This window comes from Semicossyphus pulcher, unplaced genomic scaffold (assembly GCF_022749685.1).
Source record: "Semicossyphus pulcher isolate SPU_LCO1_2020_fin unplaced genomic scaffold, fSemPul1.0.p SCAF_24, whole genome shotgun sequence".
NCBI lineage: Eukaryota > Metazoa > Chordata > Actinopteri > Labriformes > Labridae > Semicossyphus > Semicossyphus pulcher.
Genome location: NW_027211698.1, coordinates 12,319,546 through 12,390,888, shown reverse-complemented (window position 1 = coordinate 12,390,888; position 71,343 = coordinate 12,319,546). Strand labels below are relative to the sequence as shown.

Sequence of the window (71,343 nt, the reverse complement as noted above, 5' to 3'; positions counted from 1 at the left end):
TTTACCGGGCTGTAATCTGCGTAGTGGCAGATTTCCTGCGAGGTTGCTGCTAATTAGACAGATATAGAGATTAGAGGCGAGTAGAGGGAGACTACCTGGAGCGTTAAGGGGGAGCAGGGATCTGAGTGGATTAAATTTGCTCTAATGGAGATGATTTTTTGGGAAGGAAGTTTATCTGCACATGGTTGTGTGCATTTGGGTTTTCTCGACTTATAATAAATCACTCATGCTTTTCAATTGAATCTGCTGACCAGGGCAAAACATGATACCGCCAAGGCCGTGGTTGATTCGCCCACCACATCAAAGCTGCGGCGATAATTCATCTGCTCCTGTGCAGTGATACTCGGACGCTGCTGCTGCACGGCGGCTCGTATCGGTTGCAGCGAGGGAATTTCCAAAGGGCAGCGTGTCCATGAGAAGCCACAGCGGTGTCATACAGTATCTAAGTGTGGGTGAGGGAGGGGGGAGAGAAAGAGGGGGGAGTGGGGGTCAAGTTACCAGGCCTGCTTGCGTCTCAGTTTGGACACATATAAACAGGAGTGGGAGAGTAAAATGTCAGGCCAATAAAGCGTTTTTAATAGTGAAACTACGACGTTAATATTTTCCGCTTTGGCTTTATTAGCACGTGCTCCCACAGGATTGTCCCACGCAGGCATCCATAGTTTGATGATGTGTCGGTATACGGTGATATGCTGACCGCCTCACACACATATAGTCAAAGCGATGTTAGCCGGAAAAAGGATTAGCGCAGCTTTCAAAGATCATCGCCGTGCGTTAAGGTTATGAATAGAGAAAGCGTGTTTATAGCTACATTAAGAGCTGATAAGTCATTTTTAGATGAACTTTCTCTCTGTTACAACAAATAACTATTTTGGAAACAAGGAATTAAAGATCTACAACTTTTTTCTGCACTTAAGAGACTCCAATAAACCTCAATTGAAGCAACAGGTGACAAAGCATTCCTCTCACGAACCTCCCCTCCTGTGAGTAAATATTTGGGTTGACAGAAGGACACCCCTCGGCGCTCCAGATGCAGCTTTAAAAGGCTTGGGGTTTGGTCATGTGACCAGTAGTGACAGGTTAATCTGTTTAAGGGCGTACGAGCGCTGGGCGGAGAGCCGCGGCCTTCTGGTGCTGCTAATCTGCTGTAAGCCAGAGAGAAGGCGGCAGACCGACAGATTGATCAGAAAGTTAAAGGGTTAATTGTGTTTGTAGGAACACGAGAGGTGAAGTGGAGTGTTTTATTGCATGTACTGTGCAATAGTTTATTTGGAAGGGTCCATTGCTTTAATCAATGGGGCCAGCTAGAAACTCTTTGAGGCTTGGCCCTCTTTGGCATATCTTAGAGGAAGCTAATATTCGGTTGATTGGTTCACATCGACTTGAGGGTTTGTCACATTTATGATGCCCCGGAGATTCATCTTAATGTCTTTGGTGATCTTCTGACTCCTCCTCTTGCAACTCCAGGCAGTTGACAGTTGCATGTTTCAATGAAATGACGTTATAGTAGAGTTCCTCCTAATCCTGCCCGACTGTGCTGTGATTAGCGAGGACTTGTTGCAACAAATTTTACCTCAAGGACTTGGTGTCAAACAAGACAAGAAGTAGTCGTGACTTTCACATTTACCTCTGCTATACTAGAGCTGTGTCCCATTTCGGGGGCTTCATTCCTTGAAAGATGCCTTTGCAGGTCGATTGCGTCACGGTGGAGCGTTCTTCCCAATTTGGAAGGCTCATTCAGATGCGGCCGGCAAATGCGTCCTCCTTTTCTCGGGCCATGAAGGATCCATTGGGTGCATCAACAAAATCCCGAGATTCATTGCACGCCTATTCAAACGAGATGGCGTTTTTTGTGTCATCTAAATCACCGGTAGCCCGCTAGCTACCTGTTGCTAGGCAACAGGAGAGGCGTTTGGTGATGCAACGGTAAGGGCGGGAACAGCTGGTGACGCAAACAGGAAATCCTCCGTAGCCCGTTTCAGTTCGGCCTTAGCGGCCCACCAAGGACTCATCCTTGGTGGGCCACATCCTTCGAAGGACGTAGCCCCTGAATTTGGACACAGCTTTTGTGTTTTGTGCTAATTTGTAAGCGTTAGCATGCTAACCTGCTACATTAAGATTGTGAAAAAGGTAAACATACCCAATTAGAGCTTGTACTGGGTTTCGTAGCGAGCCATACCTTCAGGTAAAGCTGTATGTTTCTCTCAACCTGTGGTCAAATGGATTATTAATGGGATTCAAATGGGAGGAATAAATAGGGACAACATATAGTCTTGTTTTTGCACAAACTTAGCAAAACATCTGGGTGTTTTTATCTCTTTAAGCTTTAAAATATCAAGAAAATAAAATGATTGTGATATCACTTGTTGGTAACAACAGCTAAGACATCTAAAAACATTGCATCACATCAATTGTTGCACTTTTATGCAGCAGAGAAACTTCCTCAAACTCCTTTCCTTCCAGGTTTGATTGACAGATTGAGGGCAGTGGGGCAGAGATCATTAAGGCAGACACGCATTAAGGCAAACCTGCTGGCACCTTGAGCTTCACCAGCTGTAGTCGGGATTAGACGGTTTGGCTCTGAGGCTTTATGGAAGGTGTTTGATTCATCAATGGGGGAAGCTTTGTGTTGCACGGCACGCTATGGTGAGAGCGTGTGTGTGAAAGAATGAGCGCAAATCTCTTAATTTGCCAGAACAAACAAGCTTGAAGTGTGGCCTTGAACGCCTCTTGTAAATCAGTTATAAGTATGCTACATTTCTGGTTCACCAAAGCTCAACAGGATTGATTCTGAGGGAAAAGTTGCTCAAACTGCTGAAGTGTCCTTTAGCAGGACACTGACGCTCAGTGCTGGTGTGACGCCAGGAGCAAAGAGGAATCAATAAAGTGTCACATTACAGGTCGTAATGAAAACAGTAATCAGAATTCCTGGGACGTCTCTCCCTGAGCTGATGGGATCAGTCGTTGAGGCGAGCTGTGAGCGGAGTGATGAATTGTATCATGTTTTGCACTTGATGAAAAAATGGACGGACTCTTTTTCATTCAGCTGCCTTCCAATTATTTCGCGCTAATGCTGTTTTATGATTTGAAGCTGCTGGACTTTGTAATTACGCTGTGAGAAGGAGACGAGGCAGAAGAAAGACGGAGGAGGAATTTCAAGGACTGAAAGTTGCCTGGCGAGAAGCTTAGGTAGTCCTCACACTGTTTACATCCATGATTGGTTGCTAGTTGTGTTCTTATCTACTACCATTGATACGTTTCCTGGAATGCTACAGCCAACAAGTAGTGAACAGAGGAATGCTGAGAAACTAATACGTGAGCAGTGACGCACAACATTTCTCAACGGCTCAACTGGTGGCAAAAAAAAGGTCCACAGGGTACCTCACCGAGAACACTAAACTTTCAACAAAGTGCTTGTGTAACCCTCTTCCCTCACAAGTTTCTTCAAGTATCCCCAGCTAACCCCAGCCAGTGTCGTTAACAGATAATTGATTTGACAATTTTAACATAACATGCAGATTTTTCTGTGTTGAAGCACTGAGTGGCGGCCTTGGGGTCGACCGGTCTAAGCGGACTGTGAATCGAGGGACACATGGTGTTTGGCTACAGGAACAGTGACTTGTTTCAGTCCTGGGGATCCTGTTTCTCTCACAGAATACCAACCGCTCGCAGCTCTGGGAAAAGAGCACTATATATATATCAAGAGAGAAACGCCAATGTTGTCCAACATCCGCCTCTCTCTATGTCTCGCAGCTTGACCCCGCTGCCTTCTGCTGTCAAAATAAGAGCGCGGAGATGAATTTGTACAGCGGGGTGTGCATTGAAAGATCACGTTAGGTGCTTTCGCTGAACCCAGTCCCTGTGGGAGAAGGTGAAGACAAGCATGAGAGGCTTCGGGACAGATGAGTATAAAAGGTAAAAGTCACGCTTCAGCAATCGAGCCGGTCATGTAGTCGCTTGAAGTGTCGGAAGGGATACAACTTCTTGAGCATTTGTGGGAAGTTGTTAAATCTTTAAAGCAGCTGTCAAAGCATTAGTTTGCCACCCATTGGTATACGACTGCCTCCTTGATACCTTGAGTTTGGAATTTTGTTTCATGTTGGTTTTCTGGAACCAGAATTGACCATATTTGGACGAGAGGTGAAGCTATGTGACTGTATCAGCTGAGGTGACGCCTAGCGGAAAGTTAGATGTATCCACCTGTCATTCAAAGTGGCCACGCCCCCAATTATACATCACTTTAAGCCCTAGTATCGTTAAAAAAGGTGAGTTACATAAATATTAATGAGCTGTTGAGACCAAAACCACATTGTAAACATGTTTAACTCATGTTAAACTGCTGTAAAGTTTTTAATATGGGGCCTAATGGGGATTGACTCGCTTTTGGAGCCGGCCTCAAGTGGCCGGTGACGGTACTGCAGATTTTGGCACTTCTAAATTGGTTTCATTTTTCAGCCTCTGAAGTTGCTGCTTGGTATCATGTGATAAAAAACTAAGTGCGTAGCTCTTCCATTATCTTTATGTTGCATTTTATTGCTGACACCTTCCGACACCCGAGCCTTTTCCCAAGGTGCATCACTGCAGAAACAGCTTAACTCCAGCTGCATAAATAATTCACACACGTATCTTTAAGCCTGACCAAGCTGTTCCAGTGCGATTTTTCTGCAGCGGACACAGTCGCTGCTCATATCTGTGGAAGTGTTAAAGTGAGTAATGCTTGTAGCTGCATCAGGACACCACGGAGCATTAGTGATGGATGGCTGCCCGCTCTGCATTAAAGACTATCAGCAGGGGCCGATAGCTGGAGGCTCAAATTTTTATGTGTGAAAATGCAACATGGTGAAATTCAAAAGGAAAAGGCTGAAAAACCAACATAAGTCAATGTTTTTCTTTGAACTCGCTTTGAAGTTACATTAGTCCTCTACAAACTTGTCAAAATCCAATAACCTGCTCGGTCAGGCAGCTGGAATCTTTTTCTTTGTCACGTCTGACTCATGTTTTGGCAAATTTAGAGAATCTGCTCTTCAAAGATCAAATTTTCAACGCTTTCGTAGACGGTTTGAAATGACGTTTGTATTATGTCTGCCTTTACGGGGTTTGCTTAACAAAATAAAAGGGAAGAGAGACAGCAGGAGAATATGAGAAGCAGAACAAAATAAAACAGGCCTGCGCCTCCTCAGGGGAGTGATCTGCATCCCAACTAGAAAGGAGATGGTATAAAAAGCAAGGCGAGAGTTGTGTGGAAGTTTATGTAAAGGACAATGGGTCATTTTCAACCAAAGTTGCATGCACTATATTGCAGTTGCCGTTCTACAGGTTTGGCTTCATGTCAGTAGAATAAATCTGCTCAAGCGAGACAAGAAGATACGGACGATTTGGAAATTACAACGCGTGCAGTAAAAGCAGTTAAACTTTATGCGCAAGTTACTGCAACAATAAAAAGATCCCACTCAGAGTTAATGGAAAATAATACAGTCCATGCTGCGCTATGATTCATCAAACAAATTAGGACCTATATTGTTATACTGCTGCATATGATTCAGAGCTTCACAACGCTTTCTTGTGTGCACTAATTACATAGAATAAACGTGTCACCGGCTCATATTTGTCACCGGAATTCAGTCTTAACCCCGGCTGTCTATTCATTTCCTGATGTTATATTAATGTTGGTCATTCACATTGCGCGGATTTGCCGGTGCGTCATCACCTTTACTTTATTTAGTTCCAATGTTCTATGTTAAATATACAACGAGGGCCCACTGCACTCAGATTCCTGTGCGGGCTGTGTGACGCGGCCGGTGCTTTCCATGATGCAGCAGAAAGAGTCTGGACCATGTGCGCAATGTCGCTGCATGTCAGACAGATTAACACAAAACACTGTGGAGTTTTTGTCTACTTAAATATGCATGTTCTCTGAGAAGAAGTACAATAAAAAAAAGCCTTCTTTGAAATATCTTTAGTGGGGAGTAAAATCAGCACCTCTAATGTACGAATATTCGTTACTGTGCTGGTCTGGGGTCAAAGGTCACAATTTTTTAGTCTTTGCAGATCAGGAAGGTTAATCAAATGCTGCATTCTACAGCAAAGCAGACAATTACTTTTAGCATAGCTTAGCATACTAAAATGCTAGCAGTTTATACTTTGTTAAAGAGAAGTTTAGGAAATTAGATTTCCTGCAGAGCAGTAGGGGGGAAGATTAAAGCCAATGGCACAACTCTATAATTCAGTAGTCAGAAGCTGATTAGCCTAGCTTAGCATAAGGACTGGAAATAGGTGGAGAGAGCTAGCGAGGCCAAAGGTTAAAAAAAATGTCCGTTGAGTATTAGAGGTTCTGGTCTACAGGAGAGAGCTTTGCTAGAGGTTTCCCCCTGTTTCCAGTCTTTATGCTAAGCTAGGCTAATACGCTTGGCTACAGTTTTACAGAGTTGTTTCCTAAACTTTTCTATTATAAATTATTATTTTTTCAATTATAAAGTATAAACCGCTAGCATGTTGTTATCACCTTCTTAGTGAATTATGTTATCCTAGTAATGATCTAAAACAAGAAGCTTGTTGAATGTGCACCCAATCAGAAAATCAAATTAGCTTTCTTACAGAGAATTATGTGGGAACTCTATAAAGCAGTAGCCAGAAGCTGATTAGCCTAGCTTAGCATAAAGACTGGAAATAGGTGGGAAGAGCTAGCTTGGCTCTGGTCAACAGTTTTGTTACCTTTGGAAAGAGTATGGCCAGTGGTTTCCCCCTGTTTCCAGTCTTTATGCTAAGCTAGGCTAATCGGCTTGTGGCTACAGCTTTAAAGACTTGTTTCCTAAACTTCTCTTTCAATAATAAAGCATAAACTGCTAGCATGTTGTTATCACCTTCAGAAAATCAAATAAGCTTCTTGCAGAGTGTTAGGTGGAACAATTAAAACCTCATGCACAACTCTGTTAAGAAGTAGCCAGAAGCTGATTAGCCTAGCTTAGCATAAGGACCGGAAATAGGTGGAAAGAGCTAGCTTGGCTCTGGTCAACAGTTACTTTTGGAAAGAACTTGGCTAGAAGTTTCCCCCTGTTTCCAGTCTTTATGCTAAGCTAGGCTAATCAGCTTCTGGCTACAGCTTTAAAGAGTTGTTTCCTAAACTTCTCTTTCAATAATAAATCATAAACCACAAGTTATCACCTTCTTAGAGAACTGTTTTCTGCTAATAATGATCTAACACAACAAGTTTGCTAAATGTGCACCCAACCAAAAGACTAGCTTGTTCCCAGTAGGTACAGCTTAGCTTAGCTTACTCTGTACCCATACATTATGTAAACGCAATCCATACAGAGCTCTGTGTCATGCCAACCTCAACGTGAACCGGCTCACATCTCGCTGCTATTTCTGCATTGTATTCCCACCCGGGCCTCAGCTTTGGTTGTGAAATTCTTGGCATATGTAACATGATTGGATAAAGCGACACAGGTGGCAGCTTGACGCTAAAAATGCACCAGAGAAGGAGGCCTGCTGCGAACGCTCCCCTTTCAGCTCCAGCCATCATTGTTGCCCCTCTGTGTGTTTGCTGTTGCTTTAGAAACAGACCCAGGGCTTAGCATGGCTCTGTGACTTCTGCATTCGCTAAATGACAGGGTCAATTATCGGGCTATTTTCTGATGACCCACTAACATTTCAACTGCTCCCTCTTACTTAAGAGAAGCTCTGCATGCTGAGAGCAAACAGACACAGAGGAGAGAAGGACGGGAGTGTTACGGTGGTGAGAAATGTCAGTGTCGCACCCTGTGACAGATAATTCACTCACTTTAGCTCGGACAGATTTGGGAAATGTCTGAAATTGGCGTGATTTTTACAGAATGGGATTGTGTTTGGCAGGAGCGCGGCTGGGACGAGGCCCAGGGCTCGACAGCACACGGTGTCGGCGAGGGTGAAGGAGGGTGCATTACACCCATCTGCCAAGATGACTCATAGGCGGTGCAGGGGGCCAAAGCCACAATACTGCTTCACAGTTTGGTGTCCAAGTGGTGAAGGATAAACTGCGGTTTTGGGCAGCTCATCCTGAGAGCGCTTTTATTTCAAAACAACCTTCACTCCTTTTCTTTGAGCTATTCTCATGTCCTGGGTTTTGCAGACCTTCATGCACAAAATCTTCCACATTTAGATGCAAAAAAAAATAACTCTAATGTGCAAAAAAGTATGTCTGTTAGGGACGTGTTATTCTTCAACACTCTGCACCGATGACTCATGCTATAACTCAGGACGCGACAATGAGAACTGAGGCTCACTGGCTTTTTTTTGAGAAAGAACAACATGAGTCAGCTCAAAGAGAAATGTTGTTCGCAGCTTGGAAGGAGCACAGTCACTGAATATTAACAAAGTCAGAGAGGGAGCCAAAAAAACGCTTTGTCATCATCAATTTTCTCATATCTGTGTTACCTTGTGGTTTAATGTGAGGCACCGGGTCATTTTTGGGGAGGGGGTTGCCTCCTGTTCCTCTCTGTTTTGGTCAATTTTGGTTTCATCTCTTAAAGTTGCTGTAACTAATAACTGCTGTAACTTTATCTTGACATGTATAATGTTGGCACTTACATGGGGAATGGGTTTATGCAGCAGAATCCGCAGTTAGCCTAAACGTAATTTTAGCACCTTTTAGCTCATTGTTTTGCTTTCCTGGTTAGCATGCTAACCGTATGGTTCACTCTTACAGCTTTCATAGCAGCAGCTGTTTTAACGAAAAATACAACTATTAGTGACTTAAAGTTAAATAAATGTCTGATAAGTCACTATCTATCGCCGAATAGGGTTACACAATGGTGATTGAACGCCCAGTTAGTGACGCGTTTTCCATCAGCCAGCAGTGGTCGGTCTGCCAGAGAGGGTAGGCGGAGCTAAGCGGCCGCTTTTCTGGTCTCTGCAAGTGTTGCGAGTAAACAGTAATCTACTATGGCTGAACAAACAAAGAAAAGATGGATGACTACAGATACAACTTCAAAAATAAGTGAAAATACAAAGAAAAAGGAACAAACTCGACGCTCAGATGAAGCAAACAGTCTGAAAAGGAAAGCGACCGTCAGCGAGGAAAATCAAGAGTTGGACGTCATCTGAGAAGTGTGCTCCTGCAATTACAGTTTATCGCCACAGGTGCCGCCAAAGAGAACAAAACTGAGATCTTCGAGATTATCACTTTAAAGGGTTCCAGATTTTTATGCTGCCCCCTTGTGGCCAAATAAATCTGTTATTGTAGCGTTAAAGGCCCTGCCTGATCACCTACACAGGTATGTATCATACTTGTGGCTGGTTACACCTTTAGTTTGGTCACTTAGGCGGTTCTGTTATAGACAATAATTACTCAATCCCTGTCTGGCTATATATGACTCTTTATATTAGTTTTATTTATGGCTAATTATTTAGCAGTAATTTGATATTTGATCTATTTCTGAATGCTAAGAGGTCACAGCCAATCCAGACCTTTAACTTGGCATCGGTGACATATAAACAATTGATTTATCAGCTGATAATAAATCCTTTTTCTACCATTTTCAACACCACACTATTTACTGAGCTGATGGAGAATTAAATTGGAGCTGCAGCTGTTAGAATCCGCAAACGCCGGAGCTCACAATGGGATTAAAATGACGATGCGGCAGCTAAGGTGGAACTGAAATCAGCATTTCCCTGGAGAATTTCATACTCTGCGAGATAATGAGATCTTGATCCCCTGTAATAATGCGCCAGCTATTTGCTTCAGGACATTTCGGTGGACAAACTTCCGATAATTGCTCATTATAAACAAATCACCGCTGTTTGTTTGTAAATCAGATACAGTCGGCGTGATTGATTTGCAATATTCCAAACGCTTTGGCGTCGTGAGGTCGATGCTCTAATTACAGCCGAGACATTTGACTTGTAAATACGTTTGACTCATCAGACGGAGGAGGCTAGCGCTCGGGGCAGACCTGCAGGGACAGAAAGGTGTGAGGAAGCAAACAAAAACACTTGATTTTAAATGTTCTATCCATGTACACTACTTTCCCAGAATGCAATGCAATGCCTACACCTTAGAAAACAAAATACTGAGTGCGAATGGAGGTGTATAATTAGCATGAAGGATGGAGTCGGGACACTTTGAGTGACTTTTATCGGTGACGTAGGAATTGAAACAGCATCAGCAAGTCCCCAGGAGAAGCATACGGTGGCCTTAAATGGACATTTCAGAAGATCTAAGGGCGAATGCAGATAGTAGTGACGACGACACTCTTTTAAACTGTGCATTTGCTCAGTTAATCTACTGTTTATCCTACTATACTGGCAGGTGTAGGTAATGTAGGACAAGCAATTTTTCCCTAATCACTCAGTGAGCACACTTCCTGCTGCTAAAGTGACCACTCTCGCTTTCCAGCCTAAGCTAATTCAAACACTTAATTGTCAAGCACTTCAATTACAACCCCGCTGTATTCCGTGATCCAGGAAAGTCCCCTAAACACCTGACAAATGAAACCTCGGCCGCCGCAGACGACGGTACAGTTCCTCAACAGGACGTGTTCCGACACGGCCAGGCGGCGTCTCAGCTACACCCACTTCTGCTGCTGCTGTGCAGCGGATTGGATGACCCCTAATTTTAGCGCGAGGTTTGTTGGGCCACTGGACGGATTGGATTACAGGCAAAGAGGAGAGGACGCAACAGTCATGAGTTGGGGGGATGATGAGGAAAAACACAACAATATTCCTTCATTTGTGCCTCAATGTTTTACATCCACAAAGAGCAGGGAGGAGTTCTTCTAAAAGGCACATAAGCATAGAGGAGGATATTGAGTGGGGCATTAGACAGCAAGCCAGGTCCTTTAAGATTGGCACTTTAGTTGTCGCCATCTTTGTTTTTTGGAAGCAGAAAGGAGTATGTTCGGACGAGAGGGTGGGGCTCAAAGAGAGCTAGCAAGGCACCCAAAATTCAAGGTAACAGGTGTGTTAATTAATTAATTATGAATCCGTGATGACTGCAGTCTTTAGTCGGTTGTAGTGTAGGTGTGTGCGCTGAGGGAAAAGTGGCAGCATGTGCAGCAGCTGATGGATGCTCTGACCTTGTAATCCTCTGCTGTCAATCCTCTGACTCGACACAGATGGATGGACGGACCGAGAATGCAGCAGTTAATGAATGAGCGAGTGCAGGCCGAGGCTTTTGTTTTTTGACGGGTTTGTTGTCCACCTGGCAGGAAGCCAAGACAAGACCGGCTAAAGAGCACGGATTAGACACATTGTGATATTTCTACACTGTTAGTGGCGCTAATATGCTTCGAGGATCATGAGGTGTACTCTAGACGCAGACAAAGCGACAGCCTGCTGACCAGCTGCTGAACCCTCTGACTCTCTAATCTCCTCTCAGACCTGAAGTGCGACATCTTGCTTTACAACAGCGACGCCTTCTTTCCACATGCATGTTTGTGTCCCGTCTTTGGCCAGGCGCAGGTGCAGAAGCTTTTTGCACACACACTGTAACAATCTCCAACCTCCTTCCAACCAGCCTATGTGCAGCCTTCCTGCAGCTCAGGCTGCCTTCACTAAAGAATGACTGTATTTCATGAATCAAAAACAGCCCCTAAAATATCTTGTGCAGTAGAGGCATCGAGCAGCATTATCCAGAACAGCCCTTCCCAAAGGTAAAAAAGCGCTGCCCTCTGCTGGCTGAACAGAGCTAAGGATCCCAATAAAGACCCCTGTGACCTCTGGACCATACACTAAAGTCATGACCTGACATTAATATGGACTTTAAAGTTACCTTAACTTGAAGAAAAATGTGCATTAGAAGAAAACAGAAGCAAAAGTGTTACGTGGAGTTGTTTTCATGTTCGGGATGAAGCGGGGAGGATCAGGGGGTTGGACGACGGGGGCTCGCAGGTGATCCGTCTTCTTCCCCGGTGGCCCTTTGTGGTGACAGTTAATTCCAGCTATTCACACCTTCCTTCCATCGGATCTGCGTGGATCTGCTCTGTCATGTTGGGCACACCGAGGGGGGAGCGGGGATCGGATTTTAAAAATATGTAAAGAGATCTGAGTGTTTTTAAAATGTGGTCTGAACACCCGAACAGTTGCATGCTCTATAAATCTAATTTCACAGAGGACACATTCAGCAGTTCTGGCAGCGTAAGCGCAGGGCGGATGTGAGTAGGATGCTAATTTGTTTCGTTTGATCTGTTGGGGTAATTGCAGATCTTTTCCTGCAGCCTAGGAGGGACATTTTAATATCTGCTCCTCTTGTTGTCAAACTTGGGGGCGACAGCAGAGCGTCAAAATGTTGGACTTAAATGTCCAGGCAGACATGTACTCACGTTGCTAAATTAGCAGCTAATTGTTCTACTAGAGTTGCCTGTCGCTTCCTGACTGGGTCTAAACTTCCCTAATGCACCCCAGCCCTATCATGTGACCCTTTTCCACAGTGCTAGCTTCATTAACAGTGCAACCTCGTCATTGTTGTAGAAACTTATTACAACGGCAGCTTTAAAGTATCCTCCCCAATGTTGTCATGCTCTTGCCTTAGACACAGCCGCCAGCCTGCCACTGAACCGGATGACCCTGTTGTGTTATATGTCTGATATTGCTACCATCCAGCAGCTCCAGGCCAACCCAAACCCCATCATCCCTCCAGCTTCTCTTTCTCATAATCACCTGCTCTAAAACAGACAAGGTTACAGTCTGATGACACTGAGCGTGGAGCTCCTGCCAACAGATGAAAGCCGATACAGGGTATTAAATCTATTCTGCATGTCGGGGGCTTGTGTTGAGGCTGACATGAGGCCCGGCTATACATAGAGACAAGTTTAGAGAGCAACAGTAAGAGAATGAGGTGGATGTGCGTCATAATCTGCTGATTCAAAACAGCGTTACTGGCTCATTAAAATGTGATTTAGACTCTGGGTCTGGCTGAGAGGTCACTGAACTTCTGTACCCGCTGTCTGTTCTTGTTTTATTTTACCAGGTTGATCTTGTCTGGAGGGAAATCAGAGGGAAAGCTACTGTTAGCATTGACTTAACCACTTACTAGTTAGCATTAGCATTTCATTGTGTTACATAATCAAATTGGAAATGCGCTAATGCCCATGTTAGCTTATTAAAGTCATGCTAGCTGGTAATTGGTTAAATGCTAATGTTTGCTGCTGTTATATAGCTTTTGGTAGCCACTGAGGTATCAAACCAACGTATTTGTAAACTCATTATGAAAGCTAAGTTGAAAGCTAACGTTAGCTAGGAATTTATGCCTTTCTTATCATATCTTGTAACACAATCAAATGGCAATGTTAGCCAAGAAGTGGTTGAATGCTAATGTTAGCCGTTGTTACTTAGCTAACAGTAGTGGATGAGTTATCAAAAAACCATAGATTTCAACTTATTAGGACAGCCAAGTCAAAACAGCTAACATTATTAGCTATGAATTAATGCCTTCCTATCAAAACCTGTAAGACAATCAAATGCAATGTTAGCCAAGAAGTGGCTGAATGCTAATGTTAGCTGTTGTTGCTTAGCTATCAGTAGTTAACAATTTATCAAAACAACAAATTTGCAAACTCATTAGGACATATAAGTCAAAACAGTTAACATAGCTAACAACATTAGCTAGGAATGTATGCCTTCCTACCAAATCTTGTAACACAATCAAACAACAATGTGCCAAGAAGTGAATGTTAGCTGTTGTTACTTAGCTATTGGTAGCTAATGAGTCATCAAAACACGGACAGAGCAGCTAAAATTAAGTAACATTATAAGCTCTAGTTTGTTATCTTATAACACGATCGTATGGTTAGCTAGGAACTGGCTGAATGCTAATGTTAACGGTTGTTACATAGCTACCAGTAGCGTATTAGTCACAAACAAACCTATTTGTAGGACTTATTAAGACAGCTAAGTCACAACACATGAGGTTAGCTTGGATCTAATGCTTTTCTTATCATATCTTGTCACAGAATCAAATGTCGATGTTAGCTAGGAAGCGGTTGAATGCTAACAGTAGCTGTTGTCTAACAGTAGCTAATGGGTTTATAATGTATTTGAGTCCACCTAGATTTAATAAAGAAGCAGATAAAGGTACCCTTTATTTGAACAACCACAACCTGGACCAGCATCACGTCAGAGAAAAATGGCCGCCGTGTGAATACAATACTGAGATCATGAGAAAGACATTCTAACGGCAACAGTGTTGCGACAAACAACCAGACAGCACATGTGAGCGTCAGCATTAACACATACAGTAAGTCAGACTAATTGCATACGATGCTTCACCCCGTTTCATGGTGTAACATCAGACTTGGCCGTCCTCCCGGGCTGAAAACTCTTCAGATGTAAACCTGGCAGAGGAAGTATGAGTCACAATCCATGCTCTGTCTTTTCTCCTTTACACCCAGAGGAATATTCACCTCCACCATGCTCACAGTCTGTTACATGGATGAGCTCAGAGATCATAAACAGATTCCCAAGTCTGTCGTGGCTCAAAGTCTGTCAGCTTCTCGAGTGACGTGAGTTTCGTGCGTATGGCTACAGGAGGATTTTGTCATCTCTGCTAAATAAGGGCTATATAAAACTTCAAGAGGCAGCGAGGGACTGATGCGCCTCCCAGCAGAGGCAGAGATACAATAAATGTATGTATGCAAAGTTTACAATTTGGAGATTAATGATAGAAATATTAAAGTCCCCATCATTAATCGTTAAATCATTATGCAGATTTTGAAACTACAAGCAGAAATCAGGGTCGAGTATGCAATGTGGTGTGGAAACTTGAAGCCTTAAGCAATCATACACTAAGAATGAAGGAGTCAATGACGCAGGGGACATCTTGTTCTCATTAGTTAAACTTTTGAATTGGAAAATATTTGAATGTATTTACAGTTTCCGGATTTCTTCATGAGGGAAAATTTGTTATTTCAAGAATTAGATACTTTAAGTAAGTAAGTAGTAAAACATGTCCAGAGGGGATCTTTAACGATACAAAGTACATGACATTTTCTTTACAGCTCCTTCTTCACATGTTAGAGCTATATTTATGTTTAGATTTGCACACAGTAACCTTTACTTAAGAGTGCAACCTTTGGTGGAAATATGGCGCCCCCTGGTGTAAAATCTTTTACTGCTCATTGTTAGCAGAATATTTACATTCGGCCTACAAGAACTGATTGCAAGTAAAAGTTTGATAACAGATATTCTCCTTTAAATGCACAGTTCGGTGTTATTGATTTTCCCTGCATGCTAGACGTCCCTCCAATTCGACAAGTTTATTCCACATAATCAGATTTAGAAATTCACAGTGGAACTAAAGTGTTTCTGAATATGATCCGTCTGTTTGACATGCTTGCAGGGGGAACCGTCCAAAGATTTCTTTGGATTGCATCATGTTGCAGAGAATCGGACTTGTTGCAAAAAAAAGAAAAAAGTGCAGCACTGTTCCCTTTCACCCCTGACGGGCATTTGAGCAGCGAGTCCCTGTCATACATCCTGCAGCTTTAACTCAAGTCTGAGCTGAGACATCTCTGTTGTTCCTGAGCACGACTTCAGCGCAGAGGAATTCCCAAACCGCTTCTCTTGTTGCTTTGCAGTCCGGCATGCTAATGATCGCAGGAAGCATCTCCGACGGTTTTATGGCACCTCATCCGACCTCGAGGCCAGAGTGCTGATCGCTACCTGTTGCTGCAGCAACCTCTGCACTGTTTGTAAACATTTCACCTTTTTTTTTTTCTCTTTTGGCGAGTTGATAGAGAGCCCTCCGGCCCAGCATGTTAGTCTTTACTCCCTGACAGTCATTCTTTGGGGGATGTTTAACATTACTGATGCATTTAACACTTACCAGAAGAAGCACAAGCACTTACTTTACTATGGAACAACTAAAGATGCGCCACACCTTCCTCCAAAATCTTTGCCTACAACATATTTATTACCACTTAATGGTTACAACAAGCGTTCGCCCATGATCACAGGAAATCTATCTGTGTATATCATTAAAACATCAACTTGTTTTAATGACTAATCTGTTCTACTAATGGGGTCTGAAAGCTACAAAGAGGATGCCGTCTTAAATCTTCAGTAGCTGCAGAATACGCAGTAACAGCAAAATGCAAAAAGAGTTTATTTTTATCGAGTCTATTTCAAGATGTTTTCACTCCACCCTGCCAAATAAATGACAAACTTTCACTGAAAAAAAGGAGGGATTTTCTGACTCTCAACATTTGTAGTTCTCTCTTTCTTGTACAGATAAAGTGAAGCGCGGTCGATGCATGCTACAGGAACCTGCTTGGTTAAAGATAAAATCAAAGAGTGAAATATCGTCTATAACCAAAAGGCGGATATGTAATTACACAGCTGGATGTGACCTCGCATTTATCACACCTGACCTGCAGTGTGAAAAACGAGCAACATCTGATCTGATTTTACACACACACCCGACTACCTGCGGTCCCATTCGTTCACCTCCTACTGTACTCTCTGATATATTGATGCATGACTGTAGTGCTGCTTTGGGTCGACACATGCTGGGATGAAAACAAGCGTTTTAAACATGATTTTCCATTCCTTCCGCTCTGTGAAAACTTGCTTCTGCTCTGCGTGATCAATTTTTCATGGGACACAAACATGATGTGTGGGCTACTAACAGAAAAAGACAGCTCCTGAAGCTGCAAAATGGTAAAAACGCCACAGCAGAATAAGATTTCTGGTATTTTAGTTTTAGAGAAAATAATAGTGAAACATTTTGGGACATTTTCTTATTTGCTTTCTTGCCTAGAGTGAGCTGAGAAGATTGATACCACTGATGTGTATGTTCATTACATATGAAGCCACAGCCTGCATCTGGTTAGCAGTTAGCTTAGCACTAAAACCTCCAAAGGTAACAATATCTGACAACTTCTCTCAAACTTGTTAAAAAATAAATACTTCATAAGACACATCATCAATTTGGTTACTTTTGGACAGTCAAGCTAGCCGTTTTGCCACTTCTTAGTTTTTGTGCTAAGCTAACAGGCTGCTAGTCGTAGCTTTATATTTACAGCAGAGACATGAGGGGTAATAATCATCCAGCTAACTTTAGCACGAAAGCAATTAGGGATATTTCCATCTAGAAAGAGTTAAACTAGCTCTCTAAACTGTTTTGTTTGGACTTTATGCTAAGCTAACAGGCTGCTAGTCGTAGCTTTATATTTACAGCAGAGACATGAGGGGTAATAATCATCCAGCTAACTTTAGCACGAAAGCAATTAGGGATATTTCCATCTAGAAAGAGTTAAACTAGCTCTCTAAACTGTTTTGTTTGGACTTTGTGCTAAGCTAAAAGGCTGCTAGTATAGCTTTGATGCTATCATACAAAAATGAGAGTTGTGTAAACTTTCTCATCTAACTTTGACACTAAAAGGTGTATTTACCAAAATGCCAAACTAGTCCTTCATTTAAGAACCAAGGCAACACATTAGCTTATGTGCTAGCATGCTAACTGTAGCCATATTTTGCCCACAAATGCAAAAGAAAGGGATACATTTGCTAGTAAAAGTGTTTATTTTCTCAAAGCTGGTTGAAATGTGTTAAAATAAAAGTGGTTCGGGTTTCTGATGATTGAAAACGTGAACTTTCTTGCCTCAGCAAAAAGTGAGACTAAACAACTTGGATTATGACAAGGTTGAAATATGTTAAAGACCGCTTGCAATTACAGTAAGTGGTGATTTAGTGTACACTTTGTGTACAGTAGGCTGCATGCTACCTACAGATCTTCCATCTCTCCCTCCCCTCTCTTCCCTTTCTCCGCTCTCTTTTGATCTGTGTCTCTTCCCCTCAATCATATTGACAGCCGCATGATGTCAGACTGCAGGAATTTACTCTGTAATTTGTGAGGGTGTGTACATACGAGTGCATATGTTCTGCGAGTGTCTGTGCGTTTGTGCTCGCATGCCAACAGTCCACACACGCTGCCGTTTTCATACCGTGTGTGTGTGTAGGGGAGGAGAGAGTGAAGAGGTCTACTTTTTTTCGTAGCACACCTGCTTCCTCACCTTTCACCTTTCTGACTTTAACGGGCCTGCCTCTGCTGCACTTCCAGCTCATATGAAAAGTGAAGTCATCACTAAAAACTCCCTTTTCATGCACTTACTTCCTACCTACTTGAAGGTACATTAACAAAGTTTGAATACATCTGGGAAAGGCTTCTTGAAATGCGCGTGTAGGTGTGGTGCTGGTTTAGATTTACTGAGTCCCAGAAGTCATAGAAAAGACCCAAAATCATAAAGCCCCAAAATAATCACCTTAATGGCTTTCTGAAGTGTTCAGATGTGTGATAAAAATACTCGATGGCCATTATAGACGGACTTTATGAGCGTTTATGAGTTAGTGACTGGCTGGCTGGCGAGCTCGGTGAGTTCATGGTGTAAGAACTCTTTGAATGAATGAGCCTTTTGACCTGGTAGCTAGTCGGAGAAACCTTGGTGGTCCCGGCGAGACGAGCCTAAACTGCCAACTGTTTCCAGTAACAGCTTTGCTTTTGGCTTCGGACATTGTCCTCGCTGCTTAATGAGAGCACACGGTAATAGATGGGCCTCGGGGAGGCAGAGAAAACAAGGAAAGTTATGAATGAATAAGCAAGCTGTTTTTATTAGTTATGCTAATTTGAGCCATGCTAGCTGTGTGGCTCTAGAGACTTCCATTTTGGTTCGGACTGAAATATTTCATCAACTACAGGGTGGATCGCCGTGACATTTTGCACAAGCATTCATTGTAACCATCGGGATAACTCCTGACAACTTCGGTTATCGCAGGACTCTTTATCGGGGTCAAAAGTAATGACGTTTCCAACTGCCTCTACTATATTTTGCGCTAATAAATGTTAGCATGCCAATACGCAGTGGAGGAGGAAGTACTCTTGTCCTTTACTCTTGTTACAAAAGTTCTTCTACAAATTTCTAATATGAAGAAAAGACTCAAGCCTCCTTGTGAGCATGTTAGCATGCTGACGTTAGCATTCAAAGCACAGCAGTGCCTTGGTACAGCCTCACAGAGCAGCTAGCATGGCTGTACTTTGGCTCTAAGTGTGTGCATGCGTCCACTTGCTACAACCATGATCCTCTATAAGAGCTACTGTGTTAAACATCCATATATAAATGTGTGCATACCTGAAACAAGAAGTCATAGAGGCAGTTAAAGCAAAAAAAAACACATCCATTAATCCTCCCTCCGTGTATTATTGAGCCTGTGCTTGAATGATTCTTTTCAATGTGTCGCCTTTATTGCCCAAACCGAGCTCGGCGGCCAAGTTCCTTGCATAAGATCTGAGCACCTGTTAATCTTAATAACATCACCTTCTGGCACTGATCCCCGCTCACAGAATGAACCGCTGGAGTTTATTCAAGCAGCTCTGACAGAAACACCCGACTCTCGCTGGATGGGATTAGTAAGAGGACAAAGCACGGATAAGTCATCTCTGGGCAGCTTTACACATGTCACACACCCGTTCGTTCACGCTGTTATTGTCAATAAGTTCTTCAGCAGATGGAGATCATGATGTATTATTGTTGCGTTAGAAGCGCAGGTACAAACCTGACAACAGTACGTCTACACCTGGATGATATCTGACTCGTTCTTACGACCAACTCCTCCGATAAGGCAGCTTGGTCTGTGGCCCTAAGCTTCAAAATATGACTATCTAGGTTCTGCTGCAGCGTCAGAATCGCACACGCAGGGGTTAGCATTCATGTTAGCCAGAATGAAAAGGCGACATTTGGTTAGATTTTCAAAATAAAGGACTCAAATTGGCCATAAAAAAGGAAGTTACATCCGGTGAACTTTACATGTAACAATTTTTGGACTTGCAAAAGTTGCTAACGCATGGCAGCGTCTCAAAATGCTAACATGGTCGAAGCTACATTTTGGCACAAAACTACTTGGTTGTGTTAAGAGACAAAAAATGTGGTTTGGGTTTCAATACGTACTTACGTAAATCCACTATTACTTAAGAACCGTACATGATGTAACTTGCGTACGTATGCTACCTAGCTAACGTACGTTTCGTACGTTTAACAAGGAAATTGAACTCCCGTCTCCTGGATGAAAATCCTTCGTTCGTTGGTCCGTAAACGGCTCCCAAAAAACGTCAACCAACTTCAACGCCACATCAAAACAAGGCTTCAAAAAGAAACGCTAGAGGGGTACCAACTGCGTCATATTCTGACTTGTTGGGCCGCTGACGCAGCTGCTGTCTTTGAAGACTTGGGACGATCAATGGGTGAAATATTGTAGCACCTCAGATTCCAACTAAAAAGAGACATTTCCCCTGAAATACTAATTAATGTTTTGGTCCCAGAGATTCAGATTATTATTGTTTCTGATTTAATTAGCTGAAAATGTCCCGTAAGGCTCTGACAGGGTTATCTAAGGTCTCGTGCAACAGATGGTGACTAATTAACTGTGTTCTCGGCAGTTTCGACTTCACACCTTCTCCGAGCTGACGACACAAACAACACAACACTGTCATGGAGAAAATATGTGCCCACACAGCTCACACAGGCGTTTTAAGAGCCGGTGTTTTTGCCTCCACCGGCACAGGAACGGCCCAGAGGAAATTTCCAAGCAGCTTGTTTTTGTGTGTGCTGTTTTTATTTGGCAACACGGCTTTCCGAAGTCAATTTACACCCCGTGTTTATTTGGATTTGGACTGTGATGTTGTAAAACTGACAGTGATGGGATTTCGAGGCTTAATGGTGAACACTGTTATTTTGGATATATATTTATAAAACTTGATAAAGTATAATTTAGTATTTAATTTAAATCTTTTAAGGAGAAACATTATGAAAGGTCTCGGTCTACGACCACAAATCAGCCCAGCTCTGGCCTGCTTTAAGGACTTTTTCTCACCGTAACAGTTTGTCAGACCTTGGCTCCGTTTCTCCAAGTTTCCAATAACTAATAACTCAGTTCACAAAAATCACGACCATCACTCGCCAGAGATATAACAGCGATCTCCAAACTAATTTATCCGTCTCCCACGACGGCAGTAAGGGACTGATTTGGAGATATGCAACACCCAGTGCGGAGCGATTTTCCCGTCCCCTCTGTGAACCCTTTTATGAACTATGTGATGTATTTGTGATCCATCTTGGAGATTTTGCAGATATGTGATACTTGCACATGTAGGAATCCCAGCAGGGCTGCGTTACATGTCTGTGACCCCTGGATTTGTTGCACAATATCGGCTCTAAGCTGTATCCTTCAGCTTTTAATGCGATCATTTTAACAGGCTGCTTTTGTGCAGGAGTGACTGATATCTGTCTTCATCAAGCATCTAAACTCATTACACTGGTTACATACTGTTCTAATGACGCTCGGGGTAAGGTTACAAACTGTTCAGCCTCCCTTACATATTGGACAAGAAGCTAATGTCCGAACACACATGCGCACGCACACTTTGAGCAGCTCTGTCTACATCTCTGAGTAAGTCGATGTGGAGTCTGTCTTCGACTGCAGGGAATTACCTCAGCTCTGAATCATGTGGCGCCTTGCCGAGAGTGTGCACAATGCAATCACACAGCCATCTTTCTTACTCATAAACTGTCAAGAGGGCCTCACACAGAGGCCGGACGCACACTGCAGCGGTTTGAACACAATGTTTTCTGAGGGGGCAATTAAGGCGTCCCAGGCGAATTCTGTTGCAAAGGTGAGATGTTCCTTTTCCGGACCACGACTGCAAAATATGATTTTACACCCTTGTTGTGTTTGTTTTATTGGATCGGCAACCGACAACAGTAAAAGTTTAAACAGCACGCACACAGGCTGAACTCATATACAGTAAATCCGCTGAGTAAATATCAGTTAGGTAATTGTTTTCCAATTATTCTAAAGATCCTAAACCTCAACCACACCATTTCTGAGCTTACAGGAAGCCTCAGATGTTCGGAAACCTTTTCATTAATTATCAGAAGTATATCCAAGATCTGAATTAGAGTTGTCTGCCGCATACAAATGCCAAGATAAAAATCAGAGAGTACATTGTTGGGAACCACTTTGGAGCTTTGTTGGAAAACGTTTGATAAGGCTCGGTCTGAGTAGATGATGTAATGCCTTCAGGCAGATTATTCTCTCTCACATCAAACAGGAACGCGTCCCAACGTGTTTTTCGCTTCAGTTCTGGTTTGACTTCTTGATGTGTTTACTTTAACCGAGCATAATGATGAAAAACTAATAAATTTCTTGGCAGAGGCGCTTACAGTTTCTTTGCTCGAGAGACGACAGCTTACGACATTCATGCATTTCTGATAGTTCGATTTATCATCGTCAGTGAGTCACTGAATGACCCATTCATAAACCAGATGTCACAAAGACGCACTGTATACTCCAAACAGACCTTGGTGGGTAGCCGTGATGCTTTTAAGTCATAGCTCACTATGATGTTACCCCTTTTTCCGATCACTTCCAGGGCCCAAACACATCCGACAACCTATCATCATCAGTGAAACAGACAAAGTAGGTATACAAGAACTGTGCTCCAGTGCCTAAATCCTCTGGCAGGCTGATTTCGGCCGCCTTTTTCTGGGCAAAAATTTCACGCTATGGGAAAATTCATCGACCGTAAATGACGGCCGGCAGTTTGGGGTAATTTGTTGCGACAGGACTGAAGGTTTAGGGTCCAAAAGAGCTCTGGCACCGTTGGGGAATTTGTGGCGTAATCATGCTTTGTGGCCGGTGGTACGACGTTGTAATGATGACTGTGTTCCGCTGAGTGACTAATAACAACATGTCAAGCAATGACGACATGCTGATGGCTGAATAGATGACAAATGTGGACCTATACATAGTATGTAGGTCTAGTTTATGGCCTACTTACGGTATGATGACGGAACAGGTATAATCTACAAAGTATGAGGATGTTTGGATTGTCTCCAAGGACATGAAGTACCTTGCATTGTTTGGCAGTCCATTTTCCGGGAAGTGCAGGGTTTGTTTCAGGGAAGTTTGGAATTTTAAGGCAGGTTAAGTGAAAGTGGCAACCATGCCCGATAAACCTCCAGCCAAAGAATGTAAATCAAAACATTTCATCAGTCACGCAGTCACTCCTGGCATGCAGCAAACACTGCAGATTGATTACACTGACAGCGTAAGAGCATCCGGAGTGTTTTGTTCTTTAAAACCCTTCAAAGCCAAGGTCATTGTTTCAACTTCGGCACATTGTGTTTGTTGTCTTGCCCCAATTCAAAGACTAATATTTGAAAAAGACATGGTGGAGGCGCACGCATGATACAAACAAACACATTTATCCTTCCATCTTCTGTTCACTCAACAGGTAGAGGAATATGCAATCCCGCAGCAACAGTCTGGAGGACGTAACCAAGGCCAACCTGGCGCAACAGCAGACTGAAACTCGCAAGAGATCTGCAGAGCGAGAGGACCCTGCAGGAAGGACTGAACGCCGCAGCCGACACAGGGAGCCGCCGGACGACACCGGCACCATCCAGCGGAATCACAAGACGACCAAGAACAGCACCTGTGCAGGTGGAAATGGGACTGGGAGTAGCAGCGCTACTGGTGCTGCGAAGGGTGGTCGTAAGGAGAAGGGCAGGGACCTTTCCAGAGATGACCTCGTCTTTCTCCTGAGCTTGCTCGAGGGCGAGCTGCAGGTAATCCGAACTGCAGAGATGACCGAGCATACTTGGGCTTAGCCCTGGGAACATTAGCCAGTACAGCAGCAGACAAGCCTCCAGACATGGCACTGACCCAAGTCAGTGGGCAGTGGGCACTCCAGATGGACTAAAAGCCCGTGTTAATGGACAGCTAACAGCTGAGGCTACTTCCTGTCATTCCAGCTCTGGATCTGGGAAACCCCTGGCACCGTTGTTGTATGACAGGAACAAGGCAAAGTTTGTCTTATTGCTGAGGGTAAAGGAGTGAGACACAAAAAGACAGATCAGCTTTTCCCTGAAGGTTCGGTCAATTTGGCTATCACTACACAACCACTTTGAGTAGACAGAAGCTGGACTTTCAACCAATTGTCTGATACTTTGAGTTATCTATTTTGATTTATTTTCCCAGTACAAATGTGTTCATGTATCTGTTTTCACTGAAAGATGATTTATATTTGGTTGAATTAGCTGAGCAACGCCACAATGTCTCCCTGGGCCTACTAGTAACTCCTTGGGTACACGGACCCCTAGCTGAGAGCCACTCCTGTCTAATAATGAGTTGGGGGAAATCATTGAACAAGAACACATGAAAGAATTCTTTGTGCCCAGTTTCCACAACACATGGATCTATTTTTCAATTCAGTGGAGGTTTTCAAACTGACAATTTACAGCTCAGGGACTAACTCGCTTCATTCATAAGTAAATATCTGTCAGGGAAAGATGACGGAGCAAGGATAGAGACAAGGTCTACACTCCGTTGTTAATATTTGAGGTTTTCTTTTGCTGTCTTGCTGAAATTGGAAGACTGCTGCATTGACAAATTGGAGTCTTATCATTTCCAACTTCTTCCTTCACTACAGGCCAGAGATGAGGTGATCACAGTGCTAAAGGCAGAGAATATCGACTTGGCCCTGCTGGAGGCCAAATATGGTTTTGTCACACCACAGAAAGTCCTTCAGGCTCTGCAGAGGGACTCCATCCAGGGCAAGTCAGAGGTCCTCCAGGAGGACATCTACGAGAGGCCCATGGAAGAGGTAACACCAACTCTCAAATATAATGAGATTTAAATCAACTTAATGCCTGTGTGTGACTAACACAATGCAGTCCAGACATGACAGATGTTGTCCATGTGCTGCCCCCACAGCTGGACAAGTTAGTGGAGAAGCAGAGGGAGACGCACCGGCGGATGCTGGAGCAGCTGTTGATGGTGGAGCAGTCGCACAAACAGGCCCTGTACAAGTTGGAGGACGAGAAGAGGAACCACGGAGAGTTCATGAAGAAGAGCGACGAGTTCACCAACTTGCTGGAGAAGGAGCGCGAGAGGTCAGTGTGCGAATCGACCCCAGAGAGAAGCCGTCCAAGTCTCCCAACAAACACGGTCACGATCGTTGCTTCAGCCTTGTGGTATCTGAATGTATTTATGTTGGCGTCCTTCGAGAGAGTCTGTGACATATGATCTGAAACAATTACAGACACTTACTAAATATTGATATCCGACTTAAATGCTCATTTTGGATGGCCTTCAAAACATTAAGGCAAGTCTCTGAGTCCCTGAGCATTAGAAAATGACTTATTAATGGCAGTTAGGTTGTTTTTCCAAGCCTTGTTAGAGTCTTACATGAGTGTAATATGGGATGAGACTTGGAATGCTACCATTTCACAATACTAAAGAAGTACTGGAGGTCCTCATGTGTGAGGTGCCACGAATGAAAGGAAGCAAAACGCTCTTGTAGACCAACTATGACGATGCTCTACATGTTCCATTAAGATCCAACAGGCAGAACAGAAAGGCCTTTGAGTATGTCAAGCAACCTTCAAGTGAGAGTACCACACACTGCAATGAATCGAGCCCCTGAGTGCGGTATCGAACCGAGGCCAAAATTGCAATGGATGCAGCTCGCTACATTTAGCAATAACTGTCATCCTCACCGTCCCTACAGTGCGAGCGTCTTTACGAGTCAATGTCAGCATGTTCTTTAGAGTTAGAGGGCCTCCTGCGCCAAGAGAGTAGGTGATCCAATGTTTGGTCTTTTCCCATGACCTTGTGATAAAGGATAGTGGTCATTGAATAATCTTGAGTTCCTGGCTTATAAGCAGTTTGTAAGCCAGAAAAATAGTTCAAATCCTCAAGCCACCCCAGTGCTGCCAAAGTATAAATGTTTTAATAATCCTATGTAGCATTAAATCAAAGTGTTGTGGATTACAGGGGGAAAACCAGACTAAAGAATCCCATTATTGTTTTCCCATGACCTGCTGTAAGTCCTTAACTTTTACTATCACCTTTTATTGAACAACTCTGCGCAAACCCGGAGCAAACCAAAAGTTTTCACTGGAGACGATCCAGCAACCCGAGAGAAGGCAGGCGACCGATAATTTAAGTCGGAGCTCGGATACACAAATAAGCTTTAAGTTTACAGCTTTGCTTTATGGCAGAACTGTGGATATTTGTGGAGCAGAGTGAAAAACCATATCCCTGGATGGATGTGTCCTACAGCTAAGGTCTGCATTTCAGAGGCAGTGAAGCTCAGAGGCAGAGTTTTAGACGGAAGGACGGCTGAAGATCAAATCGGTTATGCAGCAGTTTCATAATGGGCTGTGATGTGGTTGTTCTCTATGCAGACCTAGCACTCTGTTCAATGACCTTAGATCATAACTAGATATCAGGGTCAGTTGGTTGGTCTATGACTTTGGTCCACAACTAGAAGAACTGCCAGTAGAGACATTCATGGTCCCCATTGGATGTAGCCTAGAGATTCTTCTCCACTAGTGCCACCATGAGGTTCAAATTTGAACTACTGGAGTGATTCACAACATGTTTGTTGCAGAGATTCATAATGCCCAGAGGATGAATTGTTAGTACTTTGAGGGTCAGCTGACGTCCTATCTTGGGCCACAACCAAGTCAGTTAGTCCAGTTCCCGACTAAATACCTGCAAAGCTAATTCTGATCCTCAGCATCAGCTGTTCTTTGTATTTAGAGCTAATAGGCAAAGTTAGCATGCTAATATGCTAAACTTATAAATATTATACCTGCTTACTAAGACATTAGAGCTTATATAAGCATTTAGCCAAAAGCACTCCCAAGTGCAAAGCATAGCGCTAGCATGGCTGTAGACCTTTTCGATTACAACTTGTAGCATAACTGGTAACACTTATGCTATCAAGTGCTACGAAATGGCACATTACATGACTCATTTAGAAGCCCTGCTGAGCCCCAAAGCACGTTGTGTCTCTAGCTGTAATCGCATTTGTCTTGTGCTTTTGTTTCGCAGCCAACTTTACGCTGGATTACGAGACATTACAGCTATTTCAGATCACTGCACAGACTTGTTGCGATACTGTAACGTGAGAGAAGTCTGGGATGAATTATTTGGAAGTGTAGTTTAGCGTTGCCAGCCAGGACAGAGATGGATGGAGGCCAAAGGTGGAAACATGTTTGACTGATTTCTCCTGTAAATGTCACATAGAGAGCAGTTACTGGGCTGTGCTGTGTTTACTGCTTCCTCAGTAATATCACATATCTCACACACACACAAAAGGTGTGCGCACCAACTCAAAAAAAGATCCGCACATGCACTCTCAGCAATTAATTTCACAATGGAAACACAGCTGGACGTCACCCTCTGACCTATTTGGGACAATCACATCATCGCGCTTTAGCCGAAGCAGAGTGTTTGTGTTGGACCGGAGGACGCTGTGACGACGGTCTGCGCTTTGTCGCCATGCATGCATGTCGAGAAAGGACGCGCATGCCATGAAAAATAGACCTCAGTCCAGGGTCGAGCTAATTACCGCGTGAGAAAAAGGACGAGAGATTTATGCGGCTGAGAGGAGAAAAAAAAAAGGAAAGCTAAGCTAACGGCTCTGAGAAGCATCAATCACAGCGCGAGTTCAACAAGATGCCAGATTTACATGGAAATAGTTGATGAGGGTGTATTTTTTTGGGGTCTGTGGTTTTCAAGCAGACTTAAGCGTGGGTGCAAATGTGCATAGAGGCAAGAAAAAAGGTGTGTGTGGGAGGCTGTCTCCAGTCGTAACCCTGCTTATTTAGCTCTGTTACGGTGTGTGAAGCTTTAATACAAGCGTCCTCTTACTGCACTTCATTCCTTTGCCGGGTTGTTTGTACAGACAATCCTCTCATGAGACTTTAGGTTTTCAGTGCTGCTACTCGGATAATTATGAGTTATACTATACGACACTGCTGCAACTGTATGTACAATTGTGAGAGCTCATTTTTTGGTCCATAAATTAGATGCTAAGCTGTTCCGTTTGCAGTTTTTACTTTTACAAGTTCTGATTACAAAGTCAGATTCAGGGAGAAAACATTCCCTGAAGGGTTAACCAAACTATTTGGGGAAAACATCAAACAAAGGCGATGGAAAATTAGCTGTTGACTGTTCAATGAAAACATCCATTACCGTGGACTGACCCCCCTGGTTAAACATTGACTCACCAAAATTCCATCATTGCATTGTGGTCCTTTTTAATAAAGCTTACAATATACCCAGAAACTAAATAAATTAGTGGTTTTACTTGGGGGGTTTCTGTCGGACTATTTCTTGGTCGGGGGCCGTGACTCCCTGGAGTTTTATTGTCACTGTGAGCTCGTCAGGTATCCAGCAGAGACTCGAACGCACTACAACTTCATGTTTGAATTAGCCTAATGCCTACCATACTTAAACCTACCATAAAACGACTAGTAAATCTAATACATACACTGCTGCCTTGAGTGTGCAGTGGTTTCCAGGCTGTAACGATAGCTGGGTTAGCATTAGGTGCTAGCAGGTTGCAAGCCAGGCATTTCCTTCCTCCCGACTTCAAACTTTTACCAGTACACTACAGCTATTTAATACCTTTTTCCTGCATCTGTTCTGTTGTTTTGCTGTACACGGGACGTTTTCAGAAGGGGCGCTGTCGTGGTTCCCTGAGCCAATCACAGCACATAGGTGAGCGTGGGTTCATATTAGCAACTGGGCCCCGTTCAGATCGGCGAACGTGGCGAAAGAGCGTGAAGAGTTGGCCTTCTTTCTGTTGTGCCTCAAACCGGGTAGGACAAGCTAACCGGCGTTTAGCATGCTAGCACAACGGTAACTGGCGGTAAGGAGGAGGGGCCAAGTTTGAATGTGTTGTTGACAAAATGCAAGGATGCTTATTATACCTTTAGCATTCAGTAGAATTGGACTAGCTGTTTGCCCTTGTTTCCATTCTTTATGCTAAGCTAAGTTGAACATCTTCTAGCTGTAAAGCTACAAATTTAGCGCACATACACTAGAGTGGTATCAAACTTCTCATCTAAATCTCTGCAAGAAAGCTAATAAGCCTGCTACTTCCTGACACCAAGCGTTACAACGGAGAGTAAAATGTAAACACTTCTGATAGAGCTCTGATCCAACACAACAAAATCAGTAATTCAGAACTATCTTTCTAAACTTGCTTTCCAGGAGTCAAAAGGGGTTAAACTCTTAAAACTTCCAGTGCTGTTGACAAAAAGTTTTAACAAGAAGATCTATGTCTGCCATATAACAGTCCATTGATCCTCTAAAGCTGTAGAAGCAGACTTGTCATCAAGACGGCCTCAGGCAGAAAGAAACAGAGAATCCCAGAGGAGCTTGAGTAAACGACATTTCAGTCGTTCTTCCAAAACACAAAACCCAGAGTTTGTTCAGCGGCTTCTGTTCTGCTCTGCACACCTTCCAAAACATTATTACAGAGGGCTCGGGAAACTGCAAACCAAAATAGCTCTGACTTCTAAAAGGAAAAGGCACTTATCGCTCGTTTGAGGAGATGTAAAACAGCTCTCTGTGTTTCGAGGCCGGCTGCCACGGCTCGACATGTACAGTACGAGAGGCACTGGGTTGCAGCGGGCTTTAATTTCACTCTCGTTAATGTGTTGTTGTGTGATGCATTTTAGCTGCATGGAATCATTTCCTTTTACCGTGCCCTGGGAAGCAAGTTGTGATTACATCCTTGGGTAATGTGCTGCAGGATTTGGGAATGGACAAAGACAAAACCCTTCATCATAGCAGGACGCGCCTGACTGTAGACTGACCTCCACTCTGGAGGCACTAAAAAGCATGTAAATCAGAACAGGGGGTTTGGTGATGAACCTGGCTCCCCTCTGATTAATTAGTGATCAAGCAGCCGTCCTTAAGTGATGACCTCATCGTGCGCCGGGTACAGCAGGAGCAGCAGGGGTGTGAGAGCGAGAGCGGCGTCCTAACCATCAGCAGATGTGACTTTAAACATGACTTCAGCACACACGCTGCATGCAGTTCGCTCGTCTTTGTTCTTCTCGCAGAGAAACGAAGGACAGGGAGCGAACTTTACGACCATCTGTATCCTCCGATTTCACGCATAGCCAAGACAAAATCCCGGCTCACTTTTGGAACACACTGACTGATGTCAGCGCGAGGAGCCGGGCTGCATTGAAACACGAGCCGATTCATCCCGCTATCTTTACCATTTAAAGACAGCAGGCAGCTTCGTGTGTTGATGTCTCCAGATGGCAGCGAGCAAGAGGCATGAAACATGAACTTGGATACCTACAGCTCCTCTGATGTAATGTCAGGAAAATGCACACAGCGCCCTCATGTTTACCGAGCCAGCTGGTCTGGGATCATTTTAGACCAAAGACAGAGGAGAGGCAAAAGGTCCTGCTGTTACTGAGTCGAGGTTTTGTTGGATGGGAATCTCGCCTGCTGCTGTTTCTTTAGGGCTACTTATGAAAAACACTGCCACAAAAGCTACCTATTAAAGTGCTTGGAAGTACATACTTAGGACTACAGACAAAACCAGACTTAAAAAGAGGTTTAATCATGTGTCTAAATGTATCACTAAGACATTGGATAAGGTTAGCCCTGTGATGGACTGGAGATCAGTTCGGTGTAGTCCAGTCCGGAGCAGGATGATGGATGGATGGCATTGGATAAGGTTTTGGTAGCTGTTTTTGTTCCTGCGATCCAGACGAGAAAAGAGGACTCCAAAGACTCTTGTCCATAAAAGAACTCTACTCTGTTGTAAGGGCCCACTGAAAGACACATTAACTATCACTTAGACCAAATCATGTAGAGCCTATCCCAGCTGTCATTGGGCAAGAGGTGGGGGTACACCCTGGACTGATCGCCAGTCAATCACAGGGCTGACACAGAGACAGACAACCAATCATGCTCGCATTCAGAGTCACCAATGAACCTAACAAGCTTTGGACTGTGGGAGGGAGCCGGAGTATGCACGCAAACTCCACATAGAAAGGCCCACTTCATCCAAACCGGGATTAGAACCAGGAACCTTCTCGCTGTGAGCCGACAGCGGCCAACAGCGGCACCACCGTGCAGCCCAAACGGACATTGACCATTATCTTAGATTTCAGATCAGGGTCAAAGATATTTCGTCCCCTTCCTTGGTGCACTTCATCTCTGCAAATTGCATAGAGAGAGACCTGAGAAACACCTTCTTGCTCAGGTTATATTCATGACCCAAAGAAAGGGACAACTGTACGTAGTAACATACAGTATATCTCTCATAATCTCCTGCATGATGCTGGGCGACTCGACAGCCAAATCATTGGACTCAGATGTCTGTGGGTGTTGGATGTCACTATTCCAGCAGCATGTCATGATTCACACTAATAGGATGTGCGTACTTTCCCGCACAGATCATGAAATGGCCATTTTCTGCAAAATATTAGTCATTAATGTTGCACAATGCATCTCGGCCTTTAAGGGGAAGTCCAGTCGTTAGTCAGCGCGCTGTCATGGAAACCAAAAATCAGCCAGAAGATAATATGAAACAAAAGCACGTTGACGTAAGTCACTGGCACGATAACTTATAATCAGTGTAGCTTTTTATTGGAGATGAAGAAGCCCGGTAGCTTTAAAACGTGACACCACATGACCTTCCTCCTCCTCCTCCTGCCTCCTAATGATTTGCAGGGCACACAATATATCTTCATGCCATCTGGTTGACTGAAGTGCAGCGCGGGTGACATCACTCATGTGGATCAGATCGAGAACATTCTTGAGCGATGCCCTCATCATCGCTGAGATGCTTATTATCCAGACCTGCCCTGTTCTTTGAAACAGAACACAGAGCTTGGGATTTTTTTTGGGTTATTAATTATCGCCGTGCCTTTCTATCTCTGCAGGTTCACCTTAGTTCATGTTGTGAGCTTTGCAGAACCGTTGTCTCCAGCTGGAGGGAGTCGTGCAGCAGCTGTATGCACACATATTCTGTCTGCACCTATGTGTTGTTCAGATTTTATCAGTTCAACCAAAACCATCAGCGAGGAGACACGAATCTGCCTCATTCATCAACTTGAGCTGACGTGTGAGTGCACATCTTTTAGCGAACGCTGCTCCGTCTTCCCCAACTCGGAGCAGATGCACACCTGTATTCCTCCCCGGCCTGCTGCATATCACACATTCCACTTCAAAGCCTCGCTCGACTCCTGATTTGATGAATGATAAATGGAGATATTTTAAACTTGTTTATGAAATGCTGGTTCGAAAACGTCCTTTTAAGGGAAGGATTCCTCGAGCGGACTCTTGTATATGACGTCACTCGGATGTTTGCGCTTCCAGCTTTAAAGCGGCACCAGCGAGCAACCACGCTGAGGTCAGGAATCACACGAATACGACACATTCAGAGACACCCTCTAAGCACACATGACATGCAGCTATTGCTTTACAAGCTTTCAAAACACGCTCTGCCTCGTCTCCAAATGCGTAAACACAGATTAATGTGAGAACTGTTGATGTCCCGGTGGTTCAGTCGCCAGTTGCTCTGGGTCATGTGATACCAACGACCCATCGACACCAGAGGGTGCTGAGGACTCTCGTTGCCATTAGGTCGACAGCTCAGGTTGACGATTACGCAAGGTCCGTCCACCAGTCGGTTTAGAGTTGCAAGGCCTTTCGGGTTTGAGAGGGTGAAACGTCTTCAAGTACTTCAACCAAGTCCAGCTGCCTTTTGGATTAAGCTTCGAATTGAGAAGCTTCACAGACAGTTGTAGACGTCTCCTGCGTCTGTTGGTGGCCTGCAACAACTGCAGGTTGGATATCAAGGCTCCTCCATTGCTCGTAATGCAAAGTAGCCACTTTTCCAGCGGCAAACATGGCAACAGACTCTGAGCAGTTGGGACAGAAGAATCCACGTTGCGCAGAGTGCATGTTCTTGCTTCAGTCTGCACCACCTTTGTTTGTGTATCCAGACGCTCGTCACTATCACTCCCACATCGTAGGAAAATCTGAGTGGCCACTGACCTCATTCGAGCTGGCCTACGAACGCTCCTGTTTTCTGCTTTGCTCAGATAACAGCAGATTGCACCTCGACCTCGGGCTCATCCGTCTGAGTCTGCTGGAACACGGTTGATGCGACAGAGACAAGACAACTAACCCTCTGTTTCTTTCACTTAACCTTAGAAGCGTTTGGATTGCACAACTTTATCTTTAAACTGGCAGACCCTGACTGCTTCCCTGTGCCAAAGCTAAAGTATTTCAGTAAAAGTTTTCCTCCTCTACACAAGTGTGAATATATTAGATGGATGATGATAGAATGCCCTTGAGATTTGAGTTTCCTTTTGATTTGTCGTAATAAACCTCTCAAGTGGCTTATTTTGCTCTGGTTTGCCATGTGAACACAGCAGCTTCCTGGTTTACAGTGTGTCATTGTTTGGCTCCGTTTTATTGTTCAGTTATCTCATCGCCAAAATATGAAGGTACTCTCAAAACAGACAGAGACAAGATGCACTGTTGGACCATCTCTGCGCTGCAGATGTGCAAGTTCTGGAGCATCAATAGATAGAAGGCAGAAGAAAGTAACATAAAACAGATACCTCTCACATGAGAGTGTGTGTGTGTGTGACTGTCAACATATCACTTCACTACATCTGCACAACTAGGTGGCAATTAGGCCCGGAGAGTCGTCATAGCATGGCGTAATGTGATTACATCTCCCTGACAGAATGCAGCGATTAGACCTCACCGACCACATGGACGTAAGCTCGTACCGCTTGTACTTTTCCAACCTTTTTTAGACTTGTTGTAAAAGGAGAGCCTTAAATAGAACTGAAACATGCTATTTCTGTCACGGTGTACGGAGTGTTTTTGAGCGTGCAGCACTATTTATGTGACCGAGAAGACGCAACGTTTTCGGGTCCAGCGTTGTTGCAACTTTTGTAGATCAAGTGTCAAAGTTTAGGACGTGTTTTTTCCATGAGCACTGTAAGAAAGTTAGCATTTGTTTTCCTTTAGAGTGGGAATTGTTGGGAGGGAGTCTATGTGGCAAATCAGTCCAGTAGGCGGCGGTCAGAAGAAGATGAAGGCCATACAAAGATGACGCCACAAAATGACGTCATTTGTGCAACACTACAGTTAGCCTGTTAGCATGGAGGCGATTCAGCTTGTGCTGTTTGTTATCGTGCTTTATTGCATAGCAAATGGGCTGTTTCAGGGGGTGAATGAATTACCCCAGAATTAAATTTAGACCCTAGTTCCTGCTGTCGAGTTCCTCAAAAGGTTCCTAGTTCCTGCTGTCGAGTTCCTCAAAAGGTTCCTAGTTCCTGCTGTCGAGTTCATCAAAAGGCTCCTAGCTCTGGGGAAAGTTCCTGCTATCGAAAAGCTCCTGTTGATTGCCGTTTACAGCAGCAAATAGCACGGCACGGTTTGTCCAGACATATTTTCATCTGGCACACAATTAGCATACGACCATGAGTGCCGGATGGGTCACAACATTTTTGGGACTGATACTGGCAAAAAAAATGACAATCGACACGAGACGTGATGAAAAACTTCATGGGAACTTTAAAGGGGAAGAATCTGGTGGTTTGGGTAATGTGATGGGTGAACAGGCCTCTCTTTTAAGGTCTTATTTCAATCAAAAAAGGCATAAATATAAAGAGAAGTTGATGACATGGCAAGATGGCAACCTTGAGTTGATATATATTAAGTTTTGCAGTAACATAAACCGAGCTAAAGTGTTATTAAAGCATTTAGTTACTTCTGTCAGGGTTAAAACAAGAACAGAACTGTCAGCTGAAAAGATCCTGACAAACGATTCCTGTGACTGGGAATCTGCAGGAATGATGTATGAGCTAATCTTCTATTTGTGAAAGGAAATAGCACCGAGGGCGGAGGGGCCGGGGTCAAGGAGGAAAAATGTGGCTAATGTAGAGTTAGCATGACATTTCTACGCTTGCTGTGAACCGTGCGCGGCCGCTGCCAGAGCTGGAGACGGCGAGTGATGGCGAGACTCAGATTGCAAGAAGCAGCGGGGGGAAAAGCCAAAGAAGGGCATGTAAATCTGACACTGTGGAGGATGCATTTACCCGTCAGCCAGGCCTAATCTCTCTGATTTACCTTCTTCTCGCATTTGTTCTAGCAGACACCTTCTTGAGTTACAGCTTGGCAAAACATGGCAAAGGGAAGCCATTTTTTCCCTCCCGTCCTGTCAGGCTGGAAGGAAGCGACAGCGAGAAACTTGCACATTACGTCCTCGTAGCTGGCAGCTGCTGTGTCTGAACAATGACTGTGTGACGGCGCTGCCGGCCAAGTTGGTGTCAAGATAGTGAGTGAAATATAGAGGGAGGAAGGAGCCTGCCTGGATCTGCCAACTCAAATGTCTCATTGTGGTGAATGGGCCGTACGGACGAGGCCGCGATGGATTGTGCAAACAGGGAAAGTCGATCAATGTGGTGACATTTCTCACCTTTTCTTTTTAACAAAGACAGGATTACTGCTGGGCTGCTGTAGGCCATTAACTTGATGGAGATGTTGGACAATAAGGCTTTACTTTAACCCATCTATTTAGCATTCAAAGGGCCTTATATGAATTGTTTTTTAAAACATTGTCAAAAGAAAAGAGAAGAGAGAGAATATATAAATATTATAGAGTCTGATTGTGACTGAATCTGAGGGATATTATAAAATAAGAATACACTTGAGTATCACATTAATATGTTTTGCGTTACTATAAATATTTTCTTTAACAAAAGATTTTATTTTTTTACTGATATAATGATATTAATTCCTCTCTAGATTAATTAGATTAAAATATCACGATATATCAACTTGTATACATTATTGTATTATATCGCAATATATTGAACCTTGTATCGTGATATGTTTTGTATCGCTGGGTTCTTCTAATACACACCTTAGTGAATCAGATTCTGGTTGAATAGGGTGTGTTGGGGTGTGTTATGTACCTTATAACAGTTTTCCCAAATTAGATTGAAATATCACGATATATATCACCTTGTGTACATTATTGCAATATATCGCAATATATTGAACCCTGTATCGTGATTGTGATCGTATTCTTCCAATACGCATTTGAGTGAATCAGATTCTGATTGGATAAGGTGTGTTCTTTATTTTATTTCAGTTTTCCTAAACTTATATAACAATATTATAATGTATCACCTTGTGTACATTATTGCAATATATCGCAATATATTGAACCCTGTATCACGACACGTATTGTATCGCTGAGTTCTTCCAATAAACATCCGTATTGAATCTTCAGTCGGGTGTGTTGGGGTGTGTTCTGTGTTTTACAACAGTTTTCCTAAAATTAGATTAAAATATCACGATATATCACCTTGTGTACATTATTGCATTATATCGCAATATATTGAACCTTGTATCGTGATATGTATTGTATTGTCGGATTCTTCTAATACACATTTTATTGAATCAGATAAGATTGGATAAGGTGTGTCCTTTATTTTATTACAGTTTTCCTAAACTTACATTACAATATCACAATGTATCACCTTGTGTACATTACTGAAATATATCGCAACATATCGAACCTTAATTAAATCAGATTCTGTTTGTTCAGATAAATATATCAGGATCTTTCGGCAACATTGCATGACCTGAATTTGTCAGCTGACAGGAAGAGTATAGAAGCTTAAATAGATGATTGCTGAGGCCTGAAGGAAAGTTGAAGCTAATACAAATCTGGATACTTCATAACAGCATGCCTTCATCATTACTGTTGAAAGATGTTGAAATAATGTTTAAACACTAAACAAATGAGGTTTAACAATTGGCGAGAGCCTGGCAGATGAGTCTACTGAGGACGTTCATGTCAGCACAACTCATGACCTCATATCCTGTTTCGGCCTCTGGGAGGAAGAGTCAGTTTAGCCAGGCCTTACAGGCAACAAAACCCCACCTACGGGACGGTTCCTGGCACTGAAAAGGATCACTACTGGTTATCTATCTTCTCTTCCATGCTACATTACAGAATGGAAACTTTTGCCTTCGAGTTCTGCCTCGCATTTGGGGAAGTGATACTAGGATAAAAAGAAGTTAAATATTACTGCTTTAAGTTGAATTTATTTTCTTCTCTGAACCCAATCATCCCTATTAATAGCGCTAAAGATCAGAGAGAACGTTATAGCATCAGAAATGTATTAATTACATTTTCTTATTTGCTTTCTTGTCAAGACTACGATGAATACCACTCACAGCACTACTACTATTCTCTGTTAGCTTAGCTTAGCATTAAGACTGAAATAATCCTCAACTTGTTTTTTTCACACTTTATTTGTTGGACAAATTTAACAACAAATAAAATGTTAAACTTAAAAGATAAAGCCAGTGTTTGGTTAGCCTAGCTTAGCATAAGGACTTAAGTCATCATCATCAACTTGATGTTTTTTTACACTTTTTTATTTTCGTACAGATTTATTAAGATTAACAAGTAAATTACGAAGCTTCTGGTCAGATTTTGCGACGTTAAGACAGAGCCTAAAGGTTTTAGTTTTATGCTAAGCTAGGCTACCAGCTTCTAGCTGTAGCCTCATATAAAGTTTCTTCAGGAAAGGCAAATAAGCATATATGCAAAAATGCCAAGCTACTCAGTTTATTGTCAGATAAATGGTTTTACACAATGTTTCTTGGTTGTTTTAGTGTAAAATAACCAACAATCTGAATTTAAAAGTTATTTTTTCTAGTAGCTTAAGACCCTTTAAGAAGCTTTGAGATAAATATTGCGTCATCCATCAAACAAATCCACCTCTTTGAATCTTTGGTCTGCAGCCATTGTTGGGATTTTATGGGATTTGTGTAAAATTGAAAATAGCACTTGTAGCTGTCTCAGGGAGTTAGGAAGCAACTGATTGGGATGTGGTAACTGTTAATTAGGGATGTTTATAGGGAGCAGGGTTTCATTTACTTTTCCTTGACGGAGTTTGCCCGACAGAGACCGAAAAACAAAGCTGCTGTTTTGGTTACGTGTTCCTTGTGAATGCAGCTCTTTATTTGTGGCTGAGGTATCGTACAATCTTTAAGATTTATCACCTCTCAGGAATTTTGTCAGGTTTCTTACATTGTAAATCCCCGTTTAAGCAAGAGAAACGCTAGAAAGCAAGTTTGTGGTTATTATGGGAGTGAAGTAATCTCAAGGCTGTGCGTTGAGCTCAAGTCGGACCTGTCGAGACCGAGGTGGTCGACTCTCGAGCTGCGATATGGAAACCAACATTTAAAACTCTGGGGGTCGACTCTTTGGCGTGGAACAATAGAGAGCTGTCAGAGGGACCACCCTGTCGCAGTGCATCCTGGGCTTTTAGAAAACCAGGAAATAGAAGCCCACGGTTGGGTTTTAAATTCCCTCCTCGCGTATCCGGTGCAAGGTGCTGGACATGATTGATGAGAAGGTTTTCCTGCCGGGTTATGAGACTGGAGAATGGCTGGCACTGCTCTGCGTCAGGGTTGAGATATGAGGGTAAACATTATCTTTCCAGACACACCTTTTCCCTCCATCGTAATTATTGTTTTCATAAATGTTTCGAGGAAATGATTAAAACTTAATAATTATGTAACTGAGTTTCATAAAAGAACAGTTTAATCTTTTACAAGCCCACCAAGCCTCTGTGAAAACACTGCAGAAATGTAATGTTACTCTCAATAATATGCATGACTTAACAGGAAACCGAATTCTGTCTTTTTATGGCAGGAGACAAAACCAGCGCCAAGCTAATTATTACACCGGTGCTACAAGCCTGAATGCTCTCATGCTTGATAAATTACATTTATGAACCTTGAAATTTAGACTAGACATTTGGAGTTGCAGTATCCTAACAGCAACACAAACAACATCCAGCGTCCTCCGCCCACAAAGTCACTTCTCGGGTAAAACGCTCCTTTTGATCCGAGCCCAAAACCTCAATTACACTGTGTTTTTCCAAGATTGAATTATCCAGTCAACTTAGTTTTACTCAAAAATCTGCTATTCTGATGTTGCGTTGACCCGGTGAGGCGCCATAAAAGCCTGGCGCTTAATTTGAAACCCTTCTAACACAGAAAGACGACCGGATTTGAAGCTCGCCTGTGCCCTAAGAGATTGGAGCGATGAAATCGGACAGAAGTCCGGCGGCTGATATCTCAGGACAAATGTTTTTTGGGCTTCGAGCTGAGCAAATCCTCCTGGCAGTGACAGAGGCGGGGAATGAGGCGTGGGTGGGTGGGGGTATGACTAAATGGTGGAAAATGGTTTAAAGGGTCTATCCAGTTTCAGGAGCCTCTCATGGTTTAGTGAAGTGGAAGAAAGGGGAAGTATCCATGTCAGCAAAGAGACAAGTAGGGTCGGGTACTAAACCGGCAAAGAAGCAAGTGTGACATTAAATTTTTTCTGCTTTTCTGCTTCTTTGGTTGAGCCACTTCTTTGGATAAATACAGCAAGGTTTCCCTTATCTCGCACCCGCAGAAACAATGTTTTTTGTCTTAGTCCACAAGCAGCACAGTGTCCTCATGCCAAAGCAGAGAATATCAGACAACCTTCCTCTCCTCGTATCACCTATAATCTGAATAAAAAGCCTCCGACGGTTTCAGAAGGGTTCCCGTAACGTTTAAGCGCGCCAGAGGAGGAGGAACGGTATCTGCGGTTTGGACGAACACGAGAGAGAATAAATGCCATGCCTGCATCTCTCTAATTTAATGTAAGTATAGCGTGAGCTCATTCCTCAGGCGCACTCTGTTTTTTGTTTTTTTCAAACAAAGAAAATTATGAGCTCACATTTCGAGAAGCCGTATATTACAGCCAGTTTTTATGCTCAGCCTAAAATAACATAAAAACCTGATTTAGCAGCGATTCTTTGTGCTCTGTTAGGCCTTGGCGTTCTTTCAGAGCGACTGCACTGCATCCAAATTATAATATTACATTCGGCTTTTCTCTTGCTGCGGAGGGTGAAATTAAAAGCATTTTTAGGATCAAATAAGAAAGTTTGTTTGGAGCCAAAACACAAACAGAAGTTGCCAAAAGGCTCGGGGTGCCTTTGGGAGGGCAAAGGTTGAAAAGCGAGCGTGTCATCGGGACAAAAAGAGGGCAACTTTTGGGAGCTTAAGCCCCCGTTAAGCCCCTCACTACTCAAACGGAGCTGCTGAGTTGCCAATAATGCAAGGCTGCTGTTGCATTAGCAATCCCCAAGGTGCACTGAGCATAATTCTGCAGAGTAAAGTGTTGCAGGGAAAGAACGTGCCATGCATAATGCAATTAGAATCTCTGCTTGTGTAAATAACGCACTCAGTGGGTTTGTAAGGAAGCTTTTTGCACGTCAGACACTTGGCACGACATTTCACACCAACTGTAAGAAAGGAGGATTAAATGTCATCTGTAGCTTGACAACATTAGGGAAGAATTATGTTTTAGCGGTCATAAAAGTTCCTCTAAATGTTTCAAAATGTCGTAAAAACAACTTTATATAAACGTTACGCAACGATGCCGACAGATGTCTTTACATTTTTCAAATATCTTGTAAAACCTTTCAGGACTCGGCCCCCCGCCAGAGCTAATTGCACTAAAGAGAAAATAAAATCACCATCAATCCTCATCAACCCTGGAAGTGGACAAAGCTAAACCCTCCGCGCTAAAACGCCTCTCTGGATCCCCTCCAGATGCGAGCCATCTGTTGCGTTCAGTCACTGAGGTGAGACTAGTCGTGTCTATGCAGACGGTGACATCACCCGGAGCAGAGACGGGCTGAAATCCAGCATTCAAGCTGTTCATTAATAACGCTGCTGATCCAAGGCTTTCAGGCAGCCCCCTCGACGTGAACTAAGGTATCCCACTGGTGCACTTCATCAACATTATAAGTGTTTTCTGCCACAGGGATCCTAATGCAGCCAAGCCTGCACTGCACAAAACATGTTCTCTCGGCTTCCCTGAGAGGTTTCAGGTTTTATGGACTGGCATGGCATGAGGTCATGGTTCAAACGGCTACAAAAGCAATTGCAGATTTAACCTGTTTGGACCTGGTTGTGGGATAAAACGGGACCATAAAGAGATAAATGTTTAGTCCCTATCTATCGCCGAGTAAACAGTAATCTACTATGGCTGAACAAACAAAGAAAAGATCGACGACTACAGATACAACTTCAAAACTAAGTGAAACAAACTCGACGCTCAGATGAAGGGAACAGTCTAAAAAGGAGAGCGACCGTCAGCGAGGAAAATCAAGAGTTACAACCGTAACAAAGGGAGCCAAACGACATCCGTTATCTGGCACAAGTGTGCCCGCAATTATCGCCACCAATTAGGACGAACTGAGAACCTCAAGTATTTATTTACAGGCTACAAATCTGCATCATTTGCCCCTTTAAGACATTCACATTTGGGAGGACTCACCAAGCTGAAAAGTTTGTATTCAACCAGTAGAGCGGAAGCTAGCAAGCTAGGTTAGAAAACGTCCCATTGGAAAGTGGAAGCTAGGCTATAGCTAATAGCTAGCTAGCTATGTGAAGCAATATTACGGGCAATTTTAAAGGCGCTAATCTGTAACTTCTTTTTGCTAGCTACAGTGTGGGTCCACTAGAAAAGGACAACCAGAAACTTAAGCTAGCCTTCCCAACCAGACCTTGAAACAGGATAATAACAATATGCCCAGTCACTGTGTGCATACAGCTGGCACTGCTGATATGAAGCTACATAAGCCTTTTAAACACAGGGGGAACTTCATTTGATGACTGTTATGAACAATAGTATCCTGGAGTGGAACAGTACGGATGCTAACACACTTCCCTGTCACTTGGGGAAATTACATGACAGGTAGACAGAAAGCAGCTATTTAGTTGCCTCATAAGGAGCACAATCAAGCAATCAATCATCCATCAATCCTATGAGGGATTAACTCCAGTTTATTGCATCACTCATCGTGTAAATTAAATTGAATTTGTGCAGTGACTAAACAACCCACGGGACGCGAAGGGGGCGCCAAGAAAAACATCTTTTAAGGGATACAAATGTGGGGATGATGTACGGCAATCCGTGAGAAATTGAAGCGATGACGTGGCGGCTTAGCAGGATGAGTCTGCTCTTCCTCAGTTTAATTCAGAGACAATTTGAGGCCGGTTGCCAAGTCGTTCGGATAATGAAAGCTGTTTGCCTGGACAGGAAGTGAGCAGACAATAAGAGCCAAGATCCCAAACCGCCGCCCAGCCGGGGTCTCATCCCCGACGAGCGCTCTGGGAGGGGAGTGATGTCATGCTAACACACCGGCTAAGACAGACGACTGTACAGACGCACGCACAGACTCACAGTCCATTACTGCGCTGTCTCGCTTAAGTAAATTCCAGCGTCACACCCCACATCCCGAATCACTATCATTTACATTCCTCCTGAACACAAAGAGGTGAGCAGCGAGTGGGAGGATCCAGGGTGAGCCAGCAGCTGGCTGAGCGTGATGGAAAGGCTGAGGGAAGAGCAGGACGATAAGACAGGAGGGAGGAAGGAGAAGAGAGGGGGGAAGGGAGGGACAAGGACTCCAATAAACCATGTAAAGGAAGTTGTTATAGTTGCAGTCGGCAGTGGGAACAGAAGGGTCACAAGCATCATGCTAATGTAAGAAAAAATGGCTGCTGATAACTTTTCAACCAGTAGCATCTCTTTATGAAACGCTACCTTCAAATAAAACATGTTAGCTCGTGGTTACGGAACTGGAAGTCGAGCAGATGATATCAAGTCATGCAAACCTCGCTGCCAGGCAATGACAAGATGGACGTCAAAAGACTTGCTAGAATTCAAACGTAATGGAGGAATGTCTTGATTGCTAACTTTGCCGTTGTCTTGGTTAGCAGACTTCTTTAGCCTGGTGTTGCTACTAGAGGAAGATGTGTCAGACATTTTTTAAGATGTCTATTTCAGAATAAAAATGGTAGATGTTTACCCTGACATTGTGAGTCTGGAAAGTGGTGTTATCACTGGCCACAGACCAGAATGTTTCCGGACGCTACAACCAATCTAATCAATGAAGCGTTGGATGTAGCGGTAGGCTGCTAGGCTAGTTAGCTAGCTCCAACATCCAATTCATATAGCCTCTTTTTGGACATAACATACAGATTGGTGGCATGGCATGATTCAGAAGCCAACACTCTAATGTAAGTTTAACTAGCGTCCGGTTCGTTAGCAGATTCCGAACACGCTACATCAATGGTAGCCATCTTGGTCGGTTAAGACAGTGCGCCAACTGTGCTGTTTTGTAACCAGGTTAGTCACTGCTTAGAAAGTACCATTACCTATTGTCCATAAACTACCTCAGAGGGGAACTTTAAAGGTTGCTGAATGTGAATGGTGTTCTCCACTGGGCTAGCTTAATACCCTATATAGGTACAAGATTTACCCTAATAGCATGATGAGGCTAACTGCCAAACATGTTCTCATTACCATCACGTTACAGCTCATCTACCCTCTCCTGTGACTCAAACCGAACCTCGTGAATGACGGCCCACTGGAGCCGTCCCCTTCATCTGGCCGGGGGTTGAAATAGCAAAGTGATGACAATCGTATCAGCGGCTTTTGGATTTCTTCCATTAATGCCGTTGTGAAATGATGGCCGGATTAGGAAACCCATTTCCTGTGTTTGAAGATGCTGGACAGTGTTTGTAGATAAGTCAGGGGATGAGTAATTGGCGGAAATATTTAAGCTGTAGGACTATTATTTCTAAAATGTGTTGGATAAAGTGGGAAGATAAACTAGTCTCCCAAGTTCAGTGGAACACAATATACCTGTATTTTCTTCAAACTTTACTCCAATGAGGGCTTTGAAGTGGACTTATTTCTAACAGCGTAAATACAACTGTTGTTTAGGCTGAGGGGCTGATTTGTACAAAGGAAAGGCTCGGATGCTCAAGAGATGGACGTCAAAGCTTTTATGGCTCAAATATATTGACTAAAAAAGTGGCTTAACAAGCACACAGGTGTGAAAAACGTCAGGGGGCTTTTACAGCTTGAGAAATCCCAGCGCCTTGATATCTGATTTGAGAGCCACTCGTGTGCGCCTCCGCGGCCGGGGCGAGATCAATGCTAATCCATCAGGAAACCATCAAAGAGCCTCTGGAGGCAGATCCACCCTGTTCACCTGACAGCTGGACAGATTACCGTGTGTGTGTGCGTGTGTGTGTGTCACTTCCCTTCCTCCTGCTTCCAAGATACAAGATCCTATTGTTTAGCTATTGTGAGGGTGTGAAGGCTAATGTGACCACCATGTACTTGTTGCGGTTTAATAGCAGGAGTCTTAAGCTCTAAATTGCTCTAATAGACACTGTAAGGCAGTGAGGCCCGGCGAGGGGGCAATTGTGTCGTCCCAGGGGGGTACTTGGAAAGATTAAGGCTAAGCTAATTTGAAAAAATACTAGTTGAGGTTGGATTTAAGTAAAATATATCCACACACTACCAATTCTATCCTGATATTTCGACCTGGCAACTTCCAGCTTCATATACAGCCTGCAGAAGCCAAGCTCCCGCCATGCTGTACATGTAATCGTTGGTGGTTTGATACTCGCCCCCCGGGTCTTTGAAATCCACCACAACTGTGCAAACACCGATCGCAACATCCTCCTTAAGTGTTTGCGATTTACATCAAAGTCCAAAGTGCTGCGGGGGTAATGATTATCAGCTGTACCAATCGAGGGCAGCAGACGCACGCCTGCCCTGTCGACACAAACACATCTCTCTCTCTTTTTCGCACCACAAGTGCGATCCTTTGTCAGTCTCTTAATTACAGCCCATCCACCGAGTCCAGCCCTTCAATCTGAAGCTGCAGGATTGACTCGTGCCTATAATTTTATATCGCTTCGCGGTGGGATGACGTGTTTGATTCGGTTAGGCGTGAGGGACTATTTGTTCTGATCGCTGGAGTTGGGAAGCAACAAGATTATTCTAGAGGGGATCTGTACCTCTACCAGCCATGTCTCAACAAGGCCTCAATCGCACAGAGAAAAGCAGACTTTTAACAGACAATTAGACATTTGTAATTTTGTTGTTTTAACTTAATGTTATTACATTTATTCTACCAGATATGGAGGCTCGTAGACTCTTGGCATTTCAAGCTACAAGGGATGAGAATTGAGTGTGCTTGCGACGGTTTGAAATCCTCATACAGATGTTTTTTAATCCTACAAAACATTAAAATCCTCGAACAGACCAGAAATAAGTTGGAAAGCTCGAAATCCTTCAGCTTGCATGTGAGTAATGAGTCCTGGTTATGTAAAATTGAACGTGAGTAATGGAGACAGGTACAGACACCCAGACTCAACAGAAAAGAACACATATATTTAGATTTCCCTTTCCTCCCTGAAACGGAACCCAAAGTTAAATATCTTGTAAGCACTCCTAGCTAACTTCAATGAAGTAAAATATAGCACATTTTCTGAGAAGAAAAATAACCCAATTTCTTTCTGCAAGAGGGAAGCAGACGTGCCTTCAGTGCGACAAACATCCCAGGAGGCTACAGCTGGCAGAAAGCTAGGGTGAAAGGTCAAGGTCAGCCCCCCACGCTAGCTTTTATTGGAGTGACAGACATACAACAAGACGCGTTGGGTGTACAGGCCCAAACGCAGATGAGTTAGGTCAACGTCTAACAGCTATTTGGACTGTGCAACATGTCAACGCAACCAAAACGAACAAAAGGCCAAAGAACGGCCGTAAAAAAGGGGGTTTTGGCCATAAAAGGTCCGGCAAACGTCCGCGTGAGCCTCTTTTAGTCTGGCAATCAAAATCACGTTCCATTTTAACAGCGAAGCCCACGCTGAGGCCCAGGCGGAGATCAGAAACAAGAGTGGCGGTGGACGAGGAAAGAGGGATTGAGAAGGAGAGGAAGAAAAGACAGGAGAGGGGCACAGGAGATAAACAAACGGAGCGGGGAATGTGGAGGCATGGGTGGATAAAAAGAGGGAGAGATGGAGAGAGAGAGAGAGAGAGAGAGAGAGAGGGAGGCATATGGGTTTGATTACAAGCCGATGATGTCATGTATGTATGTCAGGTAATCAGGCTCCGGGCTGTGTGTATCGTAGAGCATGTGTCAGACGGAGTGTGTCAGGGCAAGACCGGGCCTCGTCTGCGGCGGCTGCCGAGAGCTTGTGTGATGTGTCGAAGAAATCACACTCAGTGGAGAGGGTGAGTGTGCGTCTTTGTCTGGCTCAGACGGGTGATCGGCCCTTTTAACTCACTGCTACAGGGCTTTCACTTAGACGTGCATTCACTCTTCCAGCTTCCACAAAAAAAGCGTCTGCGTTCTGCGATATCTCTTGTTTCCATCTGTTTTTGGCATTAATGGTTTATCAGAGTCATCAGCTACCAGCCGTCACACACACACACACACAAACGTGCACGCACAAACTCATTCGCACATTGGCAACACTTTACTGCACTCGTATAACAGCTGCATTTTCCATCACGTCGGGTCGGCGGTTGTGTAAGTTACAGAAATCAAGGATACTCCATATCATGTGTTCACTCACACAACCTGAAAGCAGAGGCCAAGTCTTTGAGGTCCAAGCGAGCAGTCGAGCCCCCTTTGGTCCCGACATGTTGCTCGTCCAGTTTGAGTAACAGGTCAATTTACATCCAAATTTAGGGATCATTTAACCAACCATGTCAATATTAAGAACGGCTCATATTCTCCAATCAGAAGCCAATAAACCAGGACAAGAGGACGCAAAGAGATAACATAATTAAAAGTGCACCAGCTAGACCTCAAAGGATTGAAATCATGATCGAAATATGAAATTTTGGCTGTTTCCATTGCATATCGTCTCGATCTCTTTTTCAACAACTTCTTCTCTGCAATCGTTTAACTTTTGGCTGACCACCGGGGTCACATGGGTCTGTATGTGATTGACTCAGTAACTGACTGAGTGAGTGACGGTACTTTCAGAGCCATAGAGACAGAGAGCGTCGGGACATCGCGATGGCGGATCATGGAGTATATTGGACCTCCACTAACGCGACTCTCTGGATACCTGGCTGCTCCTCCGCTGTCCTCACCTACTCTCAAACACGTTGTCATCGGCCTCATAAGGACAGTCCTTGTAACACATTGCCCACAAAAGCACACACTGACTTAATGCGGTCAGCCACAAACTAGGTTTTGACCTCGTCTTGTTCTAAAAAGTGTTTCCACTTTTTATGAGACAAAAATCAGAAAAACAGGCCATGCTACGGGACTACACATCGTGGACCATTCCTGTTACAAAATGACGACAAAGATTGTTGGCTTGCACAAATTCAATCGACCTATTTGGTAAAATGTTGGTTTATTTGTGTCATGTTGTCCTTGACGTTAACACTGGTTCAACTTCTTTGTCTGTAAGCTAGATGTTTTGGTTTACTAGAGAGTGACAGTAAGAGTCAAAATCCAATTTGAAACTTTGCAATTATCTGGTCTGCATCTTAACCACTTGGGCAAAAGGACGCCCAGAGGCTGACTGTTTTTGACACAGTAATAATGTTGGTTTGACCCAAACAATCAGGTCACAATGGGACTGGGACCAGTTTTTCTCCAATCACAAATTGTCTGCAGCTTAATTACGCAGATAAATCCTTCCATTCATCCATGAAGCCCATTTGTAATCTTGAATTTCCAGGAAGTTCCAGCTCACAAAAACATCGCAGAATATTAAAATGCGGGAACATGATGCCTTGAGATTTAACAACTGCCTTGCCTAACCGCACACGTTGCTCATGCGGAACCAAATCCCAAACCTCCACATTCCTCTGAGCATCGTCAGCGCTAAAGTCATCCGATCAAGGTTACATAACACGTCTTCATACTCCCACTATTTGTCATTTGGCAGAGGCTTGTCACAGCAAACATGTTTGTGTGGCCTGATCTTGTGTTTGATCCCTGACATCTGTTTCATGTGTGCGGTACTTAGGGCCTCGAATTTGTCCAGATCCAGAAATAGAATCTAATTTTGGATGACCGAATTGTTTGTTCCATGAACAAACAGTTTGCTGCGAGGAAATGGCAGAGAACACAAAACTGAAATACATCATAGTTCAGAGCCGGAGCTCGTGGGCAGTTGTTGAACTCTGTGACACTGAAACTGCGGCTTGTGAAATATTGAGTTTTAAATTGCCTGAAATCAATCCTGCTCTACCCAAGAGTACACTCCAGTTCCCTCAATTCCCATGGCCTTGTTGCAAAGTATTACAATGCTACTTTAAAGACTTAAGATTGCTTCAGGAAAAAGTCTCTCTCAGCAATCCAGAGGTTGTACTTTCAAGTGGGAACGGGAATTGGTTTCTCTGAGGAGCGAGAAAGAGTCGAGGCCTGGGTCCCAGTGGGGAGCTTGCACACTCTGATCTTCTGGCCTTTAGCTGTCAACAACAAATGTGACAACTACCAAATGGTGTCCAAGATCAGGACTTGCAGTATTCTCGGTAATACCCTCAAATTTGGTTTCTTTGCTCAGGCAAAATGGCCAGCCTAAAAACCAATGCTATCTTTGGCTTCTGCAGACACTGTTGGCAATCCAAACGTCTTCACACAGCTTCCTTCATTGCGGTCCAACAACAGCCTCCCCCAATTGGTCGAGAACTCGGTGATGACTTGCAATTCATTACATAAGTCGTCGGGACACATGTTTTCAGTTTACCACGCGAGTCATGTCTGGCACCTCGCGGAAGTTGCTCCATCCGCCACTAAACTAACAAAATTCAGGTCGCACTTTGTTAGCTGGCATTTGGTTTATCCTTCAGCAAATGGATGACACTTAAGTAGATTTCTCTTGCATTCAACTATTGGCAAGAGATGGAGGATTTCTGTTTCACTGTTTAGACATAAACTTGGTAGTAGTGATGTTACAATACCATTTTTTCCTACGCATTACCAATTCCGATACCGAGACTTGAGTATTGGTTGATACCGAGTACCCCTTCTCTCGGGGGTACACTGATTGCTAGCTTTGACTAACATTAAACTCCATTTTAGCACCACACTGTTTTTGCCATACAATTATTTAAACCAGTTGATCTTTGGTCGCTAAGTGGTCGTTATCAGATCGGTGCATTGAAGTGTAGACTCCCGACACCCACCACTGCATATTAGGCTGTACCGGATGGATACCAACACTGGCCTTGGTATTCGAACGGCTCTAGTTTGTGGGATAGTTAGTAGATGCTTGTGGACTGAATGGACTCCTAGAGGAGTGATGTTTCCTATCATTACTTTAAGTTCGTTCTATAATTACAAGCTGGAGATTAATGATAGTAATGACGGGGAAAGCCATCCACTTAATTTGGTAATTTTGCCGCGTTTTGTTTGGCAAACGTTGAGTCAAGAGGAAGGGTCATTACCTCTTACATATTTTCAACCTTTAAGCATCACTTTATTGGGAAAGATGTCTGTATTATATAAAACTTTAAATGAATCCAGCAAATATCCACGTCCCCCAACTCGGTTGGCAACCTCTCAAAATTTAGCAACCGTGTCCTCAGCCATTGTAAAGCCGTGACATATTTGACTCAGCGGGTAGGAGATGCGAAGAGGCTTTGTTGCTTTCGTACACGGCTGGAATCGGTTAGAACGCATTGCCTGTAAGCACTTAGTGACAGAACGTACTTTGTTTGTTGTCTTATTGAATGTCATGCACTGTTGCCTAACACTAACCATGAGGTCCTGCTAGGAAGGACTCGTGTCACTGCTCGAGTTGCCCATATGTTTCTGCACCGTATGGTGTCACTAGTCCCATTGTTTTCCTCTGAACAATAGATACACTGATAGCTTTGCAATGACCTCCATGACGCTCAGCGCAAACACTTTCCAAGGAAGTCGACAGCTAAAGTGTGAGAAATGTATGAGTTATGTAAGAGCAATCTGATAATGAAAGTGAAGACTGTGGCATTGTGAAGTTAACAATGTGCCACTGATAGAGAGCAGCTTGTGCTCGGCTGAAAATTACACTGCCGCATTAGCTTAAAGCCACTTTCACACATACGCAGGTACGATGTTTAACGACCTCACCCTCGCCTCAATTATTCTCAGAACATCAGCTGCAAGATGTAAAGCCTAAAAATGGTGGAAAGTTACAAAGCACATGCTCATAAGTGCTGTTTATAAGTGGAATTTTCTGGGAACTTTCTGGGAACTTTCTCCATTGTATTTTTTTGACTAATGTAGTAAAGTATGACTTAACAGTTTAATTTACTTTATACTATAAAATGTGTGTAAACTTGATTAAATTTGATACATTTTCATGGATTGGGATCCTTTGCAAACAGGCCATACTCGCTTTCTTGCTGAAGTTAAGTAAGAAAATTGATACTGCTTACATATCTGTCGGGTAAAGGGGGCACGCACGAGTTAGCCTAGCTTAGCATTGAGACAGGAAGCCACACCCAATTAGCTGTCGTAAGGACAAAACAAAAGAACTACAAAGTCTGAGCTTTTTAAGTCCTTGTAGGCTCATTTATTGATCTAGAGAGTCAGGCTAGTCTTTTCGTGCTAAGCTAACTGTATTATTGTTTATTGTACAGGCACAAAAGTGATTTTCACATGTAACTCTTAGCAAGAACAGTCAAATTATCTTTCAATAACCTAAATCAAGCAACATCACTAGCTTGTCAGCAGTGTTAGCATTCCTCTGAGAAACAACGGAGCAGCTATGCGCAAGCTAGCAGCTGGTGGCTCTGTTATTTCAATCAGGAATATTATTGCTAACAAATAATTTTCATGGATTGGGTTAAGGCACGAGTTAGCCTAGCTTAGCATTGAGACAGGAAGCCACACCCAATTAGTTGTCGTAAGGACACAACAAAAGAACTACAAAGTCTGAGCTGTTTAAATCCTTGTAGGCTCATTTATTGATCTAGAGAGAGTCAGGCTAGCTTGTTCGTGCTAAGCTAACTGTATTATTGTTTATTGTACAGGCGCAAAAGTGATTTTCCCATGTAACTCTTAGCAAGAACCAATAACCTAAATCAAGCAGCATCACTATCTTGTTAGCAGTGTTAGCATTCCTCTGAGAAACAGTGGAGCAGCTACGCGCAAGCTAGCAGCTGGTGGCTCTTATTGCTAACAAATAATTTCAATGAAGCTGCTTAAAAGCCAGAGGATCTGTCAGGTGTGGGCTGTGAACACATGTCACATGTCAAAGATTTGTGTTACACGTCCCGTCTTGTTCTTCAGCGTTCGTCTCAATTACAAAGCCTCATCCAAGAATTTCTCATTAACATTGCGAGCCGTTTTTTTTTTCCCTTCTTTTCTTGGCTCAAAAAATGAATAATGTTGACGAGAGCCAGAGTGGGAAATACTCAAACTGCTCGTCTCTCTTCACCTACTGCCCTGCCCCCGGAGCGTCGGCAGATATTTCACACATTACATACGTGAAGAGAAAACCTTTCCCTCCTCTCTGCCACATCCTTCAGTTAAACAGTTACGAGCGCTTACACACACACACGAGCAAGCACACCCCCTTCTTGTGAGCCTCAGCAATGCAAAGCTCCATATAAGGACATGCTGATGATGTAATGGTCCATAGGCAGGGAGCACATCCCTTATTGTTTGGTCTGAGTGCAGGAATGCCCACATTACGGCTACTAGGAGAGTGAGACACACGCAGAGAGGAAGAGCTGTGTCGTACGGAGAGATAATGAGCTTATGGCTGTGAAGCGGGGAGAGCCTTTGGCACAGGTAGGAACATTACTTTGAAAACTTTTTAAAAAGTTGGCTTGGAGATGTGCAGATGTTCGGGGTAGCATCATTTCATGCTGATGTTCTTGTAATGCTCACAGTTTGTTTGTGGCTTCAGGGTTACTGCTTTATGTGTGTCTTTGAAAACAACTGTCAAGGTGTTTAAGAAAGTATCGCAGAGATTTAAACTGTTTCAAAAATGTTTTAAATTCTACAGAAACTGTTGAAAGGAACTGATCCTCAGTCTAAGCTCAAGTAAACTCTAGATATCTTAAAGGAAATGTTTGATTCATTATTAAGACTCAGAGGTCTGCTCTGGCAAACTCCAACAAAGATTTTAGCCAAGAGAGACGCCCGGTCTTTGCTGGAAAGCGTTGCTAAGCATGTGACACATTTTAACAGAAAATTGTAGAAACACTAACAACCATAAATTGACCCATATGTACAGCAGAGTCAGTTCTGTGCTTAATCTTTAATACAGTGCTTAAAGAAATGTAGGTTGTGTATTTGTACAGTGGCAGAGCGAGTTGGAGTTGGAAGATGTTTTTTGGGATGGATTGTGGCTGCTGGATGAAAATTGAACGCCATAAACTGAGGCTATAAGATTTTATTTTAGTAGTAGTCGTGTATAAACTGTACGCATCATTATTTTTAGTAACATAGCTAAAGTAGTATTTAGTCTTTTACGATATAAAGGACTTTAAATGGCTTGTTTCTGTCAGGTTAAATCGTTTATTTAACAACATAAACACTTATTACAAAACAGCGATTTTTAAAGCATCTTCGGATTAAAAAGCAGCTATGTTTGCATTTAAGAATTATCAATGGGGTTTAATACTGAGTGAGGATGTAGGGAAGCAGTTTATAAATATGGAAACACGTGTAGGTGTCTTTTGGTTACACAACACTCCATTAACCACATAACTTTAAGGAAGTTGAGCTACACGTTTAACACATGTTGATTGCACTCTGGGGGCATATCACTTAGCCTGTGTGGACTTTAAATACAGTCCACGCACTGCATCAATCAGCTTCATCCCGTTCAAACTGCCGGGATAAGTCGGCCTGTGCGTACATGACCTAATCACTTGTGGGTAGGAAGCGGCCCTGACATATGGAACGTGTAACACAGCTTTCAGGCAGAGGGTGAGCCACAGTTTCCAGCTCCACGGGAAGCCCTCTGTCGAGCTGCGGCTCCCTTATTGCTCCCATTGGATGCTTCCTTTTCTAGATTTCAGCCTACATTTCAGATTTGCAACAAAGCCGGAAACAGCTCTCTAAAAAGTTAAGACATCCAACATTCGGGACTACTTTTCCGTGACACATTAACGACCCGCAGAGGTGGCCGTGCATCCGATCTGAAATGTGAATTTGTTGCCTGTTAGGCTGCGGAGTGGGTGGTAACGTGTCCCGTTACATTGATAGCCGTGATGCTGTTATGTCACCAGCTTTACGTGCGGCCCTTTTGCAATTACCCCTGCGAAATAATGTCTTTTCAAGCTGTGTGGATGTCGGTGAGATAAAACATGATGGGGAAAAAGGGACAAATGTTATATAGATCAGCTGTTATGTGCTCCCTGAGCGCGTATAGCAACTGCTTCTGCTGACTTATATTAGATAGCGAACGCTGGTGATGTGAGCGACTACAGCTCGTCAAAGCCTCTGCACTAAATTATAACTTGGTCTGAGATGTGGATCTTTCCACTACACTCCTCTATGTGTGTGTCCTTGATGAGAAAGAGTGCAGGAAGGCCTGACCGACATTTCCTTATGTGCCACAAAGTGCATTGGGAATACAGCGATGTTGTAAAAGTGTATAAATAAAGGGCAGAGTGATTTCAGTGGTGCGAGGGGAGCGGTGAATTTTGTGCACAGGAGCTTTTCAGTTTCCTCCCAAAGGACTTCTTTTTATAAAGTTCCCCCGTGTCAGTTAGCAGGATTTATACCAAGCAACATTTCCAGTCCTGCGAGGGAACAAAGTACATTTCTCTTTCTATTTGTGCCGATGACATCACTAGAAAAACAGCGGCGAGTGAGATAAGACGTTGAATAAACAGCGATTGCAGGCCACAGGGGAGTCTGCTTGTTTTGCATGGCAACCTATCGTTTCTGCGTACACAAGCCATTCAGAGGAAACAGCATTTTCAGGTTTAGTTTTCTAGAATCTGTTGAAAGCTATTCTTCCTGATGGTGGATGAAATACTTCTATGTGAATCAAAAGTCGCAATACCTGTGTTTAGAAATACTGGAAAGAGCAGAAGCAGAGGTTTAAAGTGCCTGAAAACTGTCCCAAACGACTCGTGAACAGGCACTTCTTGAAACGTGGCCTCCGAATCGACCTAAACCACGCTTATAATGAAGTCTATGTATTTAATTATAATACGCTATTGAGTGTTGTTAGTTGTGGTTCTAATTGCAGCACATGGATCCACTCACACGTGTCCCGTGTCTCCCACCCTTTAGCAGCTACTGAAGACAGAAATGACACACCCTCCTCTGCTAAGAAGAAGTGGCCCACCCTACCACACTTACATCACGGCCCACAGTCCGAGTGTACATGTGGAATCGGCGCTCCCTGCGAGTGTGTGTGTTGGTGTGTGTGTGGAGGGGGGTTTCTGTATAAACTCTGTGGGACTGTAATTGCCTATGAAAGCGGGGGGAATTCCTTTAAATGTATCAGAGAAAAAAAAAAACGGGGAGGGTAGTTGGTGGTGGTTTTGGGTGAGGGGGAGGAGGGTTGGTAGTAGAGGAACCCCTTAATTAAAGGATTGTTCCATGCCAGTGGGCCATCTGTGTGGAAATGCCTGGCAGCTGCACACGCAGCAGTCATAACATAGCTTCCCCCGGGGCTGTAGGCAGTCCGGCCCGGTGATGTATGCATGTGCCAGACGTGCACTGACCCTGGCTATGCACTGTACGTCCACACGTGCAATGTGTCTTGACATCATTTTAGATGTCTGTACCCGGTCTGGGTATTGCGTGAAGATATATGTGTCAGAAGTAAGTGAGATCATTTTTAAAGGTCACCATCAAGAATTTAGCGACATGTCTTTTCCCATTATTTCCCAAAGGACGCAATGAGGGCCATCTGGCGCACCTAAAGTACCATGGAAACTCTTTGATTGTAAAACTCGAGGTCCAATATTTACGGCCGTAATTCAGGTTTCCAACCCAAAGGAGAATTAGTTAGCAACAAGGGAATTAATAACACGTACCACAGGTATTTCAGGCTACCAACCTGAGAGAGTTAAAGTAATGCACTTTATGATGTGTTAAATTTTCCATGACATTAAAACTTAAGTCCTGCTCAGAAATGCAAGCACACATAACCGTGTTTATGATGTGTCGGTGCTTGGAGAAGTGGGCCCAATGGGTAATGACAGCGGGGTTGAAGTATCTTAATGTAAGCAGACTTATTCATTAGTCTTTTGGATTTTCTATATGTTTTGAATTGGGTTGCTCAAAGATCTTTTCCCCTTGTGTTTCCTCTGTTACAGGTTGAAGCTGTTAATTGATCAGGAAAAGGCCTACCAAGAAAGAAAGGAAGAAGAGAACAACAAAAAGGTCACAAGCCTGAAGGAGGAGCTGACAAAACTCAAGTCGTTTGCATTGATGGTTGTGGATGAACAGCAGCGCCTCACCGAACAGCTGAATCAACAAACAGCCAAGGTCCAAGAACTGAGTGCCAGCGCTTCACAAGCCCAGGAGGAGCTGAGCTCAGCTAATGCTCATCTGCAGGAAGAGGAGCAAAAGGTTTTGCGCTTGGAGGCTGAGCTGCGTGACCAGAACGGTCGATACCATCAGGAACAAGAGGCCATGACTGCCAAATTGACCACGGAGGATGCCCAAAACAGGCAGCTGCGTCTGAAATTGTCAACCCTCAGCAGGCAGCTTGACGAGCTGGAGGAGACCAACAAGACCCTGCGCAGAGCTGAGGAGGAACTGCAGGAGCTGAGGGACAAAATTAGCCGTGGCGAGTGTGGAAACTCTAGCCTCATGTCTGAGCTGGAAGAGTTACGCAAAAGGGTACTTGAAATGGAGGGGAAGGACGAAGAGTTGATCAGAATGGAGGACCACTGCAGGGACCTCAACAAGAAGCTGGAGAAAGAGGCCAATCAAAGTAGGAGCCTGAAGGCCGAAGTCGATAAACTGAATCACAGAATTATGGACTTGGAGAAATTAGAGGATGCGTTCAGCAAGAGCAAACAAGAATGCAGCTCTCTCAAAAGTAACCTGGAGAAGGAGAGGACGGTGTCAAAGATTCTGACAAGTGAGCTGGAGGTCCTGAAAGTCAGGGTCAAGGAACTCGAGACTGCTGAGAGCCAATTGGGAAAGACAGAGCTGACACTGAAGGAAGACCTCACCAAGTTGAAGACTCTCACTGTCATGCTGGTGGATGAGAGAAAGGCAATGGCAGAGAAGCTAAAGCAAATGGAAAACAAAGTCCAGAACAGCACTGGGAAACTTCAAGCCGAACAGGACAAAGTTACGTCAGTCACAGAGAAACTAATTGAGGAGAGCAAGAAAGCATTGAGGTCGAAAGCTGAGCTTGAAGACAAAATGTGCGGCGCTACAAAGGAAAGGGACGACTTGAAGGCCAAGCTGAGAGCTGAGGAGGAAAAGAGCAATGATCTGGAGTCTAAGATCAATATGATGAAGAAAAGACTGCAATCGCTAGAGACCGTAGAAAGAGAGCATCTGAGAAACAAAGCTAAAGAGGAGCACATCAAAACGCCCATTGCTAACCGCTTCCAACAAGAAGACAATAAAGTAAAGGACTTGACGCAGGAGGTTGAACGCCTCAGACGCAAGCTAAAGGACATGAAGGTGGTAGAAGGCGATCTCTTAAAAACAGAGGAGTTTGAATCACTGGAGAAGAGGTTCAACAATGAACAAGAGAAAGCTAAAGTTTTGATGGAGGAGCTGGAAATATCCAGGAATGAGCTTTCAAAGTACCAACTGGCTGAAAAGAAAGAGTGCAACCAGGAGCACGTCCTTTACAAGCGCTTGAAGGACGAGGAGGCAAAGTCGAGCCATTTGACCAGAGAGGTAGCAGCTCTAAAAGAAAAGATCCACGAATACATGGGAACAGAGGAGTCCATTTGCCGTATGAAAACTGACCACTCCACACTGCAAAGGAAACTGACCCAGCAGGAAGTCAGAAACAAAGAACTGGCCCGAGAAATGGAGACTCTCACGAGAGAGCTCGAGAGATACAGGCGCTTTAGCAAAAGTCTTCGCCCTGGCATGAATGGTAGGCGCTTTTCTGACCTTCATGTTTCCACCAAGGAAGTCCAGACTGAGCCGCTCGACATCATGTCCCCCAACTGCAAGACAATCGCACCACTGGAACGTGCTGTTGTGAACGGGAAGCTGTATGATGAAAGCGAACCGGAAGACAATGCAAACTACAGCAACGAGCTTCAGCTCACCAAATGCAGCCCCTCGCTTATCAACAATGTAAATAACCTCAACAACAACCTGAGAAGAGCCAGAGTCCCGTTCCTGAAAAACAAAGACACACCCCATCAGGTGAACGGTAAAGTGCAACCGCGGCAGAATGGCAACCACGTTCAGCCTGGAGACGTCGTGCTGACCCACAGTCCTGGGCAGCCTCTGCACATAAAAGTGACTCCTGACCACGGACATAACACGGCAACGCTAGAGATCACCAGCCCGACCACGGAAAACACCCAGTCATTCACGAGCACTGCCGTCATACCCACAAGTGGAGGTCCACCCAAACAGAGAATTACTATCATCCAGAATGCTGCCATATCCCCGACTGCCAAATCCATTTCCCCAACAATGAAATCCAAAGGTTCCCCGATATCAGACGAACTGTGTTCACCCGACAGGTCCCTATCGCCTTTCACAATGGCAACATACTCAAGAGCAATGACTCCTGACTCTTGCGGCTCCGTAACACCGGACAGAGCCATGTCGCCTATACAAATCGTGTCGGTGACAACGGGCACTCCTGACCGCTCCCACTCCGCGGAGCCCGTTGAGGTAGTCGGAGGGCACGCCGTCTTCCGCGTGTCCCCGGAACGGCAAACCAGCTGGCAGGTCCAGAGGTCCAACAGCTCTGGGCCGAACGTCATCACCACGGAGGACAACAAAATCCACATTCACTTAGGGAGCCCCTTTATTCAGAGCATCAGCACTCCGACACAAACACTGAGTCCATGCCACACGCCTGGACTCCAGGAGCAAAGGACTCAGGTGCTTGCAAATTGCGGTACTCCCACTCCCAAAGGCAACAGCAAAGTCACAAGTAGCATCATGATTAAGCCCACCTCCACCCCAATCCAAAGGCCATCACAAATTACAGTAAGTAATGCCTATGACTGACCCAATAACCCCCAAGACCCTCCATCCCATCCCTCTGCCCGTGAGATCCACTACCACCATAGACCCTTATACCCCAACTCTACACCCTGATTCATTAACGTGTCTGTTTGACCTTATTTATGAGTTGAAACCAGGGTTTGAATGTCTTCCTTTTCCTTTTGGTTGGTTTGCTTGGTTCTGTGTGTTACATTCAAACAATTGTTTAACTGCATGAGAAAACAATAGCATTTAAAAAGCACTAGAAATTTTAATTGACATAACAAGTTTTAACTTATGTGCACTTACTGTAACGTACTCAGTGGCCAATTCGCCATGTAGTCAGACTATTCACACTGATGTATCATACCAGTTTTTATACTTCATATTACACATACTGCATTAAGTTGTTTGGTTTTTCTGAGAATTAAAGTTTTATGTTTTATAGTTTGTGATCCATGCCTGCCCATTTCATTTATCCACTAAATCCAGCATGTTTTGAATGTGTACAATTAAAAAATAATGTGAGCAATTAGGTTAAAAAAAAAGTTGTATTTTTTTTTGGTGCATGCACTTTTCAACAAATTACAGATTTGAACATGAGACTGTCAACGCTTTGTTAGACCTAATTAAATAATACCCAAGTGGATGAGTGGTCTGAAAAACCTTTGTGCTTATACTTTACAAGCGGAAAAAACCTTTGTGGGATTCTCACGTGCTTGAGCTCGAATCAGAGGGGTTGATGTCATAGTTTTGTTCTTACATCCAGAGCGCAGCAGCAGGCCGAGGAAACCCAGCGTGATGTGAACATCTTTGAAATGACGCAATGGAAACTCTGAAACCTTTAACAGAGCTTTATAGAGCGGCACTCTGAGGTTTAGAGGTGAATCTATTTTAAAAAGACGCACGATTATCTACTTGCCTGAATGCCAAATGATGTTGTTTTTATCCTGACAATCACAATGTTTCAATCCATACCTAAATTAACATTTTGGGGATCCAACTGGGGTCGAAGGAATCTCCTATAAATCTGCTCTCTCGCAGCTATTATCAACTTACTGCCTCTTTCAAACACTAATGCATATTCACTGTCAGCTTAAACTCAGCGGCCTTTAAGCAGAAAATCTCATTCAGTAACCTAAAACGTCTGTTATGTTTTCTTTCTCTCATGAATCACGTCCCCTCGAAATGAGTCAACGCGAGCGCTTCTCCGTGTATATGCATTCCTCGACGTGCGGTTTCGTGCGCCCACGGTGGAAACGTCGCCGCAAAATGTGCGATTCTTTTTTAAATTAAATCAGCGCCGAAGGTCAGAACGCGACGAGGCAGGGGATGGAAAGGGGAGACGGGGATGTGGGATGAGTCTGAAGCGATACAAAGCTTGTAGCTTTAGTTCATGTGCATCTAAGTCTTTGTTATGAGAAGAATTAAGTCAGTGTGAGGGTCCAAATATGTGCTTTAACTACACCTTTGAAACAAGAGTTCATTGTGCTTTAGCTCAGGATTTAAGTGGCTCGCTGGCTTAAGTCTGGTTGGTGTGTGACGATGCTCATTTAGCTCCAGATTCAGCCTCTATAGAGAATAAAGTAATAACTTTAACTTCCTTCTTTCCTAAACGTCGCCTTAAATCAGAGAGAAAACAATTAGAGTACTTTTAGGCATGTAAAGTCCTCACTCAGTGTCACTTAGATGGTTCAAGACAACTGTTGCACGAGAGAGGCAGAACCAAACACGCACACACACACACACACACACAAAAACCATTGTGACAAGGAGGAGATGATTAAATCAAGCGTTAAATTGAATGAGTGTGAAGGAGCGCAGCTGGGGAAACCGGATCCCGAGCAGTCTGGGCACGAAGAGATGATGCAGGCCGAGGCTAAACAAGATGCTATTCATTAGGCCGCTGCTTGAGAAAGCATCCAGCAGCTGGGACTCGCCGTCTGCGACCTCACTTAGCCCCTGACTCAGACGTCACGGCTTACTCGATTCATAAACTGCGCTCATTAGAAAAGGGGAGATTTGCACGTGGTATCCCTGCCAGACTGATAAATGAGTATCAAGTGACAAAGCTGGAAGCCGGCGTTTCGCTTCTGTTGGCCGAGCATGAGGCTCTAAACTCACACCGACACCGCAGATAGACAGCAGCATGTGAAAAACAAGCAAACATCCTGATTTAATTTGAAGCAATTTGCTACTGATTGTAATCAAACGCAGCCGCGAAAGTCTCACGCTGCAGGCGCGGGCGGATTTCCTTCGCTTCAGGAATTTGCTCACCTTGACCGACAGGCGCGATAAAAGCGAATAGAGGACAATAAGAACGAGGCATGGTGGCCTTTCTGTGAACAAAAGGCGCGCGCGAGACACTGTGAGAGCGGCCTCTCTCCCACTGCAGCACCAAAACAAACCTCCTGTTTGTTCGCCATAGAAACAGCAGCGCCTGTACGAGAGGAAGTACTTAGTTGAACTCCTGCTGCACCGCTGATATACGAGGGAACATTAAGGCCTCTTTTCCATGTAAAGTCAACAACACTCATGACGTGGAGCGGCGTACAGATTTTCTGCACCATTAGCTTTACTGAAGCGCAGGCTCTACTTATTCTGAAATTTATACCCCCGTATGAATATTTAAGGACGCAGTTCACTGCAGATTTTTGTTAATTCTCAAAAAACCTCAACCCGCACGAGAACACATCCAAGTGGTTTCGTGTTGCCTGGGAATCGAGTCAGTGTGTGTGATGAAACTCGTGGAAATCCTGGAGAAGTTTCAGCTTCGCTCAGCTGCAGAAATGTGGAGCAGATCGATGACACAGTTCGGCAGAGAGGCGGCTCCGGTTTCCGACTGTAATTAACACCATTTTAAAAGTGAGTCTCTGTTGCAAAATGCCGCGGTGATATTCACAAACTGTAATTACCTTTTGCAAAAAGTAGCTGCCGGGGAGAAGGAAGAAACAAGCTGTGACAATGTGATTGGAAATGGAACTGTGTGCCAATTACATCCCCTGATAACTGAGGGGAATAATTGCCTGCTGACTTCTGCCAGGGAGTCGTTTAGTCTCTGGAGCAGACAGGAGCAGAGAGGCTTCTCAGAGGTTTGAAATATTAGCCGATTTAGAAATATAGAGACGCAAATACTTTAAAAATGACACAAAACACGTGAGAGGCGAGCGAGGAGTGTTATGAGGAACTTCTTATCACCGTGTCTGTAAACAGGATGTGGTTTCTGCCGTTCAGGGACCGATTTAAAAGTGACGTACCTCAGCGTCCTGGCACGCCGCTGCGCATGTTAACACGCTGATTAAAATGTGATTGCACAGCAAGCGGGGCAGTGAGTTGTTCAGGATCCTGAGAAATGTGATGATTTGGGACGCAACAGAAAAGCCAAACACGGTTTTTATTCTAGTGTCCAGATTTAACTTCCGTCTTTCCTTAAAGTAATAATCTGATTTTCATTTAAATAATAACTTGATGAGCAGCAGAGTGGTTGCATTTATGGTGCAGTTTTTAGCACATTTCTGTAAAGGGAATATTTTCCCCTTATGCACTGCCACTATTTTGGTTGACTATTATACCCCTGTCCCACCAAAATTAGCAGGTTGACGCAGGTTTATCAGACCCGGGAAGACCCGCTAATAAATGCCGATTGTCCCTTTTCCCATTGCCAGTGAAGTATGCGTCACAAAAGAACAAATTCACCGTTGTACGTTCTTTTGTATTTATGCGACAGCGGGGAGAACTTCAATGCACGCTGGAAAGTGGGCGGAGATTAGCGCGTCGACCACTGCAGAGTCATCTGACCCGGGTCTGAATGCAACCTTTCCCACTGAGCAAACAAAGACAGGGTTTTTTGGCCCATGGCAAAGCGGCTTCATGCTGTCTGTCTTTTGTGAAGTTGACATAATGTGATGTTTCGGTCCAAACTGCAGCAAATATATTTGAGTGGTTGAAAATCCTCTGAAATGTGGGTGGCGATTTGTCACTAAGGAGGTGAACCACTGATTTAGATGGACCACAACAACTCCTCAATAAGGACTTTTATACAGCACTACATGTAAATAATTACAACCAAAGATTTTGAGGGCTGCAAAACAAACTGATTGATAAACGACTCGTCGTTGCAGCAATTCTTTTTTGCTAACAGGGAGGAAAGCTGAGTGGTGCATAAAACGGATGGTCTGCTGGAGCCTCCTCTTCACTGGGAGCATCAGTTAAAATATGAATAACAATTACACCAACTATCTGCATGAATGAATAGAACATTGCATGATATCTTGTTACTTTGGGAGAATCATTTTAACCACAAACACTGAAAGAAGACAAGAGGTCTTGCAGGGACGAAGGCAGAGTGCAGCAGTCTGCAGGAAAAGGAAGTGTGCATATAAAATGGTCTGATATCATCTAGTGGTCGTTGTCAGTACTGCAGAAGCTCAGCCTGTTTATTTCTTTCTACCTTCCCTTACAGTAAACATTATTTCGACGCTTCGCTTCATTGTTCGTCGTGTTTTCTCCCACAGATACCTCTCGAAGCATTCCGCCGACCCGGGCCGACGAGGATCCCCAAACCGAAGGGCTACGGCTCCCAGAAAGGGACGAACGGCGCGGCGGTGAACGTGGGGCTGCAGAACAAGAGTCACCAAACCGCGGGGCAGCACGGGGCGCACAACAACAACAACCCACATCTGATGAACCGCAGACTGTGATCGCCGTAGTAACTTCAGACATAGAAAATAAAAACAAACATCTGTGGTGCTGAAAACTGAAAAATGCAACGTATTTTTGTGTCGATATCAATGTGCACACTCTGTACTAGCTATAAATAATCATTCAAAGTGTTTGAGGACGTTTCTTTCTTGTTAGGTGTCGTAGGTGTGTGTGAAGACGTCACTGTGATCATGATGTAGGATGTTCCTTTGATGCATTTACCTGTCGAGACGTTGATCCGTTTGTAGTGAAGGAACACGTGCGTGTTTTTTTTTTAAATAAGTGGCAATAATGTACATAAGTGTAAACGTGATGTGACGTAACGCAGCTCCTTGATAGTGATGATCTTTAAAATGGGACTTTTGTGTTATTTTTGGTTATCAATAAAGACTTTTTATACCTGGAGGAAGAAAAACGTGTCGGATGTGATTATAAAAAGAGCAAAATCACAGAAAGAAGTGCAACGAGCAGGTTTGTAAATCACTTTGCACCATTGAGACTTTATTAACACTGAAAATATCACTAAGGGGAAATTCTGTCTGGGAAAGTCCGAGTCAGAGAGCATGTTGCACGCAGCTGCATTTCTGAAACAAGCCCTCAACAGCAGCTCGGAGAACTCATAACCGCCCTTATAAAAGGCTGCTGTCCCGCAGTGAACAGCGGCTCTCTGCAGACGATCAGGACGTTTGCAAATGTCTGTATAATGACTCATTTAAAGTAAGAACCTGGTGATGGTGGTTGAGCCTATGTCCCGCTGATGGAGGCCTTTGCATCTGCAGAGTCTGGTGCGACTTTGGTGGGAAGTGTAGCATCAACAAAAGATCCATATTTGTGAGGTAACATGACAGGTGATGACTTTTACTGTGCGCTCACACCAAAGCAAATATTCGCCTCGCGTTACTCACGTGAGTTTGACCACCGGATCACAATTTACATTTACATTGCATTTAAATAACTTCAGGAATGGAGGACAGGAAGCGGAGCTTATCTCCATGGTTACCAACGGCATTTCATTTCTTTCGGCTATCAACCGTGTCCGACATCTCTCCTCTCGCTACATTGTACCTGCTGTGGAAGTCCGAGATGGGTCGGAAAACCAGACGCCGTCGTGCGTGGGTTCATGACACCATCCGGAGGCGAACACAGCTGGGTGAATACCGCCGCCTTCTCCAGGAACTCCGTCTGGATGACTCCCGCTTCCAGCCATATTTGAGGCTGACCGGGGCCCAGTTTGATGACCTGCTTGCCAGGGTCGGAGGCAGGATTTCATGGATGGACACCAACTACAGACGTTCCGTCCCGGCTGCGGCGCGCCTGACCATCTGTCTCTGGTGAGTGGTATTTTACCCTGTCTTTGGGGTTGATTTAGTTGCAATAAACTCATCAAAAGGATGCCGAAACAAATAGAAAATGGCGTGTTTTTTCATGTCGAAAAACATATCATGGCTTCTTTACTGTTTAGTGGTTATTGTAGCACACGTTAGATGACACCCACATCAGAAGGCAGGCTTCATCCCGGGGATAGGCCTACTATACATAAGTTATAACCGCTATAACCACTACAGATGAAACTGTGAAGTAAAAAGGTATAAAGGTCAAAGGGGGAACGTTTGGACTGTGTTGCTAATGTTTCTGGTTTAATGTCAAAGGGATGAATGCAGATTAACAGCTGCTCACACAGAAGACAAGATGGGACGAAACAGGACTTGCGAATACAACACAAAGCACTTTGTAACATCCTCTGCCAACGACACATCAGAACATAAAAACACGCATAAAAAGTTCCATGAAAAAGCTGGTTTACATGAAAGACCAACATTATTTTATGTTTTTCCAGCTGTATTTGGAGTCGGTAACTGTTGCATTCAGAAACAGGAAGTTGAGAGGTTGTGTAGGAGTTGAAGGTGACCGAGATGTTGATTGACGTGCTGTAACACGGTGTCTAACACCTACCTGGTGATTAAAGCAGGACTGTGCAGAAAAAACACCTGATAGTTCCCAGAAAGACTTTCAAATCGGAGGTGAGACGCTCAGAGTGTTTGTCTTTTTCAACATACAACAGGGTGTGTCCGTTGTGTCCTAACCTCCTCTTGTCTTCTCACTGATGTCCGCTCAGAGCCGCCTTCACGGCTGAGCGCAGCACACACAGGAAGTGCTCCCTCTCCTCGCCTCTCTCTGTGGCGCAAACCCACGAGCGACAGGGACCCTCCAGGACGAAGGCGTGACTCACATCTACAGAGAAACGCTCCTGTTACAATCACAATCACCATATTCTGATCGCTTGAAATGATTAAGCACTCACAGCGTGTGTGCGTGATCTCTCTGACCGCCAGGCTGGAGAGAGCCACAGACGCCAGGAAAGTGTGCGCGCTCCGGTGAGCCAGCGTGAAAGGTGTGTGCTGCACGTTGCGCCGCGTCAACACCAAAGCGTCGGTGAAGAGGAAGAGGCCCACATCGGAGACGTGCTCGTAGGTCCTGAACAAACACAGAGAATAAATCGATTCACGCATTAGTCTGTGAGTTTGCATGTTCTCCTCGTGCATGCGTGGGTTCCCTCCGTGTACTCCAGCTTCCTCCAACAGTCCAAAGATGCTCATCAGGCTCATTGGTGACTCAGGAACTTTTAGTTCTCTTCAAGGAACTAAATGGTTCCTGTGGCCATTAGTTGCGTTTCCACAGCGGCCTAAAGTCCCAGGAAGATTATGCAAATCAGGCGAATGACTGCACCTTGTCGTTGGCCCGTCTGTCGTCGGCACGGCGATAAACAATCTCGAAGCACGATGATAACAGTGAGCTTGCAGCTGCAGTCTTTTAAACATGGCGAGTACTCGACCAATCAGAAACGATCAGCGCTGCAGGCCCCGCCCTCAAAGTTCTTGGACCTTTGGAACGTACTACCCCCCTGCGCAGGGACTTTTCAGGGAGCGAATCAATCACCCCGGAACTAAATATAGACCCTGCAATCGAAACGCACCCGAAGATGTGAAGCTGTGGTTGGGCGAGAGGCGGGGTCACACCCTGGACTGATCGCCAGTCAATCACAGGGCTGACACACGGAGACAGACGTCCTTTCATGCTCACATTCAGAGTCACCAGTGAGCCTAACGAGCATGTCTTTGGACTGTGGGAGGACACCGTGGTACCTGGAGGGACGTGAACGGGGAGAACATGCAACCTCCACACAGGAAGGCCCGCTACATCCGAACAGAGAAGCTTGAGAAGCTTGCTTGGTGGCTGGGGGGGGGATTTCCATAAAGAAGGATTTTTCCTGCAGGCAATTAAAAAGCAACAGCTTGCGGTGGTAACAAGTTCATCTGGAGGTCTATCAGAGGCAGCTACATGCGGGGGCGCCTTTGTGTCTGTTACCTGAGCGAGTCTGGAATCTGTTCATCAGGACTCCTGAGCAGAGCCGCATCCTGACTTATCACCAGCTGCCTGCTTCCTTCGCGGAGGTTCTGCACACAAACACGTATGAGACAAGCTTCAACAAAACTTTAACGTGTACGTTTGGAGAGACGATGGAGGGAGCTGCGTGCGATTACCGGACAGCCTTGAATCATCTGCTGCGTCTCCTCCATCAGCGTGTCTCTCTCTGAGTTGCGCTTCAGCTGAAACAGGAGAAGACATCTTTGTATTTATTGTTTTACAGCACAGAAATGTCGGCATGAAGCGCTGATTAAAAGCTACCTTCTGCGTGAACTCCCTGAATTGCAGCATGGAGTTGAGGGCGGAGGAGAGGTGCGTGTGGTCAGGGTGTCCGGGCGGTGTGTGCACAGACAGAGCTTGAAGCAGAGTTGCGTACTCGTGGATTCTCCATACAGGACAGAGCAGCAGCTCCTGCAGGCTACACACACACACACATTTGTTCAACAGGTTTTGGATAAGCTAGGAGTAAAGACACAGCAGCATACGTGTGTGTTGTTACCTTAGCATTTGTGTTGCGAGAGTTCTGTCTGCTCTCTTCAGGAACGCCCGGAAGGAAGGCTTCGTCTCTCTGCACTGACGCACATAAACACACCATCCTTCACTTACATATATATATAGAAGAGTGCACGCTAGTTTAGCTAATGCAACACGCAAAGCTAACCTTGTCGATGGTGCAGAGGGCAGTCGTGTAGTTGTTCAAATAGTTGGTGTAGACTCGGAGTTTGGAGCACAGCTTCACGCACACGTCTCCGACACACTGCTCTGCCCCCCACTGCTGCAGCCTGGCGCCTAAGTCCACCTGAAACACCCTGCAACACACACACACACACACACACACATCTGTCAGGTGATATCCACACAGAAGAATTGCACATATCTACGTGTGTTCCTGCAAACCTGTTGAGCGCCAGTATTTGGGCGACGGGGCTGAGGATGATGTGGATGTCGGCGAAGCTGAGGATGGCTCTGTTGGAGTTGAGAGCGGCGGTCAGAGGCTCGTGGTACACCTTCAGCACAAAGACATCTATTAAAACCTTGATATTTAAATAGACAGCAGAAGATCAGGGGGAAATGGGCCATGCAGCCGCAGAGCTACGATCCATTTCATATCTAACTCAGCTTGTTTTATATAAACTCCGCCTAGTGTGCTAATGGCCCGGCTCCTATCAGTTCTCTTCAGCTGTTTTCTGGACAACGTTACCTTGAGCACAGCGCCCAGTCTCCCCAGATAAACACGCTCGCTGTGGTGCAGCTCTCTGGCGGCTGCGCCTCTCCAATCTAACGCTGTCTGCAAAGAGAGAGAGAGAGAAGCACGCTGTAAAGATGAAGCCCGCTCCTTCAACCATCTCTGAGTTTAAGGTCTCGAAGATTTTCAAGAGTTACAACCGGAGCCAACCGTGGGCGTCACACATGCAACGCTGTCTGGATATCTGGAAAGTGTGCTTGTGGGCAATGAACCGTTTATCGCCACAGGTGCCGCCAACGAGATCTGAAACCTTCAAGATTAGCACTTTAACTTTCACACACCTGTGCTAGCTCAGGTATCAGACGGAGGCCTTTCTGTGAGCTCCTCGTTTCTTCTCCCTCCTTCTCCTGGCTCCATCTCGACAGGAACAGGGCGAGGAACTCCAAAGGTTTGGGCTGCTGAAGGAGCAGAAATCTGAAGTCACTCGTTCTCTTGTCTTCGTGTATTAAAAACTCTTTTAAGCCCACCTCTTCCTGCCTCGTGAGAGCAGCGAGTCCCTCAGTCACAGCCTCCTTCAGCTCTTCAGACGCACACGTCTCCTCCAGGCAGATTTCCTCCCACAGAAAATGACCTGTAAACACATCAGGAGAATCCTTCAGGAGGTTTACAGGCGTCTGTCTAAACCTGCCACCGGTCCAGCTGTGTGTAAATCCACATGTATGTGAAACCCACCCAGAGCGCGGCCCCTGGCCTGGAGGCTGACCCGCTGTAGCTGCGGCCCCAGGCGGCCCCTCAGCTCCCCGAGAGCCTCCTCCATCCACTGGGCCTGTCTGCACCAGGCCCGCAGAGCGCTCTCGCACACATAGAGGAGGGCAGGAGCTGCTGGCTGCTGCATGGAGAGGCCGGTGCAGACGCTGCTGTCGGACCACTCGCTCAGGACTGGGAGACAAACACAAGTATGATTAAACAGTGCTTTTAAGCTAAGCTAAGCTAAAGAGGTAACAACTGAATATAAATACACTGAGTAGCTACGTGTTGGTGGAAGTTTTGACGTCAAAGAAAGAAAGAAATTCTTTGCAGGAAAAATGTTTCCGCTGCAGTTCGATCGGTCTTGTGCGTGGCCGACTCACTGTTCTGGAAGCTTCCGGTGGCAAGACCCGCCGGCGCCCGAACCTCCAGACCAGTCAGGGAGGAGAGGGTCTGCATGAGAGCCACGCCTGATGCTGAGGAAGAGAGAAAAGAAAGGTACAGCGAAAAAAAATCACTCTCGTGTGTCCACGCGTGCACTCTCTTGGTAACGGAGTGTCTTTGAATGCACACGGCGTCACTTTATACGTTAATTATTAACTTGCCGTGTGGTAATGATGCGGGGGATTAAAATCGCAGCCCGGCCTGAGAGAGGGACTCTCACCCCCAGCTTAACAGGCAGGTAAAGGTGTGTAATTGTTTTTTTAGAGGACAGTAGACCACAGCTCGGTCGGAGCGCTGAATGTCAGTTCTACCACAACCTAATCGTTTTATTTCTTTATTTTGAAAGGTGCAGGAAGCCATCTTTGCACGCAAGTTTGTTTCTCGTTGTATTGGTTCACCCTCTTGTGGACACATGGCGCAAAAATATTCAAATAGTTTGAACCTATGTGTTGTTTTAGAAGGAATAATCAAACGTAATTTTTGGCAAATTTTGAAAACACAGGTAGAAACAGTGACAAACAAACTGATTCCAGAGAAGTGTTTAATTATTTGTAGCCGCTTTTACACGGCCAGTTCAAGGCGGGATTATTACACAAGGAGTAATGATGACAACATGATTGACAGCTCTGTAGACAAAGAGGACGAAAGGTGCTGTTTTTTTTCGGTGTGTGTTTTGGTTCGCAGAAGTGGCTATGGCGTTGCCACCCGCCGATCTCTGCTGGGCAGCTCCGGCTCCAAATGACGTCAGCTTCTATCACAAGGGGGGCAAACAGCAGATGACACGTCGTCCTTCTATATATACAGTGATTGGTTACGGCTTCGTTACGGCGCTGAGGCGGAACCGCAGTGTAAAAAGGGCTACTGTCTACCTACCAGACGCAGCCAGCGGGGAGAAGATGTCGATCCCTCCTCCTTCCTCAGTTGGGGCCACCCAGCCGGAAAGTCTTTCCCAGAAGTCTCTATGGTCGGGGGTCAGGAGCGTGTTCTCTGACAGGCTGCTACCTGGTGTCAGGGAGTAAAGTGGGGGAAAAAACAACAGTTCAAATCAATTCACTAAAAATATGCATACATTTCAAGTTAAATATGGTCTGAACTTTACCAGCAAGAAGGACGGCTGTGACTGGGTCAATTAATGCTGCAGAGCGTTTTAAAAGTGTTGTATAAGAAGATGTACGTAGGTTTCAGACTGTACTGCAGCCTCCACATGTAATGTAACACTAATGTATGATTTACGACAGTTATGGACAGAGGTGCTATCATAATAAAAATGAGCCGTGAAATGGTTTCAGCAGATGTGCTTCAGACTGCCCTGAGAGATAAACTTCCAGCGCTGCAGGCTCCACTCAGACCCTGGCACTGCTTCCACACATCAAGATACACAGGATTATTAATTCTCACTGTGTAGCAGATGGATTTCCTCCGCTCCTCCAGGAGCGAGCAGGCCCAGCCTCTGAACTCTCTGCCCAGAAACGGCCCTCTCCGCCTGGGTTAACAGAGCCGAGAGAGTCCCTCTGTGGTCGTACAGAACGGCGATCGCTCCCGCGCGCACGCCGCTCAGCAGCAGCTACACGGAGAGGAAAAGAGCAGACAGGGAGACATGTTAATGTTCATCCTCCCGCTGTGGCTTTTTTACTTTTACAACAACAGCATTCTGCTGCTCTCTTCTGGCTCATAGAAAACAGAGTGATTTAAATCTTTCCTTATTGTTCTTGTACCTCATAGGCGGGAATCCTGCTGGAGAGGAGGAGTAAGAGGGCGGGAGGGGGGCGATAAACAGGAGAGGCGGCGTGAGACGGTGCAGGTCGGTAGGTGAAGGAGGACAGCGCTGCACTGGCTGAGGCGCTGAAAGAGAAGTCACACCACCAGCCGATTAGCTTAGCATCAAGACTGGAAGTAGAGGAGTTGTTGAGAGGTGTTCCTGAAGTCCCTTTTACATAGCCGGTTCAAGGTGGGAATATTTAGCCTTTATTAAGTCTCGTATAAAGACTGTATAGGGGGTGATATTCCCAATGTTAAGCCGGCAGCCGAGCCAGAAATGATTGTGCGTATAACTATCACCTGCAAGAACCGGAGGCCCGGACTCTCTCCATGCTCTGAGACACAGGCTGTCCCCCATCCAGGCTGAGGCTGAGGCTTGGAGACCCAACAAGGCTTGGAGGCCAGGAGCTGAATGTTAGTCCAGAATTGGTACCCCCACCTCTGGCTCCTTCTGGCTTTGTGTTGCCGCCCCAGGCTCTCCTGGTTCTCATTGATAATCCTGCAAAAAAGCTTTATTAGATAGGACAGCTGAAGAGAGACGGGAAACCATGGGGAGTAGAGAGTGGGGGATGACATGCACCAAATGATCGGCAGACCGGGAGCCAAAACCAGCAACCCGAAAAGACAGTTTTAAGCACAAGAGGAGTCTGTCTTCTCCACTTACTCTTCTCCTCCTGCAGTTTGTCTCTAATCATCTGCCTGATCCCCCTCTCCTTCCTCCTCTCTTCCTCCTCCTCCGTCAGCCCCACGCTTTGCTGGTTCAGGGTCCCGTACTGCTCGGCCGCCTCTCGAGGAGTGAGCCAGTCCAGCGTGGAGACGCAGGAGACGTAGTGGTTCTTCCACGCTCCGAATTCTTTCTCTCCGGGAGTGTATGGCAGGAACCAGCCTCTTCTGATGCAGCGGCCCGCCCAGAGACAATCCTGGGTCACAAAATGCGAAGAGAAAGTACAAAGCAATCTGAAAAATAGCCCAAAAGTTAGGTTAAATAAGCTCTCTTCTGGAGCCTCTTACCTGCTCAGCAAGGACCCTCCAGTGCCAGCTGACTTGGGCGGCCGAGCAGAGGTCACGAGGGGTCAGAAACGACATCACATACAGGGACAGGAAGCGTGGCAAAACCGCGGTGAAGTCCACTTGAGTCACAGGGACCGTCTCGATCAGCAGATCCCGACAATACCTGCTCAGATTGACAGTTATTCATGACTTTTACGCAACCATGACGAGACAGATACACACAAAGAAAAG

General features: G+C 44.6%; 3 protein-coding genes across 3 annotated transcripts in view; 2 read left to right on the top strand and 1 right to left on the bottom strand.

The window, feature by feature from the left end:
- Positions 1 to 23,270: 23,270 nt before the first annotated feature.
- LOC138603274 (filamin A-interacting protein 1-like) lies at positions 23,271 to 26,250 on the top strand. Its single transcript, XM_069674955.1, has 4 exons — positions 23,271 to 23,594; positions 24,458 to 24,631; positions 24,742 to 24,920; positions 26,217 to 26,250. Exons 1-4 carry the CDS (start codon positions 23,271 to 23,273, stop codon positions 26,248 to 26,250), a joined length of 711 nt encoding a protein of 236 aa, XP_069531056.1.
- Positions 26,251 to 51,407: 25,157 nt separating this feature from the next.
- Positions 51,408 to 62,939, top strand: filip1l (filamin A interacting protein 1-like). Its single transcript, XM_069675229.1, has 3 exons — positions 51,408 to 51,509; positions 55,007 to 57,842; positions 62,354 to 62,939. Exons 2-3 carry the CDS (start codon positions 55,122 to 55,124, stop codon positions 62,537 to 62,539), a joined length of 2,907 nt encoding a protein of 968 aa, XP_069531330.1. The 5' UTR covers positions 51,408 to 51,509; positions 55,007 to 55,121; the 3' UTR covers positions 62,540 to 62,939.
- Positions 62,940 to 64,284: 1,345 nt separating this feature from the next.
- LOC138603692 (epithelial cell-transforming sequence 2 oncogene-like) overlaps positions 64,285 to 71,343 on the bottom strand; it is an 8,420-nt gene continuing 1,361 nt past the window's right edge. The window contains exons 3-21 of the mRNA XM_069675575.1: positions 71,113 to 71,275; positions 70,766 to 71,021; positions 70,444 to 70,600; positions 70,059 to 70,185; positions 69,742 to 69,907; positions 69,217 to 69,345; positions 68,283 to 68,375; positions 67,885 to 68,091; positions 67,680 to 67,783; positions 67,494 to 67,610; positions 67,168 to 67,254; positions 66,864 to 66,973; positions 66,628 to 66,775; positions 66,466 to 66,539; positions 66,228 to 66,384; positions 66,083 to 66,148; positions 65,907 to 65,995; positions 64,843 to 65,015; positions 64,285 to 64,772 (exon numbers count right to left, since the gene is read on the bottom strand). Coding sequence (XP_069531676.1) covers positions 64,639 to 64,772; positions 64,843 to 65,015; positions 65,907 to 65,995; positions 66,083 to 66,148; positions 66,228 to 66,384; positions 66,466 to 66,539; positions 66,628 to 66,775; positions 66,864 to 66,973; positions 67,168 to 67,254; positions 67,494 to 67,610; positions 67,680 to 67,783; positions 67,885 to 68,091; positions 68,283 to 68,375; positions 69,217 to 69,345; positions 69,742 to 69,907; positions 70,059 to 70,185; positions 70,444 to 70,600; positions 70,766 to 71,021; positions 71,113 to 71,275 — 2,557 coding nt within the window. The 3' untranslated portion in view covers positions 64,285 to 64,638. The remainder of the gene's footprint in view (positions 64,773 to 64,842; positions 65,016 to 65,906; positions 65,996 to 66,082; positions 66,149 to 66,227; positions 66,385 to 66,465; positions 66,540 to 66,627; positions 66,776 to 66,863; positions 66,974 to 67,167; positions 67,255 to 67,493; positions 67,611 to 67,679; positions 67,784 to 67,884; positions 68,092 to 68,282; positions 68,376 to 69,216; positions 69,346 to 69,741; positions 69,908 to 70,058; positions 70,186 to 70,443; positions 70,601 to 70,765; positions 71,022 to 71,112; positions 71,276 to 71,343) is intronic.

Coding starts and splice junctions, on each gene's coding strand:
- LOC138603274 (XM_069674955.1), top strand. CDS start 23,271: ATGCAATCCCGCAGCAACAGTCTGGAGGACGTAACCAAGGCCAACCTG. Junction 23,595..24,457: donor TGCTCGAGGGCGAGCTGCAG/GTAATCCGAACT, acceptor CCTTCACTACAG/GCCAGAGATGAGGTGATCAC. Junction 24,632..24,741: donor ACGAGAGGCCCATGGAAGAG/GTAACACCAACT, acceptor CTGCCCCCACAG/CTGGACAAGTTAGTGGAGAA.
- filip1l (XM_069675229.1), top strand. CDS start 55,122: ATGGTTGTGGATGAACAGCAGCGCCTCACCGAACAGCTGAATCAACAA. Junction 57,843..62,353: donor AAAGGCCATCACAAATTACA/GTAAGTAATGCC, acceptor TTTCTCCCACAG/ATACCTCTCGAAGCATTCCG.